The following is a 72089-nucleotide window of genomic DNA, read 5'->3' on the forward strand; positions in this document are numbered from 1 at the left end:
TTAGTCCAATCTGAGGTTATAAAACTCAAGGATTTACAATGTGTCTTGCATTGACCTTGCCATTGCTATTGCATTACCCCTGTACAATACAACAGGATAAAAGGTCTAAAAATTGTATTGCTTTACAGTTTTCCTGTTACAGTGTAATTGAAGCTGCACTTGAAATATCTACGTGTTTGATTTGCCATGTATCTACAGAAATATCACCAAACCATAAAATGGGTTCATAAATGAAAACATTGCCCGTAACCATGCTGTCTGGAGCACCAGAGGTTGGTTTCTTCTCTTATCAAGATTAGGGTGTTGATAGTGTCATAACTATAGAGCAGGTATTCACAACAACAATATCAAGGTTATGAACAGAGCTTACAGCCAGGGAGAGAGCAGGTTTGCATTGATTACCAGAGTGGCCAGTTTGAGCAAAGAATATGACCCGAGCCCCTAAGCCATCGCTCCATCAGTCCTCCCTCCCACCTCAGCTCAACCAGTGCTGTCTGTCTCCCTGAGCTGTCAATACAGCCTGATGGGCCTTTTAGAGACTTATCAATATTTAACCAGCCTCCCCCATTGACTCAGCAATTACTGCCTAATTGATTTGAGATTGATTATCATCAGCACCATAATGGCAGTGTGGGTCAGCGACAAGTGCTGATAAAAATCCTTGATGTAAAATTAAATTATCTTTTTATGCAACCAGTGTGTAAAGTGGAGCGTGTGTGTAAAGAATTAAAAGTGACTGTACCATGTCAAGGTGCAAGCCTCCAGCTATCAGCTCAGCTTAGTGTGGACACACTCTGGATGTGTTTTCCCTCCCTTTATTGGCAGGGCTGAAAGAAAGACAAAAGTGCTGCGTACAGTACTAGATCTAAGTGAGACTGTCATCGTGAAATACAAGGCTTTCTGGTACAAGTTCTTGATCTGAGGACTGTTACCCTACAGAGAGTTCAGTTCATTTTTTAACTTAAAACTTCACCTCCTCAACAGCTGGAGGTGACAAGGCTTATGTTTGTGCTGTCTTTGATAATTTTCTGAGTGAATTATCTGTCTGATACGTTCAAATGATGTCATCTTGTTGGTGAGCTAACAATTGTGCCTGATCACTTTTGTCTTGCAAACACTTCCTAGAAGATCATATCAGTGTTAAATGCAACAACTGCATGTTTTCACGGACAGCTTAGCCAAATTATCATGTCTATAATTTTGGCCCTGTTCATATCTGGCATTAACATCCATCTCAGGTGATCCAATCACATGTGGATGGCTCTAAGTTCAGGTGTAAACGATCCCAAAACGCATTGAGGACATATTTGAGATCCGATCACTTAGACCACATTCAGAGGTGATCTGGGCCACATGTAGCCACATTCTTTTGGCAGTGTGAACACAAATGTGTCCTGTGCCACATTGACGGACTGCCTACTCAATTAACGTCCTCTGCCACAGTCTAATTAGCCCCCGCCACAGTGTTATCATAAAACAAAATATTATAATTTAAATTTCAAATGGCTAAATCTTCTTTCATTGTAGAGGCATGGACAGCGCATTGATTCACTCAGCCCCTCCTTGCCTCGTTCTCTCTCTCTTTCACTCACTCTCACTAACACACAAACACATTGAGAACGGACCCATCAGATTGGCTAAAAACAACAACGCATATGTCTTTATTTGCATAGAGAGCTGTGAAGTAAGATCCGAGCCAGGTCTGAACAGTACGTAGCTAACAAGGCAAAATTTAGGTTCACTGGTTCGCTGTCTCTTTTCAAGGATTCTAAAAAAGACTCAAGTTAAAAGGGTTCTCCATTTATTAAGTGGGTGAGAGAGACATTATTAACAGTCAGAATTCTGTAAAATAAAGGGTTGTATTTTTAAGGCTACAACTAAATCCAATTCCTATACAAGTCTCCTTGAACTAAATTGTGCTTCAGAAAACAAAGAAAAAACACGTGGTTAACACTTTGTGTATCAATTACAGTAAGGTGTACAGTTCATCCTTTACTTGATACTGATATCAAGTGTATCACTCATAGGTTTGGTATCTCTGCTCCCAAATTTATGAGGGGTAAACATATCAGCATTTCCCATGCCATCATTACAGAATGGAGTGATCCTACCATGAACCAAATTCAAATGGCTGAGCTGTATCACATCCTTTTACAGAAAACCACTGTCAAAGCTGCCTCATTTCACTTATGAGAGCTGTGAAAGAGCTTTTCCTTTTAGGCCAAAATACTTTATAGTTGATGCCAGAAACAGAGCTGAACTACAGAGGGTGATCCAACTTCTGACTAATCAAAGCTTTTTCTGCTGTGTGTGTGTGTGTGTGCGTATTTGTTATGTATGATCGAACAGCAAGGGACGAGGCTTTCCAGGAAGTGCAGCCATCAGATTCATTCAGCACTGGCCAAAGCTTTAGACGCATCTCTGATGTTCCCTCTGAAATCTTTCTGGACATCATGACTGCTTACATTCCTCATTTCAGCATAAATGGCTTTCACTTCCCAAGTTCTTTATGAAATGCTGTGGAATGACTGAATATGTTATGCAATGAATTAATTTCTCTTGGTGAATTTGGTGCAGAAGAAACTCATGGTGTGACCACACTTGTAGTTAATGCCCTTCAGTCTGATTGTCACCTGGGAAATATTCACTGATTGCATCTAGTCAGATTAGTTCACACTGCTTCATCACAAATGAAGAGCTGTGAGCACAAGTCACATGCACTGACAACTTGTTCAGGTACGCTGTTGGAGTGTCATTCTTGTGGCATTGTGGTAAAATTAACACCCAGACCACTCAGAAAAACTCTAGTACGTTAACCTTGTTTCATTAAAATTTTAATATTTCCTCACAAATTGAACGGAGCTACAACAATCAGTCGATTAATTTATTAGTTTATTTGTTCCATTTTTTTGAAAATAAATAGGCAGATATACTTTTTCAATGGAACCTCCTTCTACCCATCCATCACCAGCCCCAAATCATTGCCACTTCCAACTAAATGAATTATTGTATACCACTGACACAGACATTAGTTAGATTCAAATCTGTTATAAATATAATCCATCTGAGTCTTCACTTGTTTGTTCATAACACTGCGTCAAATGCTCAAACAAACTGGCTTCAGCAGAAGTAGATGCACTTGTACCGTCTATACGGCTTGCACCAGCCAAGCTGGGCCGTATCTATGGAGACGTTAAGTGGCGTGCCGTAAAACTGACATAAAACATGAGCTAAAACGTGAGCTAAAACTGTCGTAAAACGTCACGGTCATGTTCATCATTTGTAAACTGATTTGTTCAGTTCAGCGTTCACTAAAATGCACAACACTGACCATATGAAAACTGCACACCCTCATTCTTTCACACACACACACACACACACACACACACACTCAAACTGTGCTTTAATATCCGGTCAAGTCAAGTCACAGCACTATCCACTTAGTAAGCTACATTTAACCAAATACTACATTGAAATTCTGTTCAAACGATGCTGAATTCCAACTTTAACAAAAGATACAGAGATTAGAAAAGTTTAATGGAGATAAAGTGTGCAAGAACTTGGTGTTACCTGTTAGCTGGTATGTACTTTACATGTACTTTACCTAAATATTCAAATTCTTATATTGTACCTTTTACTCCAATACATTTGTCTGACTGCTGTAGTAGGCCTACTTTGCAGATTCATATCTTACATAGAAATAATATGATCAGTTAATAAAATACAGAATAATGCAATGTTATAGATTAATTAATTTAACTCACCTGACCAGCATTAAAATGCTGCTGACATGCAAATAGTCATAATAATTCACCAATGTAACTACTGAATAAGGGTTTTGAATGCCTTTCCTTGGCATTGCTATTTTTACTTCAATAGAAGATCTGAATACTTCTCCCACCCTCAATATGCCATGCCAATGAGCCAACATCAATAACACAAAATCTTGGGACTGGCAAATCTGCATGTAATGTGGTAATTATGAATTTTATTAATTACACCTGTGCTTTTTGTGTCCTGACATGTCAAAATCTCTGCTGTCTGTGGGAGAAGAAGAACAACAGCAAAGGCAACAGCACAATAAGAGTAAAAATCAGATTTTCAATATCTTTATTTGGGCCAAGGTGGAAGAATATATTAAAAGACTGAAATAAAAGTGAGTAAAAATGTTGTGGTTATCAAGAGTAGTTGTTATCATTAGCTGCTCAATTACTTAATACATTAACAAATATTTAATCTACAGTCCACATGCTGAGGAAATCATTTGGATGAATATTAAAATGATCAAACAAAATTCAGAAATCCAAACAATCTTAAATCAAACAAGTAAAACTGAAAGCATTCCACCACAGACTTTCACTTGAACTTGGCCGATCTTCATATCTACATAGTACTGGTAAGTTTTAAAGTCTCAAACAACACGCAGCACATGAACACATGCTGGGTGAGTTTAGTTTGCTGCATACACAGATTAAGTATATTATATTTACCCACAGAGCCACAGATCAAGAGGTTATGAACAAAGTAAGTGCTACTTACTGCTCCTCTTTGAATATGACAGCTTAGCAGAAGAGGATGGCTGTGAAGACCAATGCAGGTCATTAGCTCGCTGAAATACCTTCAGCTTAATTTATTTCTGAAGTGATTATGACTGCACGATAGGCTAATTAGGAACTCTGCTTAACATTTTACAGATACTGTTTGTAAAGCATTAACTTCCACTGATTAAATACAGAATCCCTGATGTGTGCTTGCCTGTGTGTTTGACAGAAAACCTTGCCTTAGCTGCATGCAAATTCAAATGCAGCTTTTAGGTGTTTTATGAAATGATGAGAAGTCAAGTGTGTATGTCTCAATTACTGTGAAAAGATCCTCCCATTGTAGGTGGAGAGTGAGTGGGTGCACACAGGCACCAGTGAGAGCTTCTCCCGAGACAAAGTGATAGGCTGTCAAGTTGAAAACAGAAATATTCCATCTAACATTGACAAAAAGTATTTACGTCATGTTTGTTTTATCTTAGACTCATATTTGGTCTCTAACCTTTTCTGCTTAACCTGTTTGCTTACACTGATTTAATTTTGTCTATTTCTCCATCCCCCACATCCTCCATCTTTTCCCTCCATCCTCCTACTGTCCTTCACTTATCCGTTTTTTAAAAGTCATCTCAGGTTAGCTGGAATGTCACATCGCTCAAGTTTGCCCTCTGGGGCAGCCCCTGTTATTTTAAGGGGTCATGTACATTTATCCAAGCAATGAATAAAGAAGCACCCAGAGGCTGGAAAAAGAGGCCTGAGCAGACTCATGGCTGAAAGGAAAAAAAAAAAAAAAACATTTACTTTGGAGAAGTGGGATTAAACAAGGAGCCTTTTTAAAGATCAAAGGTCAAAGATGGCTTCCACCTGTCATTAGTTGGCCTTTGGCCTGGCTCGACGGACCTTGGTCTCTTGGCCATCCACCCAAGAAACTGGCTTATAGAGATTTTTCAATGAGAGGAAATCTGTCAGACTGCTTTCAGTAACCCATCCCAAATTCCAGTCTTTACGTGTGAGCAGGAATGTTTCCACTAGAAAAACCTCTGCAACAGCATCAAGAGCATCAGCACACACCAAAACACCACTGAAACTCATACTAATGAAATTCTTTTAGGGTCAGCAGTTCCTTAAGGTGGTGTCACAGCTACTCACTCGTAAGGGAAAATCTGAAGAGACAGCTTGAAAACAGTCAGTTCTGAATACATGCCATTTGAGTGGTTGTTTTCATCAGCATTTGGACCTGGTCAAATCATTTTGACAGAATCAATTGCAGAAAGTTTCATCATCTACAGTATGTAAACATTTTAATTAACTCAGATGTATACTCATGCATACTCTGAGAAAAGCAAGTAAGAGAAAGTGCAGCTTTTTGACCATTAGCTGTTGCCTGGAATGCTTGCAGTGGGTGTAGTGCTCATTAAGCAGTGATATAAAGCACAATCTCATAATGACTTAAGATCTGTTGTCTGGTAAGCACTAACAAAACGATTGATTCGTAAGCAGAGGAAGAGAGGAAGCCAAGAGGAAAGGGAGAAAATTATAATGAGAGTGTGAGAGAGGGAGGGAAGGAGGGAGAGGCATTTAGTTGGCAGACAGTTTCCTGATTCAGCCAGGCTGGAGAGCAGGGGTAGCTGTCTTCTTCCATGTACCTCATCTATCACTGCCTATTTCTAGGAGACTCACCCGTTTCCCCCACCACACACACAGATGGAAGGGAGTGAGAATTCAATCTTTCCTTGCCTCACAGTCATCTGCAGAAATGCATTTGTTCACCCTTCGCAGCAGGGCCCCAAAACCTGCCAATAATCGTCCACCAGGGCGGGAAAAAAAATCACTGCAGGTAACCGAGCTTTCTTCGTGTGATCTATTTCCAATCTGTAAAGTCCCACAGGTAGATTAGGGACAAGTAGAAATGGGCTTTACGGGGTAGAGGTGGTCTCTGACGCCAGGGATCCAGTGGCACTTGTAGAAAACACACATAGAGTATACCGCTCAGGACATATTCACATTCATCACAGGGGAATATTACTTTAAGGAAAATAATTAATATTTTTAAGAGTTTTTCTTAGTTATTCTTAGTCTAAACATATTCTTTTATTGAGTAAAAATATTTTAAAATATAGAGAGTGAGTACCTGTTAGACTGATGTGTATTTTCATAAATCGTATATGTAGTACAGGCTTAAAGGAAAAATCAGATTTTTTCATACACTAGGGGGCAGCATAAACAAGCTGTGAAAACAAAACTTACATTATTAGCACCTGATTTTGAAAACTTGCTAGCAAACAGTTGCCTATGTCCAAATCCAGCATAATGGAGCAAAATTTTACATTGATTTTTTGTGTTAGCATCAGTGGCTACTTGCTATGTCATCTTGAATTGGTCCCATAAAATTATTATTATTATTATTATTTTGACTTTCGATCTTTCAAAATGGTTCGGTCATTGGCCATTAACATGGTGACTTGGAGGCAGAACTCCACAACAAGCTGAAAATCACAAACATTTGAAATCTTATGGCTGTTTATATGGTTAACATTAGCAGAAAATTGCCAGTGTAGACATTCAGGAGCAAAATAGTGGAGCTTTTTCTGGGCAACTAAGGAATGTCAGTCCAATATATATGCATGCGGTGGGTTTTTAAAGCTTTTTCACAGAAAACAGCTGCCTGCTGCAGCTGAAAACAACACAATCAGTGCAGTGGGAGTGAACCAGAACAGTCAAGTGGCTGGAAAACCAAAACAATGAGCTGAAAGACACAAAAATGCTTCATAAAGCTGAGGGGAACTGCAATAAGTGTCTTAGGCTTCTTCACTATGACCGACCCCTTTTACAGACAAGTAACCATGTGATTTACTGTTAAGATGAAAATGTTGAGTGCAGCTACTTTAATGTAATTTATTTATTCTATTTATTGATGGATGCATCCCAGAAAACATTTGAGTGTTAATAGGACAATTTGCACCTGTGTTGAAAACCTGTGAAAGCATAGTGCCATAGGATGTTTAGTGATATGTTACTGATATTACTGAAAAGTTTCCAGAGCTGTTTAATAATACTTTCTCGCATGTCAAACTGTGTTTGAACTGATTTCTTACCGCTGGGATCAAAATGAAATTTGTAAAACTTCGGGCCCTCCTGAATGTACTTTATCTTCGTGACAATAAACTATTCTCATCTAGATTTCATTTTGTATTTCAAATTGTGCTGGTATTCATGAATCAATGTTTGCACAGGTTTCTAATGTTGGTGCAAGCTGTCACACCGACAACTGCTGCACGTGAAAATGTTGGACGACTTATTCAAAAGGGAAATCATCAGGTCTTAACTCCTTCCACGTTGAACATCTCCCAACATAAAGACAACCTTTTCACCAGGACTATCTGTGTCAGGTCAGAGCAAGGGGATGATGATCACAGCCGCGATTCCACCCTTTCAAACAAAACTATCTCCCTCTGGTGAATGCCAACGCAAGTTTGCTGACGTCCAGACTCTTCTCTTTCCTCTCTGTCTCTCGCCGCTCTTTCTTATTCATTTGCATAATCCCTGTGACACTCCGATTAATAACCGCTGTGTGATTTGCATATCTATGCCTGAAATTGAGGACAGACATTCACGCAGTAAATACAGTCCAGCAAAAAACAAACTGTCGAATGTGGTTTTCATGGGACAAGAGATCTCCAGGGAGAGGGATGAACGTGGAATATTTTTAGGTTAAATTGCACTCAAGCAACCATGCACACACACACACACACATATGCTTACAGGGTACTTTCTAACTCTTCTCCAATCCTTTTCTTAAACCCTTGGCCCCAGCCAAACACAGAAGGGCTGGGAAAGTGGAGACCTTACTAGTGCAGCAGTTCCTGTTACAAACAGTAGTTTAAGAAGATACAACCCTCCAAAAAATGGCCAAGGCAATGCTCTGGTTGAACCGTCCCCTGAACAGTGAAGGCAGATTAGGTGTCAGAGGCTTGTGTTTGCTTCAACAGTGCCCCCCAGTGGAGAAAAAGATTGTGTCTTCACAGTTTCTGCTTGATTGACAATCAGATCACTGCAGTTTGCAGATAATATCAACAAGTTGAATGTCCATTAAGATACTTCTCATGGGCATGTTAGATCACAACAGCATATAACAGGAGTGACATTTTTTTATAATGGTTACAAGGTAGAATACTTAAGTTTTCAATTTAAATATTTATCTTTGTCTGAACCGATTTAGTCACAAAAACAGGCAAACAAGCTCAAAACTGTATTCTCAAATGGAGCTTATTATTAGTATATTTTCTGTAAAACTAATATAAATCTTAAGTATTTCTTGGTATCTAAAAATTATCACAAATTTTCACAGATTTTCAATATAACAATACATTTCATGCAAGTATAATCATTACAGTTGTGATAATAATGATCCTGACTTATAAATAATTTAAATTTTCAGCTTCAGTGTTTAGGTTTTCAGGGATTTGTTTTGAGAACAGGTAACTTTTGCGATTTAGTTGACCATCATAAAGCTTGAGAGTAAAATTTCCTCTGCAGTGCAGGTCTAACTCATTTGTGTTGGGTGACTGAGTTGTACACACACCTTCGTATGCATACAAATCCTCGCTGCCTCTAGGAGACCAAAGGCTGGAAATGACAAGCCTGCAATGAGGTAATGACATTTCCTCCTGCGTAACTTGGCCAAAGGCGTCTCCCTCTCTCTCAGACAACGACAAGACGCTGATATCTGGCCAGTTCCAGTGACAAGCCCCGCTCTAATCGGCAGGTACAGCTTTCACTGCAGCTCAGGACCGAACCACAGAGTAGCAGCTAAATAATTGAACAGGTGCAATATGTTGAGGCAGGGTGGGGGAGGTTCGGTCGTGGGTGAGGGGGAAGAGAAGGACTCACCCAAAATATCTGCAGTGTCCTCTGTTTGGGGTAAAAGTCATCAAATGTTGGTTTGGGGAAAATGTCAATGTACTTGCCTCACATTTTTTGGTCCAGAAACACGCTCCCTTCCACTTGATTCCCCCAAAGGCACCAGCTGTCAGCAGCTGCTCTGTTCTTTCCTTTTTTTCTCACATTCGCCACTACACGGTCCCTTCATGCCACATTTTGGAAAAACTGTTGATTTATTATAATTTTTTTTTTTTGCTTTTTTTTCATATTTTTACTCTCAGGTTTTTTATCAAGTGTCCAGGTTGCCATGACAACAAATTGGGATGTCATGCTGGCATTTCACCCTTGTCTTGGCTCATGTGAACGACAACTTCACAGCCATACCAATTCCTGATTTCACGGAAAGGGTTTTCAGCGATGGGATGTGAGAGAGTAGGTGTGTGTGTGTGTGTGTGTGTGTGTGGGGCAGGTTGACTGACCTTGAGAGTCTGTCCGTGTGCAGGGTTTAGGGAGAGGGAGGGATGGATTCAGTAAGCAAGATGCTGTGAAGCAGGTATCTGGTCCCCCAGCCACACATGGCGAGTGCCACAGCCGCAGTCGGCTGAAACCGACGTGGCCTCTTTGTGAAGGCAAGGCACTGCCCTCTGACACAAACAGCAACACTCCAGTGTACAGCTACAGGTATCTCTGCGGACACAACGTTATTTAAAAGGCTCACATATGAAAGGGTTCAGGAAATTGAAAAAAGAACCAACAAAAGCTGAGATGGAGAAAATAATGAGACATTTCTACAGAAATAGCAGCTTACTGCACGAAAAATAATCAAAATAATTAGAATTACCACATCACAGTATGCCAGCAACAATTTATAATCTCATCTCATATTCTCCACTTCTATTCCTGAGTTACAGAGTTGAATAATGGACATAAAGTATAAAGTAATGGATAAAGTGTTATCATGACATCACAGGGAAGTTGACCTTTGACTGTTTGGATATAAAATGTCATTACTTCATCATTTTATCCTATTGACATTTTTGTGAAGTTTTGTCATAATGAGTGAGAGAGTCACTGTAAAAAGAGAAAGTGCATTCACTGCAGGTGACTCTCATCTTATCATCATCATCATCATCATCATCATCATCATCATCATCATCATCATCATGTTTCCTAATGAACTTCAAACTTGTCTAAAACTTTCAAAATAAAACATCAAACCAGCTAGTTATTACATTATTAATACATTATTTTAAGATTTGTTTTGGAGTCTAATAGATTTTCAAGCTATATAGTGGAGCATTTTGACATATATTGACAGATATATCAACCCTATCTTGTCTTCAAATAAAATGTATACTAATATACTGTATGTTCTCAAATATTTTCTGATGTGAAACATAACTGCTGCCTGGATTATATTCACTGGCAGAGGGTGGTCGTAGTGGATGAACATGTCCTGTCTTGTGCTTCATGTCACTGTTGTCATTTATTATTATACCATTGGCTCCTACAGGTTATAAAGTTAAAACAGGTGTTGGAAAAAGGAAAATCGCTATGAGTGACCAAACATAACCATAAAAACTGCCAATGTTCATCAAGGTTTAGTTGCTACAAGAATGGGTATTGTAGAGAAAACAACAGAAACACACCAGTGAGCTTTTTACAGGGAGGAACAATATGAAATTATTTTGGAGTTTGCAGAAACATTCAGTAAAAACCTTTCCTCATTGTACTGATAAAAAACATGTTTTCCTGTTGCAGAGTAGGAGACAGGCTTGATCATTCCATTTATTTTCCAAGTATTACTAATCGCAAATAACATCAGACTTAGACTTTTGTAATGGGAACTAAAGTTTTGGGGGACATAGTTGTACTAGTTGCAATGAGATCTAGAATTACACATCCAGCATCCATAAATTTTCACTGGGACTCCTTAAAAAAATAAAACAAATCTGTATCAAAGTCTTCTGTGGCATCACTCACTCCCAAACGTTTGACTGTGTCAATCAATCAAATTGGGCGTTATGGCAGTATAATGTGTGTTTTCTCTCAAGAATGCCCGTCAAAGGAGGCATTGTGGTGGAAACCTCCTCTGGACCCACAAAGGTGTCACAGTAAGCAGGGGTTGTCAGAGGCTTGTCACTGCTGGGTGGTTTGAAAGCATGAAAAATACCCTCTCTGGGGATGGAAGGAGGACGAGTGGTGCGGAGAGAGCGAGTGTGTCGTTGTATATGTGTGTGCGCCTTAACTCACTTTAAGCCTGTTGCATCAACCCTTGTCAATCCTCCAGACAATAGGTCTCCATCCACACGCCCGATGGTTTTCACCTTCAGGGGTGACAGCTATATTATTCAGCTTGACAAGCCGTGCCACAGGGAGATCAAAATCTTTGCCTAATTGAATGCTGACACTTTAGGTTCACTCACACTCAGAGCTATATGCAGACTGATTATTTGACTGAATGGGATTATTATTGGGTGAAGATTCCATCAAAAAGTAATTCTGGCAGACTCAGGGTTCAGATTCAACGTGGCTTATATCTGACAGGAAAGCAACTTTGACACAGCTGACAGCCAGGTCTTAAAGGTAATATCCACCTCGCAGGAGACTTGGTATGGGCCCAGTCTTGGACTTTTTAAAGTCGCGTTAGGCAGATTCACATTTTTGGCAGCACAAAGTGACACTGACTGATGATCATTTCTATTTTTTGAACATTTGAAAGACTTAATCACACAGAAAATCATGCAATATTATGTTAGCAAACTGTCTTCTGCCCCAACGACCGAAAGATCTTTTTGCAGTTGATTTGGCAAAATAGGTTCAGCGAGTGGTGCGAACTCCAGCTTGGAGACAGGTTTGGATACTGATGTTAAAAGATTCTCTTCAAAGATTCTTGATATTTTCAACCAACATTCCTAATTTTTGTTACTGTTACTTAGTGTCTGTGTTTGCCAGTGCTTTTGCTGTCAAAAACACACTTAAGGGCAAACTGTTTTGTTAGTTAATAGAATTTGTTTGCCTGTGTCATTGGATGTGCTGCTGTGTTTACTGCTCGGGTCTGCACACTTGCACACTGCAATAGCTCCACCAGCAAAATCCGATATATCTAACTTGTATTTACTGCTTGAAAGCAGATGTGAACAGAGGTTCCCATTTGGCAATTTCATGTTTACAAAACAATATAACAATATGACTGAATCAGAGTCCCAGGCAGTCTTGCTAATCCAACTTCAAATAACATTTCTAATATCACAGTATGTATACATTTAAGACAGTGTGTAGAGGCATCTGTGTGTCAGTGAGTCAGGGTGTGATGCTCTTGCCTGTTGCAGTTCCACTTTGTGATTTATGATGATGTGTTTTGGCTTCAATTTTTTTTCTTTTTTTTTTTTGCCTTTTGCAGCTTTAATTTGAATCAATTATTTGTTATCAAAAACAGCCTCTCTAAGACTGCTCCCCTGACAGCAACTAGAGCCCTGGCTTTTTGGCCCATATAAAATGTTTAAACCTACTCTCAAACTACTTTCCTAACACAGGTACACTTCCAGTTTTGAGCCATAAAATCGGCCTGTCACAGTATCCTCAAATTCAATTTATTACAGAGAAACCTACTACAAAAAGTGACAGCTAATAGCACAGTGACATTGCATATCCTTATATGTCATCTTTATGCAATGCAAGCAAGATGGTGCCATGTATATATAGATGCAGCTTCATCTGGGTAGTGAGGCTTGTTCATTTTTATAAATCCAGACTGGACAACTCAAGCGCTGCCCAAGTCAATAATTCAAATGTAGATTCTATTAAATGTTAAACAGAAATTTTGAAAATCTGGACTTCAAAAAGGCTGAAAACAATGTGGCTACATGAACAGACTAAAGAGGCAAAACAAATGAAAACAAAATCAGTTATAACATATATAAAGGAATAATTATCGCATACCAAATGACTATCATCTACAAAAGAAACCATCCTCCTTGAGCCAAGCATGTGCTATTTTGGTGTGCTTCTTTTTCCGTGTCAGTTTTAATAAGAGGCCAGTGGAATAGATAATGCTTCTCAGGGGTCTCAGGGGGTCGGCTTGGCTCCTGTTAGAATTCATTTAGTCAGATAGCCTCTGTGGATTATCCCTGTTTTCAGAGGCCTGCATTTCTGACAGGTCATTATTGTACATCACACTGGGACCTACTGCAGAGAGCACCACGTAGCGAGCCCCGCCATGCATCCGCAGCTCTGCACAGCAGCGTCTCTGTACACACACACACACACGCACTATCAAACACATGCCAGACAGGGGGTAAGAAATACCCGCTCGTCTGATGTGCCAGTAGTTCACTGGTGGACATGATAGATCTGCTGCCCCGGCTCTCCATGATCATTACTGCTGCTTTACAGACCCAGGGCCAAGGAGAGGACTCACACTCACATGTAGAAGCTGCGAGCAATGAGCAGAATGCTTGATGGATGGACCCAAAGACTGCCTTTAAATAATGGGAAACCCTGTATCAATATCAAAGGAGGAAGAAGGTGGGGGCAGAGGTTGACATCTCTGTCTTTCACACATATGCTCACACACACAAACACACACACACACGCACACACACACACACACACACACACACACACACACACACAGACACACACACACACACACACACACACACACACAAATAGGCACTGCCGGTACCAGGACTGAGTGAAAGATAAGCAGTTACGTACTGCTAACTATTTTACCCTTAACAACAGGATTGTACAATGTTTTCCATAGATCGTTCTGCTGGTCAGTGCTGTGTAACAAGATAGTGTGCATCCCACTTTGTGGCAGCGCTGGCATGAGAACACGAGCTCACTGTAAATGAAACTTAACAATAGCCTTTCCATTGGGAGAGAAGTTTTTAAGTTGCACATAACAGTTTTTTTTTGACATATTTGTGGAAACAGCCTCTGAGTGGCTGTTTCCTTTCGCAGCTCTCCTGACATGTGAAAGCTGTTGCTGAGAGCAGACATGCTGTCAGCTACTGACTACAGAGTGTCACACTGTATCGCTTACAAACGTTTATAGCAGAAATTTCTTCCACTTTTTAACAAGCTAGTTAGCCGTCTCTCTTTCTTTCGCTGAAGTGATATTATCAACTGTTGTTAGGATTTGCACTAATTCACTAAATTCATGTGCCCTGGAATACACCACGCTATGGGATGTTATCACAGAAATAATGGTAGAGGTCAGGTGCCGGTGACAGTTCATGTTAGCAATTCAAATGCATATACAGCACTCTACTCATACAAACTCATATGATCAGACCGTTTGCTTTCTGCCATGAGCACAAAAAGACAAGAAAAAAGGTGCAAAAAGGAGACGGATGTGATACTGCAGATGCACCTATTCTGTCTGTCCAAATCTTTCACCATAAAAGGTTGAGTTTATGACCATGAGTATGAATAGGATAATACTTAAGGAGAAGTGTGTTAAAGTATATAGTTATAGTATATGTAAGTATATAAGCCTCTTCTTCTTTCTCCACACATAGATTAGATTAGATTAGATTAGATTATCTCCTAATAAATTACTTTAATAGAGATTAAAGGTTAAGCACTGTCCAGAAATGTATTTAGGAGTCTTACATAAAATAAAATGACTTTAGATAATCTTTAGATGCTCTTTAGATAAATAAATTACACCAGAGAAGCATCTGAATTTCTAATTCCTTCTAAGATGAATGAAAATATTTGATGATCCATTTAGCATCTAGAAACATGAAAAGTAGTAAGTAAGTTCCTGTGATAAGGTTTTCATGAATTTGAGAAAAGGCAAAATGCGTGTTTACGTTTCAGCAAAAGTAAATCGCAATTAGCCTCGGAGAGTCGGTCAAGAGAGGCTCACAATTCAGCCAGACTCCACTTGACCTCTCATAAAAGCCAATGATTGAGGCTTCGACAAAGACCTGACCTAGCTGTCTGACAGCTGAGTGGCAGACAGATTTTACTGGAAAGTATGCTTTATCTGCCCAAACCGAGACAGGCTCAAGAACAACAGCAGACAGCTCATCGCATCCCTGAAGTCATGTGCGACTGGTCCTCACCACACAGTGTCATGCTTTGCTGGCCATAGCTTCTAAATAATAAAACAGCAAGGACTAGGATTTATGTGAAAGCTCAATGAGAGTACGTATACGTGAGGCCTTTCAATCTGCCCTAGTAGTATTAACAAATGACTGACTCCCATTAAGGAGCATTAGAAAAGAATTTCCAGAGCCGCACACAGCTAATATTCACAGCTAATTAGTGAGTGTTGGCTGACTGTCTATCAAAACCGTGACAATAGAGCAGAATTACAGAGAGCTGCCATGGGAATGACTGGGTATCTAGACGGGATTAATGTAAACAAGTGAGAAATTGTTGATGATGAGGTTCCTGGCTGCCGGGGGACCATCCCCTGTCAGCGCAGTGCAGAGAATTAAGCAGTGAGAAACTACATTGTCCCATTGCAAATTGCGTCACTGAGTGAACATCCAGGAAGGAGGTGCCTGTTGAATTTTGAAATGAGTCCACACAGTCAACCAGAGAGACTTGTTCTGCAAGGTCACTGTTTCTGACCCTTTCTGGTAATTATTCTTGATACAAGGATTAATATCTAATTCAAGACGTAGGTCTGGATGACTCTTTTGTTATTAACTTTGCTACAGTGGGGAAACCTTTCAGGATTATTTCAATTCAAAAGTGATTACAATTTCAGAAGTGATTACTTTTGACCCAGCAGCTGATTGCAAACTGTGCTGGTAGGTTTACTCACCACATTGATTTCCTTGCCAATATTGAGGGTAGAGCTCCCAAGACATATCACCCTGCTCTCTCTGCTATACTCTCTGTAAATCTTATTAGAGATGGAAGCTGATGGAAGCTGATGGAAGCTGCTTCCCTGCACGATACTGAGAAGAGCACAAGGTTGAAAGAGGAGACAAGTTTGACTGAAGTTTAAAAGATGTAGTCTTCAACTTAGTTCTGCCAAAAGATGTCAATACCTCTCTACACCATGACTGTAAACAAGTATGACACTTTTTTACTTTTTCTTTACTTTCTCTGTCCAATTATGGCTTAGTGAGCTTCACTCACTAACTACTGCAATGAAGGAGATCATGACAATATTCTAATGTTACTTTAACTGTAAATTTGGTTCTGTTCTCTTCTCCAGTATGCACTTTTTTGAAGTCGACTATAATTGTAAAGAGCTGCCTAAAGACTGTAAAAATATTTCTTCTGACAAGTTTCATACTGCAACTGCTGATTTAGGTGGTTTATATTCCTCAGACATGGAACTGTCTGCTACCTTGAGCAGTTCTATATTCACTCCTTTCCAAGTTTCTCTCCCTTGTCCCACTTTATGTTTAACAAATAATATTGACATCTCCATCCATACCCACGCTGGGTCACAGGGGCACCAGAGTCTATCATCATTTGCCTGGTGGAAGGAAGAGAAAAACCCTGCACAATTTGCCAGTCCATCTCAGGCTAAATACAAAGACAGATGCATTCCCACCTACAGTATGGCCAATTTAGATGTCTCTTTTCTTTCTGATGTCAAACAAACATGCTTAACACAGAGAAATGCCCCAAAAGTGCTGGTCACAAATGGACTTGTTATGAGACATCGGTGCTGACCACTGAGACCTTGCAAAAAAAATATTCACATTTTTATCCATGCATGCGCTTTAGCTGAGCTAGAATGTAGAGCCATTTCTCCAACTACAGTACATTTTCTGAGTTAGCTGTCTGGCTAGCTGCAAAACTCTGCTAGGGTGCTGGTTAATTAGCAAAAGAATATGCAACCATATATACTTTGTGTTGTGAAAGGTCAGAGTGATTAACACAATGGGAATTATCAAAAAACTGCAAAGACCTTTTTAGCCTCTTTAAGCTTTTAACTGTTTTTGTTATAAGGCCTGCATGAACCTACTGTACGCAGATTTCCCAGTACAAAATAACAAAGGAATAGACACTACTAGGGGAATATACACTACTAGGGGAACATACTATAGGGTGGAGCATCTAGCAGGTCAGGACCCAGAAGTTATTTTCTCAAGAGCTGGTGCGAAGCAGAGATAATAAGTGAATATTGGACTTAAATTTGTAAAGTGGCCCCTGAAACACAACTGCAAATGAATGCTAATGTCGCTCCATGTCTGCTGGATGTGTAAGTAGGCGACTGTTTGCAAACACCATAAAAACTTTACAAGCCGCTGATATGTGGTGGCTGTAGTGTGTGCCAGCTTCCTTGGTTGTTTTTCTGCAGCTGTAACAGTAAATCCCACTTACTGTAGACCACGTCACAGCACTCCTACATATCCTTTGCTATACACACTACTTTAATAATTTGCTTGTACTGCAACTACAATCCCCAAACAAGCCAAGGACAGGGTGCAAAATGTGCTAGACATACACACATGCACACAAACCAACTGCTGAGTCAGGTCCCTGTTGGGTGTTAGCAAATGATACCAGCTCATGGTAGATGGATCGCCAGGCGGTGCCTCACTTCAGAGGCGAAGGCCAGCTTGGCCATATTAAAAGCACAACAGAGTCACCATAGCACTCTTTGGCATGCTGCTCGGCCTCTGTGCGTTCGTCACATAGAGTCACCCGGGGAATACTTTCTACCTCTACTGATCACCGGCCTGCACCTCCTGGCCCTGAGAAATCAACATCCAGGATTTATAGATTTACCTTAGATTGGCTGTCCCACATTTGTACCCCCATAAATACTTTTACAGCTTTGCTAATGCCACTGTTGGGAATAAACAAGGTTACGGCGGACAAGATGAGGCTGAGATTTAGTTGGCATCTCGGACAGCACAGGGCAGAGCAATGAGAAAGGAGGTGTAATGTCAGAAAAGGGAGGAAGCAACTCGCATTGGGGATGAGCACTTTATAGCAAGGCAGGCTGTACTTTTACATACCGATACAGGCTTTACAGGGCTGTGCAGTAACTGACAAAGATCTTGTGCTCTCACTAACTTCAGAAGAGAGTTGTCTTATTTGAAAAACCTTAGGCTAAACGAGAGCTCAACTACTTTCTTTTTCTATCATTCCATATGTACTTAATATACTCCATCCATAAGGTTCCAAACATTACATTAAATATGTAATTAAGATTAATAAATAAACTTCTTGGTTTAAATAAAACTGATGACCTTGGTCACATTTCTTATCAAAGACATTATACATTAATTATTCAAGCACATTACTTCACTTCAGTTTTAAATGCTACTCATTTGGACAACTTCATGAAACTTGCAAGGTTTAAAAGCATGAAAAATACATGGTCAAGCCATCACTCTCTTCATAATGAATAAGCATACCTTAGAATTGACACATTTGCTCTCAGAAAGAGTTCTAAGGCCGACAACCATATATACAGCCTGGAGTTGACTAAGCACTGCGTGTCCTCTCACTATTTGCTCCTTCAAAGTCAGCAAAAGCTCACAGTTAAGTTTGGTCCAGACAGGAAAAAAATTCAATGAGGGACATTAATTGTTTATACTGGCTTCAGTTCAAACACAGGTCAACTCATCATTGTTTCAGAAGAGCTCATGTATATACAATCATCTAATTTGTCTTGACAGACATTTTCTTTTCTTTGCTGAGATTTAATTTAGTCTCTTTGGCACATAAACTTGATGAATTGCATGAATGGTATGCATGGTACAATTGCAACAGCATTTCTTACAGTAGGTGTAAGTATATCACTGACAGTCTGTCAGTTACCTCAGATGAACTGTGCCAGTGAGTCTTGAATTTTGGTCAGATTCTGGTGATCTGTGACTCACACACTGATGAATGCAGTGAATACAACACTGCCTCTCAGTGACCTCTTTGGCTGCGGTCATTATTAATCTGTAGGAAACCACCCACCTTCAGGACATGTATTCATCATTTAAAGGTGAACATTTACAACAGCTTTCTGTTTATTGATGTTAGTGTGTGGCTGCAGGCCCACAGGGTCAAGGGGATTTAAAGCATTCCAAGAAAATGCACCTTGATTACTTAACAGCCAACAGTGTGCAGAAGGTGGCATCTACCCAAGGCTGTATTTTTTTTATTTTTTATCATCTACTGTGCTGATTGTTCTCCTGTCATGAAATGTTGAGACCGTGGTGATTAACTTTTCTATTGATGAGCGCTAGATGAGAAAATTGGTTCAACTCTCCCATGTATATTCTAAATATGAAACTACAGCCAGTAGCCTGTTAGCTTAGCTTTGTGTAAATGGTGATTAAAGACCAAGCAGCAACCTCAGGGGCTGCAAAATAAAGACAAAACGGAAGTGCAGTTCCTAAAAAACGGCCACTTGAGGCTGGCTCCAAAAACCAGTCAATCCCCATAGACTCCCATGTTAAAATGACCAGCTTTACAGCAGAAATAAACATGTCTACAGTCTGGTACATACGCGCCACCTCTTTGCCCATTTTTGGATTAGCTGTAGGTCAGGTACTGCCAATATGGCGACGGCGGCCAGCCCACTCAAGCTTCAAAACTGCTCTTCAGAAACCTATGGGTGATGTCACTGAGGCTAAGTCCATCTAGTCTATGCTAGAGTCAGGAGAAACTATCTGTCTCTGTCCAAAAGTAACAAAATGTGCCTAACAGTATGTCTGAAGTTCACTGATCAACATGTCATTACCGAATTTGTTTATTCTGCTATGTGTCTTTTTCACAGTTGAGTTTTGTATAGATTATATGATAAGGAAGGGACAATAAATGAGCGACATCTAAATCTAAATTCCATACTAACACAAGCAGTTTCAAACTCGCTGCAGGTTGGTAGTGTTCATTTATTTACTGTACTCACCACTGGGGTTACATGAAGACAGCAGGAACGAAGGCTGTGGGGGAGGAGGCAGATGGTAAATTGAGGATTATTACATCCTGTGCTGAAAAAAGGAAGATGCACAGAATAGATGGCATATGCACAATCGAACAAGGAGACAAGATGGAAAGCTTACAGCTATAGGAAAACCATAAATCTTGAATTTGAGCTACACGCTGTAGGTGTTAGTTTTGGTAGTGCCATGCCATCAGCCAAAAGAAAGGCCTTCTCAACGTGTGCATCCCTGCTGTTCTTTTAGCTTGAGTTTTTTTAGATTTAGAGATTTAAAACAAGATAACATGGTGATGTTATTTTCTCTAGATTGGAGCCAAGAACCCAGGGGACAAAATCTCCATCTTAACACAGTGGTCTTAATGTGGTCATTCTTTGTACAGTCAATCTATTAATCTTTGTCAGTAATAAAATGCCAAGGGGCAAATGATTTTGGATTTTTGGGCACAGGAGAAGGAAGGGTTGCCAAAAAAGAAAACACTGCTTGTGGTGAAAATGGTGCCAAACTTGAAAAAATATATTGCATCTCCGTTTGACTGCACTGCTCACCTTTTAATTGGTTAAATACATTTGATTGCTATTAAACAAAACTGGACAAAGCAGCTCCAGCTCATCACTCACTGCAAGTGAACAGCAACAATACACTGACATTCAGAAAGACTGTGTATTTTTTAAACCAAGGCTTTGAAAGATGTTTCCATTAAAATGTCAGCCCAGATTATGCAACTGTGGTGTTTTAGTTTTCCATCTTTAATTCAGAAGCAAGGAGCATTTGATTTTGCCCTTATTGGGCTTATCAACAAGACTGACAATTTTTTTGTTCTGTTTTTTGTTTTGTTTTTTATTCATTTTCAACCTCCGGAGTGGCGTGCCTCCTTTAAAAAATGACTGTACCATTACAGTCCAAGTGGTAGCTGCATCTTACTGGTTTGCTCTTAACTTAAAATAATGTTCTTGGCTTGGGCTCAGTCGCAAATGGCAAAATATACAGTGGTGTCATGCAGTATATCTTACTGAGAAATAATTATCACCTGATATGTAATAGGTTAGTATGTGATGGATATTTCAGTGGTGATAAAATTTCCACAGTAGAGAACAGTTGGTTTTAATGGCCTTTTTCAAATTCAAATCGATTTCTATCTGACAAATTAAGCCCATTAAACTGCATGTTAAAACAGGGATTGAGAAAAATACATTCATTAGTTGCTTGTATGTGTTTTTGGCACACAGTAACTGAAATTACCGTTTTGTTTCAAATCTTCTGTCTGTGCCAAATTACATACAAATGTGAACTGAAAGCATTTTTGATAAATAATATGAATATCTCTGAGGTAAAATTACACCTCAATAAGCCTTTTAAAACACTGGTTTCATACTGTATGTCATCTAGTAAAACAAACACAAGCAGAAGTTTGGATGAATCAGACATTTTTTTTTACATCAACTAAATTTTGCATCACAGTCCAACATGCAGTAAAAAAGTAATTAAACGCTAATTTGATCTGAGCAAGCAACAAATGATGCTAAAACTTTTGGTCTACATTCAATAAAATGCTCTTGCTGAACAGCACCATTGGTTAAAATAGTTTTAAACCATTTTTTTTTTTACTTTTGCTTTGGCTAGTTGACCTCACACACGACCAGGAGCAGGACATTCATAAAGTGATAGTGTTAGTCAATAATTCCCCAACAGACTGAGAAAAGGACATCATTTATGATGAACTGAGACCCAGCTAGCACAAAACTGAGACTCTTAAGGCATTGAAATTAAACATTGCATTAATTCAAGCAGAGCACTGAAGTCGCACTGAAATTATCTGATTGGCATCAACTGTTTCATTCATGATTTATAGTCACTGATTCATTCACAGCTGACTCATAACGTCCAATTATATTCATGCAGGTGTGAAGTGAAGCCATCACAGCGTGCCAATTGTATTACTCCACTGATAGGCCAACGCTCCCTCTACCACTCCAGCCTCATACTTCAATTTATTTAATTTAACAAAAAGTTAAGGCTCATGTATTTATCTGTAAAGCAGTCATCGTCGTTGCTTGGATTTTTTCAGAGCTCCCTCAAAGAGAACAGCCTTCATCTCCATTTCTACCTGCATGACCATTGCTTTAAATGGTCAATTTGTTGACATCTCTCTCATTGAACATTTGTCCCTGATTCAACGTAAAACCACCGCTTTACCAGCACAGCTAAACCCAAAGCAACACAGCAAGCAGGATCATGGTAGCTCTGTGTGCAGTGGCATGGGGAATAGACTGACTGACTGACTGACTGACTGACTGACAGAGTTTCAGTAAAACAGAAGGTGGCATTGCACCAGGCCAAACAAAACCTTGGCAATACTGCACAGAAGCCCACAGACAATTTCAGATATCGGTGTTGTCACCAGAGGTGTCTGGAGATACTTTTTAGCCTGAGGCATGTTGATGTTGCCTTGAGTTTTAACAAGATAATGCAGTGCAAATGAATGTTGATCCATACAGAGTGACCAGAAAAACAGGCCACATGTGCTCTCGTCCTGCAACACTTAATGTCCAACACTGTGTACATATACCCAGCAATCCACAGGTTCCATCCAGCAAACAGACTGCACACCTGGTTGAACCCAAAATGAGAAACATATTATCATGATTTTACTTCTGGGTAACTGCAGTATTACATAGAGATGGAGCCTGTGCAGAGGGAAGGGAGATCATACATCTTTATCTGCGTCCACTTACAAAAGGTTATCTTTCATATTGCTCAAATGTTACCTGATAAATGTCCTGGTAACTCTCAATATTTCCACTGCGGGTGGCACATTTGTCATCGTTGAGATGGCGGGCAGAGTAGGGCACAGATGGGAACTCCTCCCTCACACTGGCGTTGACGTATGAGCTGTAGGTCGAAGCAGACGAGCACATGTGATTAATAACCCCCATGTGCCTGGATCTTAACCAGACAGAGGCTGGACTCATGAGCAGGGCTGGGACCTAATGAGCTAACAACCGATTTCACAGCAAAGTTACACAAACATAGAATCTGGAGGATTACAATGGATTTCACACTTCACAGGAAACAACCTGGAACGTTTCCCTATATCAGTCTGCCTGTTTCTATAAACCTGTACAGTAAATCAATGGATTAAAGTTGCATGTAAACAGCTTCATAAAAAGGTTAATGATGACGTTTATGATTACAAAATACACAGTGGCACACTTAGTGCTTAAATTGCAATTAAAGGAAGCTTAAATAATTGTTTAATTATGGAGATTTTCCCCTCTGGAGGATACTGAGGTCAATCACATCCCATTAGCCTGTCATTGCTTCATCTGCAGATTACAGCCCCTATCAAATCAACTGGTGGCTACATTAGAGGGTGGATGTGATGAAACAGGACTACATGTGCATGTTCATGTTCATGATCACACAATTCCATATTTCTGATTCATGATTGGTTAGTGGCAGCAGTGTATGGAATTAAGTTTTGCACTGAAAGATCTGCATTACAGAGGAGAGAGGAGGTGTGCACAGAAAACAAGCAAACAGTTGGTTGCTTATTCAAATCATTTACAAGTTTTTATAGTGCAACATGCCTTTTTCAAAACTAAACTTCACTTTTGCATTCTGTGAAATCTGAACATAAGAAACGAGGCAGCATGACAAGACTTGTGACAATGTTCTTGCTTATCAATTAATGAAATAGCCTGTGGTGTCATGGCTGCTTCCTGACATATTTCATCGCAGTAACATGATTTACATAGTGTTCTGAAAGGGTTCAGTCAGTTAGTTTAGTTTAGTGGTTCAGAGAAGCTTGAGACAGACTGATGCATAATGAGATGATGAACTGAGATAAAATAAAGGGTAAGACATCCAATTTGTGAAATCTGGAGCTTTGACTTTGACATTCAACAAAAAAGTTTGTCAAAATCAAAATTTTCTACAAAACTTTAAGCTCCAGAATTTACATATGAAATTTCCAATCCAATAATATTACATTGTAAATTTGAAAATTCCTATTTTGTCTCTTAAATATACATTTTAGATTTTTTTTTTCTCCTAAATTTGAATTTGTACCAATACAAATGGATTTGCAAACAGTAAAATGAAGCTGCAAAGCTACTGTGACCTTCAATTTAAGTATTTACAATTTAGTGACAGACACCTAGTCACTGAATCTGTCTGGTGGATACTAAACAGAGGAAATAAGACATATCAGTGCCGTTCTTGTATGAATCATTTATTCATCTAATAAATCTGTGTTTTTAACCTGCTGTGTCCTTCCTCTCTCTGAGGGTTTCCACACATTGTCTGTGCACTGTGTAACTGTCCTGGCACAAAAATATAATAAAAAAGTCTGAAAGTTGGTACTGTAGGTGTAGCAGCAAGCTTCATCACCCCTATTTTAGAAAAAGACAGACTTACACCACTATGGTTCGTCTGAGGCTCACACACACAAAAACAGGAGCTTTTTCAGCTCTGGCTAAAACATGGACCAGTACACATTTCCATTGCAAGGACCTGATGCATTATAGAAAACGATGGGCTGCTTTTACATGTGTCGTCAAACCACCAAAGTGGTGTAAAAGTGAATCAAACCAGAAAACATCTGGGCAGCCACTCACTACAGTAATTTGAAGTTTTCCCCTCTTCAGAACTCTTCATCACAAACTTTAATTTAGCTCTGACTGACATGCAACCTGTACACATCCAGCACCGCTTACACCTAAAGAGCACAAAAACCAATTTGATTTCCAAGTCTGCAGATATGATGCTGAGGGAAGTTCATCCACCAGTGTTTACTCTCAATAATCACACAGATGGGGCCAGCCAGGGATTGTAAAGGTAGGCTAACCCAGTCCCAGCAATTTCCCACAGGCTGCAGTCTGTTAGGTTTGTTTGCCGTCTCTTCAGGACTGTGGGTTTGTGTGTTGACAGCCTACCATCTGCTGCAGAGACAATCTAGATCTCATATACCTTCCCCGGTCTGTATTTACTCTGCTGTTAGGACTTTAAGTTTGGGATTAAAGATAACACACATGAGTGGGGCTGTGACAGAAAGAAAACATGACAAGAGTTATTTTAATAAAAATACTTTATTTAAACAAGAAGACGACATCTGACGACCATCACCTGAAATTCAGCCAAACAAGATAGAGAACATTGTGAAGAGAAGTTTTAGAGACTCCAAAATAGCACAGGTTTAGAGTCTACACTAATCAATACAATACAATACAATACAATAAGCCTCTGAAACAATGCGTGGTACTCAGTCTTTGAGACTACAATACGGTCCGGTTGTTTTTAAGTTCCAATTGTGCCACAATAACTTCTAATAAACTGCCCCCATTTTCTTTTGTTTTTCCCAAAGGATATTCCAGAATAAGGATACAAGTGGTTCTGCTGGGCCACAGTATCAAACCTTGGTATCTTGAATACTTAAAGTGTAAACACAAATGTAAAAGAAAACACCATTAAAATTATATTAGGGTTGTTCTATACATACAGATGACAAACACTATGACATACTGAAAAAAATAATACTCTTTTTATTGGTAACTTTTGGCACATCTAGTGTCTTACTCACCTGTTGGGTTCATCGCTGCTTTGGACCTCTCTTGGTATCTGTGCTGTCTTGTTTTGGCCTTGCAGATCGGGCAAATTGCTGTGGATTTCGATGTTAAGGCTGTTGGCATTTTCATTAAACAGGTAAAAGTTTACCCTCACATGATGTAGGATCTCGTTTTCAGGCAAGAACATGAATGGTCCCGTTACTAAATTCCTACAATAATAAATGTATTTTCAACAACTGTATAACTTTCTTTCTATAAAAATAATACATCAGGTGCACCACAGAAAATATACACCGAAACTGGCTTTCGGCACAGGTTGACAGACTGATCATTTATAAGCGCAGACTGATCATTTAAACTCATGTTTCACTCTCAGAGCTGTATGCAGCAGCTTTCAGCCACAGGGACCCTCTTCCCTGTGACACTGGCCACCTCATATGAACTCAAGGTCGCAGCTGTTTGCCCATAAATGCCAGAAGACAAAAATGGACCTTGTAAGACTTTGAGTCTCTTGCCTTCCTGAGGTTGGCTCACTTCGTCGGTGACAGCTACTGTCATTCACACAGATTGCTGAAATTGCTCATCCATGTGAGAGGTTAAAGAACAGGGGAGGGGCCGGATGTCTGAGGCTCTGTCACTGTACTGCTGTTTAAACTATATTTAGGAAAGAGAATCTTAACTGGGTCTTGCACAATGCAGAAAACACCTTCTGCTGGGACCTGCACAGTTGTCAAACCTGTTTTAATAAAATCTAAGAAATCCAGCCTCTGGTCTGATATCATTTTTCTGAAATAGCCATTTAATGTGTTTGCATTTATATAGTATTTTTTATTGGTAGTGTCAGAGTTCACCATTCCTGCACTGGTTTCAGATTGCCTACCTTCCTGTGAGAGATTGACAGGAAACGATGCATGCACACAATCTAGCAGTTTTATCTCATTGACACACAGTGTATCAAGACAAAGAGTGTTGTGCATCCAACATACAAAACCTAAAAATGTAAAAACCATCATAACCACCCTCCAGTTAGCAAAACACAGTCACATTTCAATACTCCAAACCACCTCTTAAATGGCTGTATGGTGACTAAACAACAATTCTATTTTAGTTTTGAACATAATCCAACACAGGAGTTGTTGGTGGATGAACTGCAGTCAGTGCTGCCACCTTGTCTACAGGCCAACACCTTCGAGTAACTTGCAGTGGAGACATTTCTGTTCATTCTTTAAACTCAAACACTCAATACGCCGTTGCCAAGCTAACTGGATATGGGGTGCACATTAAAACCCCATCGAAATCAATAGCCTTGTTCCATTAGACAACGGAGTTCAAAAGTCCATGTGCAGTTATGGTGTGAGATGAGGAAGAGCAGGTGGTGGTTCTGGGCTGCCAGAAATTAGTCCTCATCTTCCTGAAGGCACTGAGGGACAATGCCAACCACACATCTGTGAAGGGAAGTGTCCATTTAATAAAGCTAATAAAGCATGCCATTTTATGTATATTTAGTTATCTGCAATTCTGTGCAATGGCCAGTTCCAATTCTATTTTATCTCCATCACTTTTTCATCAGTATAATGTAAGTGCTAAAACTTGGTGGTAAGCATTTTCCGCGTAAGACAGATCTCTCAGAAATTCTGCCTTCTGCCTGTTTAATTACATCTTCTGATAATAAACAATATTTTTACCAGTAAAAGAAGTGATATTTATAAACATTTAGGTCTCCAACTATACAAACCAAATAATCAAACCCCACCAAATAAACATAAAACCTGGTTTTCCACCACTTCTCATAAACCCTCGTCCTTGTTTCATATTGTGAGAGGGAATGAAAGGATACGACGACGAGGGGTTTGTCATAAAGAACGTAGCCGTTGGTCTCCCGCAGGGCTTTCTCTGCACTCCGCTCACTGGGGAGTCCTACGAAGGCCTGGCCTTTCATCCGCCCCTCCTTCATTAACACAATGTCAAACCTGAGGGAAAATGTAAAGCGAGGCACATCATTATCACACTGAGTCAACATCATATTGTGGCTGTTCAGTGTGTGGAACCATATAACTCAAGTGCAAATTCAAACCAACTCAGAACATAAATTCAGAAGTGCAGTCCCCACCTAGAAAGCTCGGGCAGTGTGATGGTTGACAGACTACACCAAGATAATTTTCAAAATGTTGTTTTTGTGTGACTTGCGTCCACACTAGTGTTTCCAGGTAGTTTCAGTAGAGACTTATCCCCAGAGTAAAACAGCTGAACAGAAAATAAGCTTTATCTCTTCTTCTTCGCCTTCTTTTCACTAGGCTGTTTCTGTTGTTTCTAAATGGAACAAATATGAAAGAGTGATTAAATACTACCTGTTAACCAGCAGTCATTCACTGTTGGAGAAACAAAAAAACCTATGTTCCATGATCATAATGTTATCTGACTACATATACAGGTGAATGACAGCAGCTGTGATGTATATTCTGCTTATATTTACAATGGGATATTACAACAAATGTAAGATGCCACATAAAATCCTTGTTAACTTTGCTACCACACAGCCCCCAACCATCACTTTTATCAGCAAGAATAAAAGGTTTTGGAAAAGCACCATTTTGGTCTGGATGGAGGCTGGAACACAGAGGAAAATATACCCAGGTTAACATGGAGAGTTTAAAGATGCTCTCAAAGCTAATATTTAGATTTCATTGGGGAGAAATATAATTTTCCAGTACATTATAAGATATTATTACTGGACAAGAACAGTTTCGGCATTGTCAGGTAACATTAAATCTGGAAATTACTAAATCAAAAACTATTTTGCAACATCAGCGGTGGAACAGGCCAGAGCAATAAGCAATGCAGCAGGTCTGTTTTTGCCTGCAGATGTGAGAGGACACTCAACAGTTGAAAACAGGGACATAAGGCATGTGAAGAGCAATTAGGAGGTTCCATCACATTTTTCCATTTAGACTGCTTACTGACCATATATGAAGATTTCAGTGTATCAGCTTTTACAGCATGAATGGTGGGAATTGTGTGATGCATTATTGTTAAGTTGTATTTCTTAATATTTCTCTTTTTTTTTTTTTTCAATAAATTAAGCTAAATTTTGTCCTTCACATTTGCTTGTTTTCCATACTGTATCAAAAACCCTATTGAATCAGACATTTTGCATATCATTGCAACTCTTTACCAAACTGCTCTGTAAGGTCTGCTGTTGTGTTTGGGTGACATGAAAACCTGCAGATTTAGGGGTCAAGATAGGATACTTGAAATCACACAGAGGTTAGGATTTCTAAGAGCATTTTAAAAGTATTTACTTGCATAGCATGTTTAATGATAAAAACATTAACTGTAGGAACGCTTAAACAAAAAAAGCCACAATTTAGACGGGCATGCTGTTTCTCTGGGAGAGTTGCACCCTCTTCTTTATCACCTACACCTGAGTTCAGAGACTGGCCGTCTACTCAACATAAGCTTGGTTTGATGACTCAGGTGGAATATTCATTTGAAGTACTGCTTATGCACCAACATAACGTATCCCTCATGATCTCCGCGTCAGGTTGGATACTTATTAATATCACAACACACAGTCAGCATGAATTACTAACCCCTCTCAAGAGAAAGTGACAAATTGCTTATGTCGAAAATAGCTCAAGAAGGGAAGATAGGATGAAGTGACATGCAAACCATGTCAAGAAGTAAAGTCAAGATGCGACTGTGACTCTGTGACTGTGCTGTTTACATACATGTTTCTCTCGGCTTCTAACAAAGGGTCGATGTATCTCCCGTAGATGTACTTCAGTTCCTGGAAGACAAATATAAGGCATATCAAGGAAAAATGAAATGAATGCATTGTTGATGCTACTGTTTATGCAGAGAGCTCGGAGGATCTTGGGATTTACATCTCATTGCAAAATATAACTTTAACGTTTAATAAACAGAATTCTGATGACATATAATGAATTTAAGCAATAAATAAAAAACTCCAGAATAAGCATTATTTCCAGTAAACCAAACACACACACACACACACACACACACACACACACACACAAGTGGGTCAAATTCTATGAATGCACCTACTTTCTCTTCCACTTGCTTTGCAATATTCTTCACGTACAGTCTGCAGGTTGGCTCACCCGGTTCATAATTTTTAAACACAGACATCCTTTTCATCTCTGTTTTAAAGGAAAGAAGGAAAGAAAAAAAAGGAAAAAAAAACGTTGCATTTCAAAACCAGGTACAAAGGATCACAGAACTGCCTACAAGTCATTCCAACTCAGTATCATCCACTCAGTGTTTTATTTAAGACAGAGTGGACTGAAGAACCAGGCAAAGAGATGCACAGATGCCTTAAAGCAATAGTTATTCATCTCGGCCAGCCCATTCCTTTCAGCTGCTGTGTACTGTATTTGTGTGGAAAACATGCCTCAACAATGTGTGTCTGCGGAAGGAAGAACAAATACCAACACTGCACATAACTCTTGCTCACCAACAACACAACTGTGGTTGACTGAAATTGCAAATGTGGAGGTTTCATTATTCAGGGAAATTTGGATTTTCTCATGAACTGCTAGCTCGATGCTTCTCCAGGTTATTTTGATTGTTAGATTTACATTTTAGAAACATGACTCTAATGTGAACTCAGGTGGTGAAAGGTTTCAGAGATGGAATTTAAAAACCAAAGAACCAATTAAACTATTTTTTTTCACACATGTAATTGTAATTGCAAATACCTATTAATTCTTTTCTAACATGTAATAAATATTAATGGATGTGTAAATATTAATCATTGATTGTTGCACCTAAAAGATCTTTTAATGTTTGTATCACTGAAACTTTGACATGCTTAAACATGCAACCAAACTTTAAAGTTGGTATTGAAAACTTGTTAAACTTGTTAGCAAACAGTTGCTTAATTACATATCCAGCAGACTCCAAACGACATTAGCATTCATGTTAATTAATTCTGTTTCTGGTCACCTAAACAATCTAAATCGATTAATCCCTCTCCTTTTAGTCTTGTTTTAGTCGTCATCATCTCCTATTTGAATGCAAGACTGAAAATGCAAAGACAGGTTTTTATCTCGATCAGCCTTTCTCAGAGTCTGCAAGTAGATTTGTTAACACATCATCTTTGAAATTTTGTGTCCGGGTTACCTAACATAACAATTACAACAGGCAAGGTGCAACAACTTAATGCAGGTGGTTAAAAACTAAAACTCTGTACCAGCTTCTGCTACTGAGATAGTAGGCCCTATAGTTTCAATTAATTAATCGTTTTTGGGGATTTTTTTTGTGATGTCCATCTGCATGGAACCAGTTTCTTTTGAGGTTTATATTATTTGGCCTGTTAGTGGATATCAAGGAGGCTGAAACATTAACAGACACAGCAGATTCTGTGTCAAGACAAATGCTCCTGTTTGGTTTACATTTATTTCTCTCTGAACATGGTCTGTAGTAATAATCCATGACTGTTTTGAGGATTGGTGACACCACGGGTGACAGGTGGTCATTGCTTTGATGTTCTCCACTCAAAGTTGGGAAAATACTAATAAAGACACTGGAGATAGGCAGCAGCTGATTACCAACAGAATCTACCATTCTGAAAGACAAACGGCTATTCCCCATCTCTGCTCAGTCCTTATTGTGATTTTATATATCAGAAAGCTAATGCTGATGTTAAATGTTTAGTACCAGTTCTTCTTCCTCTGGGGGATCTATCACTTTCCCTTTTCAAGTCTGATGCCCCTCAGTGCTCACACTAACTGCCAAATGTTTCTAATATGCATTTCAAACAAACCACTGTTGCTGCTTCCATTCTTCTTACATCACTTCTACACCGAGGACAGGGAATAAGGATGTTACAGCTGTTTAAAGCGGAAAATGCAAAAAAGCATTTGCTTTCATGAAAAAGTGAACATTATCATGATAAGCTCTTCGGTAACCTGAAACTTGAAGTGTTTACTAACAGTGTTTATTCGTTTTGAAAACTTCTAAGATCTAGTTTTTTCGATTTTCCTGTCTCTGATCACCTGTTCATGCCCAGTTTTGTTCATGTTCAAGCCGAGGACCTGCCTTGCGGTGAGATGACAGTGCTAACCACTGAGCCATTGTGCTGTCCGTACAGGTTATACTTACCATCTCTTGAGAGACGTCCTTTCTCCAGCTCCTTTCTGGAGATGACGCCTGAGGTGAGATCCTGCTCGTTGTCGCTGTGCTCCTCTTGCTGTTGGGACTCCTGGGTGCTGGGGTAGAGCTTCCCAAAACCTTCAGCGACTTCCCTCTCATCAATGAGAGAGGGAGCAGCCTGCTTCTCATCCACTTCTGAGGGGTCATAGAACATGTTAAAGAACCAATTAGTAACACACCGAACACTATTCCCAGCAGTTATAATGCATTTTATTTTAAGTGCTGCTGAGCTAGCTTTAGTGGGAAATCAGCTGAGTTGCTTGATCAGGATGAGGACACTACCTCTGACACGAATACAGATGGAACTTTTCAAAGTTTCTAACAATAGCAGATGGTGAAATAATCATTTCCACAATGTTTATCCTCTTCAGTAAACAAAACAAGCTCAGGATGGTAGAGTGGAAGCAAATCCTCTTGGTCATAATTAGTTTAACACATTGATGTTTAACATTTCTAAACATGGAATCATTATAAACTGAGCTGCAAATGATGACTTCTTCATCAGTTTAATGGAATAAATACAGAAAAAAAGTGAGACTTGGCTGCAGCAATAATTGAAAGAAGATGGTCTCAAGAGTGAGCCATAAGCACAGACAGTCTATGTCAAATAAAGAACTGTAATCAAATCAAATACATCCCTATTTTACAAACACAAGTTTGAAAGGCAGTGAGAGGGATAACTCTGGCAGACTTTGAGGAGTGCATGCATGCGCACATACACGTCGTAGATGGAATTACTAAGAGCAGTGAGCCTGTACAAATCCGAGGAGGGAAAAAAAAGCTTGTCATTCACATAAGGTGTATGTGTGTGTGCACTGGAGCAAGAATTGTTGGGGAGCTTTTCTGATACACTCTCAGCAGAGAACTAGATCACTGCTTTCAAAATTATCCTCCTTCTTATCTGTCCCCCACCTCCCCTTTTCATTTAAATAGCTTGTTTATCGGATCCCACACCCCCACTTCCCCAAAACAAGACTAATCCAAAAAGCCACCTGTCATAGTTTATCTTTCCCCTGCCTTCAGGAAATCTTTTGTGTTTGACTTTGAGATCTATTTTACTGTTCAGGGGCTTGCCAGGGACTGAAGTTGTAGTTAGAGAGAAGGGAGATAAGGTGACCAGGGAACAGCACAGCTGACAAGTAACACAGGCTGTACCCCCAATGACATTTCCTCATACTGATAATGGTAAAACCTTTTTGGTGCAAGTTTCTGCTGTGATATGCTGCTGTGTAACACTCGGCTCTGACTTCACCCTGCTTGTGTCAATAGAACTATCAAACTACCTCCTGCTTCAACGTGACAATAAGCATGATTTATAATAACAACCAAGTTCTTAAAGTGGCAGAGAACTGTTTATATGGATTCCTCCATCATATTTGTAGATTATAGTATTGGTTTGATTTATTGTGACAGGCCAACTGTAAAAGTAGCATTTTTGTTATATCTGTCACTCAAAACAACTAAATTTGCTCCACAGACACATCTTGTTAGTGGCTGGCATGTTTGCAGATAGAGGGTGTTAGTATAACTTAGAATATATCTTGACAAAGACTGCACTGATCCTATATCTCATTGACACATTCAGTGCCCGTATTTATGAAGACAGATGCTGATGCAGATTGGTGCTTCAAAATTCCTCCTAGTAAAGTTAACCTCTGGCTAAAAATACTCCAGCCTCAGAGTGGAACTTGAGAATCCTTAATGAAGCTTCCTACAGTTATTTCTAATTAGGAGAGAGATTGCTCCTAGGAGAGAGCGTGACGTTGCTGTTTTACAACACTCAGTTGCAAAGTATAAATTAAGACCATTTGTATGCTCGAGATGCTCCTGACAGTAGTGGATTGGAACATCAGATAATGATGAAATTAAACAAGCAGAAAACAAACATTTTCTATTGTGTAGGCATTACATTAGGCCATTAGAGTGGCCATTTACTTTAGCTTGTAAGGAAACACTGGCCAGTAACTTGTAAGCCATATTTAATCACAATATTTTACAATGCCTATGATAGACTATGCCGCAATCGTGTATGAATTGCACAAGACTGTGGGCTGTGGAGCACCTCTCTCTCACTAAAAATAAGGAATGTTCTCTTCTAATGTCCAAAGAGGGAATTGTCACTTCCTGAACATCTTGTTTTTGCTGCCCTCCAGTGGTTTAAGTACAGGCATACTCCATAGCCCAGTGACATCACTGCTGGGTGTGGTCATAGGTTTAACAGAGCACACTTCTGACCACACCCTGTGTCCTTTTGGTGGGTAAAGTTATTTATTACTGTATTATAACCCAGTGTCAGAAAGTGATCAATACTTAGCAACAATACACATATTATGTATAAAATGTAGCTCCTCCATTGTTAATTCTTAGATAAAGAAATTATGGAATAAATAAATTAATGAACCCACCACTGCTTGAATGCAGCTTGTTTTTATAAAACAAAACAAAATAAGATAAAATAAAAATAAGAGTAAGCTGATGGTCAACAATTAGCTTTCTCCCCTCCAACAGAACAGGTCCCTGCCTCTCCAGGCATCTCCTACCAAGTTAGGATTAGCACTAAAATAATTGGTTGATTAATTATTTTGATAACTGCTTAATCCTTTAAGACTCAGTTCAAGTTAAATGCAAAACATTCTCCATTTAAAGCCTCTCCGAAGTTGAGTGGTTGCTTTCATCTGTTTTCTACCCCTATAAATTCACTGTAAACTTGGTTAAACAAAACAAGAAATTCAAAGGCATATACTTGGGCTATGGAAAATTTTGATGGGCCCTTTTCACTACCACGAAATAGTTCATGAAAAGAAAAAATAATCGAAAGGCTACATGATAAATAGACTAACAATCAATCGCAGGAAGTGAGTCAATGGGAGCCCTTACCTCTGCCGTCATCAGACTGTGCCACTGTACCTGGCCCTCTTCCTTCCACCATTGAGGCTACCTCTGGAACCGAAATGTGGAATTCAATTTTCTTTGGCCCGGCAGGGTGGGGCTGCTCAAATACATCAGAGGGCTGCAGCACTGGAGCACTAAGGACAGGAGAGACAATCAGCACTCCCCTCAACAGCAGCCTCTAAAGAGGAACCACAATAAACCTGGCTCCTGAGCGGCTTATGATTTGGGGATATCTTGTTCATGTCAACGGGAGATATTTCCCAGCCCACAAACTCGTGTTTGTGGCCAGGAGATACTGAGGTGTGTGTGTATTTATAGTTCAGAAACAGAGTTTGTGGTCCGTCATTAAGGGAGGGTGTGCGTGTTTGGTACTGAAACAATAAGTCTCAAAGTCACACAAGGCTGTCTTTATGAGGAAGACTTATTGTCTGGAGGTTTTTGTCCTCCTTTTTTAGCTGCCTATGAATGCTGTCTCAAGATGAGCAATGCGTGAGGACTGTGACATGCATGAGTGCCTTTGGTGTACCTCTGAGAGTCTGGTTTGGGAGCATAGAGTAGATCCTTGATCTTGGGCTTCTTTCTCTTTGAAGCTGTTTTTGGTCTCATGGGTCTCTTGCATGCTTGGTTGACCAGGCCTATCAGACGAACAATCCTGAAATAAAGCAAGCATGGGGTATAAGGGAAAAATTTCTACCATGGATGACAAAAAGAAAACTGCCCACTTGTTGGAATTTAAAAACATTTCCCTTCAAGCCATTTGTGTTTCCAACAACATTATTACTGATGAATGATACATGAACATGCTGGCTCAACTGGTAGTGGCTGTATGATGCAGATCAATATGAGAGTCAATTCCATTGCCTGGAGAAATATCTATACAGAGTTGAGTCCTCTCCACTGCGAGTGATAATCTGCTCCTTACCTCTCCTTGTCTTCGTCATCTCCACTCTCATACTCCGACTCTTCTTCACTGGACAGCTCCATCGCCTCCTCTGGTAAAGGGGGGAAGTCAGGAGGGAAGGGAGGGGGCATGGGGATGGGTGGCGCAGGTGGCAGGAGCTCAAACTAGAGCAAACAACACAAGATGGCTTACTTTACAAATACCTCTGCGTTCAAATGATTTCATGTGCGTCTTTCCCTAGTAAGCCCTGGACAAAACTGGGATTCACTTATGATCACAGTAGGGATGATTGATGTTATGCTATCTTGTTACGGATATGAACACTTCAAATAAGACACCAGAAAAGTGTAAAATATGGGACCTTTAATATGGTCATTTTACTCTCATGTAAAAAAAAAATGCATCTTCACCTTTTAAAAAAGTTGGAAGCAGAACATTTAATGATCAACTAATCAACCAGTCATTTCAGCTCTAACACTTCAGAATCGATTCATTTAAAATTCTGCAAGAAAACAAACTTGTCCAATTTCTTCCTTGAGTACTCAGGCTTGCCTTGAAAATGGAACAATAGTGCTCTACTCTTGAACCATCATTACACTTAGAATATATAGCTCTCATTTTTCAAACTCTCATTTTATAGAAGATGTATAATAAAATGGCAAAACACTGAATTGAAAAGCTTCATGTCCTTTGTAATGTAAGTGCCTTGCTTCCCAGCAACACTGATTTTTCAACGTGTTGTTTGAGCTTCACTGTGCAGAATGACCTATGTGCTGAGTTTGATACTAGAAGGCTGTTTTCACTTTGATCTGCTGAGGGTGGAAATTTTATCTGTTCGTGCTCATACAAGCAACATCTTGTGACATTACAACTAGTTTGGAAACCATTTATGATCCAACATGCAGCTTACACAGGTGTAAGAATGGACCTTTCAGGGAAGTAGTCAGTGTCAGACATCTTGTGTCCAGCAGTTAAACTTTTAGGTCGGAAAATATTTGTAAATTCATAGATTCTTATTTTTCAATGATCAATGAAGGAGTAAGTGCAATTTTAAGTAACTTAAATAATTAATTAATCATTTTTGTGGGGAAAAAACACATAATCCCAACGTACAGTATTCTCATGTGTCTTAAAACATGTCTGAAGTGGATTTTTTAATATGAAATACGGGCCATCTTATAACAACACAGGTCTTCTTGTTAAATGTCAAATAACCTCTGTCTAAACCATCTACAGACGACTCAGTCCATCAGCCTGCTCTTCATCATTCAACAGTCATCAATATGAGCTTACCATGGGTGGTCTGGCAGTGACTGGGCCAAATGGACATGGTAAATTCATCTTGTTCATCAGATGAAGTACCTGTGTAATTGAAGATATGAGTATTAGAACAGTGACAGTTGCATCTAGAAAGTCATACCTGGAGCAGGATGGAAGCTGGTAATATAAATATACTGCTGCTCTCTAACAGGCAGCCTGTAACCTGGACTCCATATGTAAAACAGATTGCAAGGCTTCTGCATTTTCATTTAAAATACCAGGATCAAGGTGAGATTGAGGCTGAAGTGAGATACCAGTGGTGAGGCTGAGCATAAATGTTTCTCTGCAACACACTAGCACCACCAAGATGCTATGACTGGAAGTAGCACTAATGAACATCCAGGCAGCGCGGCTCCCAGGGAAATGTTAAACCCATAACTCATGCCTCCCACTTATGGTTTATTATTAATACTTGGTTCCCAAATTGAAATTTAAAAGGCAAATGTTTGCTGTTTGATCTTTAAGAGGTTGGATGCAGTTCAAAAACCTCTGGGACACTTATTCCAGAATCGTATTTCCATTTTACAATATGAATCTGAAGGCTAGAAATCTGTCAAATTTGCATTTATTACACAAATTCCAACTTTCCAAAAAAGGCAACTAAGAATACAGGGGAAGATTGAAAAGACACACAACTAGAAATGCATACACACAATGACCAACATCTGCATATCAAAGACGTGCTGGTACTGGATGAAAAATAAAATGTTTTGCGAGAAGCAGCAGTTACTCACTTGAACATAAAACTTTGGCACACTCATGAGGGCATGCGTTATATTGGTCAGAATGCCATTAGAAGGTGGTGGGTATAAATATTTCAAAGTGGGATTCGATTGAAATTTCAACCTGTGGAAGAGAGAGAGTGAGAGAAAAGACAGAATTACTTAAAAGGAAACCCTGCAGCTGCAATTCGCTGCCTTAAATACAATACTCCCTTCACTTAACTCGCAAAATATGTCAAAATAACAGAGACTCATGAATATGTGGCCCAGCCGCTGAGCTTTAGCTAGGTAACTTATTCTTTATGACAAGCACTCAGCCAACAAAATGTAAAATCCAGCCATTAAGGGACATTGGGACCAGCTTGCCACGTCAGCACCATGGCCTGTCCACGTGTAATAGTAACTTTTATAAAGGCAAGAATCAGCACAGCATGAGAGAATAAATCTTAATCTACTCAGGCCTGGTAAGCAAAGACTTGGTGGTGGGGGTACAGAGTATATTATTTTGTCTGTTAGCTGCCAGCCCTGCTGAGACTGAAGTAATGCAATTAGTCAGAGTTCAGTTAGTTAAATGTTATCAATTTAATTTAATGTATGCTTCCTTTTTGATTTTATTTTGTAACTCTGGATTGGAGTCACGGCTGTCCAAAAAGCTGCATAATAATAATGGGAAATTTGTAATAAAAAATGAATAAATAAAGCAAATACAAGAATTTCCTTCTTTTTTTTTTTTTTTAACTGTCATGATATTGAATTGTGCCATAGTGCCATTCTCAGAGTATGTATCCAATTCAACATTCTGGTGTGAGAAATTACATTTTATATGGTACAGTGTTTAAAAATAAAATGTGCAGTTATGGTAATTATATCCCAGTCTGTCAGGCAGCTACTCCATTCTGTTTATCTAATCAATCTTCTTTATGATAATAATGATTGTTGAAATGATTTTTGCATGAATTTGATTATCTACCTTCTGCTTCACCTGTCAAATACTTAAATCACTGGATGAACTACATTCCTGTCCTATTATTCCTTTATTAACAAAGTCTCAGTTAATTTTCCAGAAACTTCATATGTTTTTACATCAAATTTTGTGATGTAAAATGATAGACTATAATAGAGGATTTCATCCATATCGCCGATCCACAAATAAGTTTCACTAGTAACACAAGCAGTGGCTCTGATTGAACTGCTTGCAGCTTCCATTGTTGGCTGCTTGCTGACAGCGATGCTGCATGACCTCAACAGATGGTTGGATACAGTAGCCGTGTTCCTGCAGTATCTCAGTGCAGTTTTTCAAAGTTTACACACTGCAGATTGAAACAACAAATCCCTTTTTTTCTTTCAGAGGCCAAAGATTTCCTCTTGCAGATCAATGGAGTGAAGTCTGCGTAATTTATAACTGATACATTAATGCAATGAGTTCTGGAGCTCATCAGCAACAGTGTTACAATTACACAGCATCATTGCTTTTTTTGTTCAATTCCAGATTATATTCTTGTCAGAATGAAATCGACGTCGCTGCAGTATTTCAGCAGAATTCTCAACTGCAATACACCATAAATAGAACAAAATACTTATTTGCATACACCTATATGAATCCCAATCAGGATATTTCATCTGCATTTATTCACATTAAGGGCTTCACATAAATAATCAGTTCAGTATAGATCCATGCTACAAATACATTATCAAGCAAACTGCAGCATATCAGGAGGTGGTCAACACAGCAAGAGAATAATACGGGCTCTATATATTGATCCATCATTTACCAAGTAACACATTTCCACACATAACATTGTATTAGGACATTAGATTGTATAACATTAGAACATGATGCTCTATAATATGAGGGGAGGGAGAGTGGGTTGCAGTATCTGCCGCAGCCTAGACTGTCAGTATTGAAGCAAGAGGTATCAAAGACCACCTGGTCCCACCAAATGGCAGGACAGACGGCATGTCAGATGATCAGTGGCGGCCTGACCATCTAATTGGACACAATGCTGTTGACTATTCTGACTGCAGCTCTCAGATTCTCATCCAGGTTAACTGTCAGCCGGCCTCTAGGCAGCCTCTCTACACAACTAAACTGACAGCACTTTGACCAGGTTTGGAAAGTATGTGTCACACGTGGATATTTAATAGGATGACGTAGTATTTGAGTGGGTAATGGCTTAGACCAGTGGTCACCAAGAGTGATAGGGAACCGCTTGTTACCAAACTTTGGAATGTAATTTAACCTCTATTTTTACCACACAAGGCGGGGCGAGAAGACATATTTAGATTTCTACAGAGTAATGCACTAGAGAATGACATAGTAACACACTGTTTGTATATAACTGATGTATAAAAGTGTCTAAATTTCTCAAACTGAGTGTGGGAAGTGATCTTACAGATTTATCAGGCAAAAAACAAAACAAACGTAGATAGCTTCACGCCTCATTTGAGAAATTAGGTTCAAATAAAAACATAAACCAAAATTTACAAATATCAAAACCAAATCTATACCAAAAACTGCATAATGACATATTCAACACTTACCCAAGGCTTGGTGCAACACCAGTCTCTATGAGAGGAATATTTGTCTGTTGGGTCTCCTGCTTCTTCTTCTCTTCTTTAACACGTTTACCACTGTAGAAAAAAAGAGAGAGAACTTGTTGAGCTCTGTTGTGCTTACATGATGTTCAGACTAGGGATGCTCATTTCGAATTTTTTTTACGCCCCATAGCCGACATTCGTTAACTGACAAAATTAAAATGTACTATTTAGAACAGACAAGTGTCTGTAAACAAAACACATATTGAATCCTCCAGCGCTGTGTATAACCAGCATAATAGCCTCTACTGCTTAGGAAAATATTATACAACTTATAAATAAATAAATAGCAAATAGTAGCCAGACTTTCTAATGAACAAAAACAGATTAACAAAAACAAAAACACATATTGAATCTTCAAGAGCCGAGAGCACAGTAACAAGAACCGCCTCCTCCTCCTCCTCCTCCGCTCTCAGCTGATAATGATCAGAAGCAGCCAACAGGTTAACAAAATGGAAACTTGCAGTTGCATTTTTCAGACCTCAAATAAAATAAACAGGCTTAGTCTACCTCAGTCCTCGTCATAGGACAGAAACATGTCCACATACTGTGCGGTTATTCTGGTACGCAGTCTGCAAGACCTACAGTGGTGAATACCCGCTAAGATGGTACTGATGTGCCATGATATTTTAACTGTTTAATTTATAGTATTAATCGGGTTTAATTCTTATTGTCGGTTAACGGCTAAGCAGTTAATTATGAACAACACAATTTCAGACCACTACGATAGGGACAAATGTTTGGCTCCAACAAACAGGGTTATGCGAGTTTAACAGCCCACATATTTAAGTGAAAAACTAATGAATCTGATTTTACAGTTTGTGCAGATCAACAGTTTCTTAATTCACATGATTCAAGCAACGTACCTGTCTGAGACTGGTGGATCCTTTAATACTGTCACATGATCTTGGCCTTTAGCAAACTCTGCAACTAGCGTATGATCAAGAATCTCCAACTGATGGAGCCTGGTAAGAGCCTGAAGGAGATGTAACACCATAAAGGGCAGATTAAGGGAAAATGACATCATGTCTACATTACAATGAGCTTCTTTCAAAAAGACTATACATACACGGCTTGCTGAAACTTTATCTAATTGCATACACTGTAGAAAAAAACTCACATTTGCTGCTGACTTCTCACTTCTAAAGGTTGCAAAGGCTGTATGTTTCTGTGGAAAGTGAAATTATTATGTTATAAACCTCAGAATGGACAGTAAATCCATCGAATTTCACAATGTAAAGATACTGACAAGGTGGCAGTGAAGCCCAACCTACCAGACGACCTGTGCTCGAGAAGACCCTGACTGATTCAGCTCCAAAATACTTCAGGAGGTCCTCCTTCTCGTCCTGGCTGAGCTCAGCTGGTAAGTGGCGGATGAGCAGTGTTTTACTGCAGTTTGTTTGGACCAGGTCCTCATTCTTGTCCATTTCACTGTGGGGCAGCAGACAATGTTACCTCTCACACTTAAGTGAATGCAGTGTTTCCTCTAGGATTTTTTTCAGCAGTGGGGGCATGCTATCCGGGGGGGCGGGGGGGGGGTAAGAGTCAGTGGCAAAGTTTGCACCCAGGCTCATCTCTCCGCTGCTGTGCTCTGCTCTCGTCCACTTTGTTTAACAACTCCTCCCTGTCTAATGTTACTTGTCTAATAAGATTACATTAAAAGTGTGAGTAACGTAACGCTAACAGCGTTATATAGTTTACACTCACATCACATCTGATTACAAGTGTGAACATTAAAATACTATTTTTTACCTACCCATCATCATTTACGAGTCAGTAAAAGGCTTATTATGCTACCTGACTAGCGTCTTCTTCATCTGTTGTCTTTCTCTTCTTAGAGAAGTATCTGAACAAGCTCATTTGAAAATGCAGTCAGCAGTTAATACATAATGACGTGTAGATATTAGCTTAAAGCTATCAATTAGTTTACCCAAGTCTACCTTTTCTCCGGTAATTCGCTGCCTTATTCCTCACGACTACACTTCTCTGACTCTCACCTGGTGCCTGACGTGATGTCACTTTCAAGGCCGCGCTCTCGCGAGTAATTAACTCCAATAGGATCCCCCAACCACCCCACTCCCTCCCTCCCTCCCCTCCACCCGCTGTTGCGCTCATCATCACACAGGCTGTGCTGTGAAGGTGGAGAGATGTGGTGGTGGTGCATTTGCGACAAATAAATAAATAAATAAATAAAAGAAATTTGAAGGCGTGGCGGCTATGATTTAGTAGTGGCGGGCCGCCACTGCTAAATGAATGTAGAGGAAACACTGGAATGTGTATACAAGTCAGTCTAAAACCATGGCCAACAACAGAATCCCATATAAATGCAGATAGGGTTGCAATTAATAATTATTTTCACTACCAATTAATCTGCTGATCATTTTCATCAATAGACGGTTCTTCATTTAGTCTATAAAATGCCAAAAAGTGGTGAAAAACAACCATCACAATAAGTGACCACACAATTTGTCCAGCCAACAGTACAAAGCCTCAAAATACTAAGCTTACTATCATACAGTATATGGCAAACAAGTTCTCTGAATCCTCATTTTTAAGAAACCTGTAGCAACAAATGTTTGCTATTTCTGCTTGGAGAATTCCTGAAATGATCATTTAATTCAACCCAAAATAGGTAAGCCTACTGATTGATCTACTAATCGATTAATTGACCAATGGTTGAAGTTCTATATGTGATGCTACGAAACGGTCAAGCAACAAATACTCTCACTGTGAACTGTTCTTAACACTGTGTCAGAGATGTGTTTATTATGCTGTACAGTGCCATGTATTTCTAACATAGTTTGTCGTCGATATAAACCATGTGGCAATGCTAATAGTATTAGTATTAAAAGTAAAGATGGAGGGTAAACCTGTTCCACTGTTAAACGAAGGCTCCCGAGTGAAACAACCAGCCCTGGTAATTTCTTCAATAGCCCCTGCCACGATCTGTCAGATTTGTATGTCTTCCGACAGGTGAGGCAGAGTTTAATATCCATTTCTTTGAATGAGGAACCGTAGTAAACTGGACTAGGCTAGCTCCAGCCTTAGCTCAGTGCTAGTCCTACACGTAAATTCATGACTTGTCTTAACTGTTTTATTCGTCTGTTGCCAGCTTTAGACTGAGCCAAGGCAAATCCGTTATATGCAGCTAGTAGTAGCAAACAAATAACTGTTTAAGCAAATATTAAAAGCTCAATTAATGTATTCAATATCATACCTCCCTCCGACAGCAGCAGCAGAAGCAGCCGGTAAACAAACACTGCCGCCCGCCTCTTCCTCTTCTAACAGAGTCAAACATCAACGAGCTTTACCGCCACCTGCTGGACTGGAGCAGAGAAGGTTTTATTTTTTTTATTTTTTTATTTTTTGGAGGTCGTTTTAGATTATTTACCAAAAATTACTGAACCCACATCTTTGTAACTCGGATCCTGCCTTTTGGATTCTGTAATCCAGGTAATATGTGAAAATAATGTTCACTTTTTCATAAAACCATGATAGCCACATTGCTTGTTGTGGCATGGATCCATGATTGGCTGCCATAGCGGTCATTTTAATTTCTGGCATAATCTAATTCCTTATTACACCATATCTCCTGATCTAAATATGATAACACAGAAAGCTTTGATGATGAAGGATTAAAATGGTACCATACATCATGAATTCCATGACATTGTGAGAAGGAAATTACAGTATCTGAGAACCGATAGGCTAGACCTTATCATACCAGGTCTGTTACATGAATGTTGTGTAGTTTTACAAGTGTATTCCTTTTGTTCATTGACCCTGACAATACAGTGGCTGCAAAGAGTAGAATGATATTCTATATGACCTTAAAAACTTTGCTTAAAAAGAAATTCGTCTAACACTAAGATTTACTTGAAAAGTTAATTAAATTCAGAAACAAATTGTTTATTCTTGCAGCCTTTCTTGCAACCACAAGAGTTAAAGAGTGGACTGACTTTCCTGTGGAAAAATTGACCACAGTCGTCTACAATGACTTGGGTCCAGCAACCCCAGTCTGTTGGAGATGGCATATTTGGCCTTTGGTAGAGCCACGAAGGCTTATGTTGCCATGTCATCCACATTGCAGATATCCCATGCTGTCATCTCGCTGCTGTTTGCAAATACAGATACTGTGCCGATGCCAGTGAAGGCAAAGAACACAGGTAGGGCCTTGAATTTTTTAGGACCTTGAGACTTGGCAATCTCATGGGAAGGTATCTGAAGGCCTTGCTAGTTCCAAAGTCACTCATCTCTGACACGTAATGGACCACAAATGTTGGTTATATATTGTCAACCTCTCATATGCTGTGATTTCCTTCTTACAACATCACTGAATTTACTATTCACCTGAACAGTTTATGATGTCATCATTGCAATCCTTGTCCATCAAAACGTAGACATCAGCTTTGCTGTGTTATCATATTTGGTTCAGGAGCTATCATGCAAAATACATAATTCAGTGAAGGCAGAAAGAAAATGGTCACCATGGCTGCCAAAAAGTATTTTTTCCAGGAACAGTTGACAGTTGATTTCAGCGTATTTAGAATCATGTGTCTTCATTGCACTCGAGTGGCCACAGTCAGGAACTGCAACACAGTGAATTGGTTAATTTTGCATCAGTGCAGATAATGAGTACTTACGAAATACAGAGACCGAACTGAAACAAACTGAAACAAACAGAAACCCACGGAATTCACCTTTACATTATTATGATAATTGTTCTCTAGTGGTCACAAGCTAAAACTCCATACTCTTTAGTGGGAATTATAGAGATGTTTGTGGTTATTATTAATAGTTTTTAGAGGTGTTAATGAAAGTATAACTTATAGTAATGTTAGTAATCTTTATATCATTTATAATGAACACTTTGAAATCAAGCAATATAAAGTCTGCACCATGTAATGTGTTCCAGTGAACAGCCTTACACACTGAAAGTTTAGTTATCACCAGCAGGTGTCAGTCTCATCATGTGAAATAACAGCTGCTGCACCAGTAATGGATCTGATATGTCAAACTACTGTATGTAGGTTAACAATTACTTTCAGTTTCCCCCTTTCAGCTACAATATATTGGTAAGCAAACAGTTATAATTTAACTTAGAGTATAGTAATATGTTTTAAGGCTGATTCAAAAATGTCCTCTATATTAACCTTCATTAGAAGTGAAAAAGGTTAGATTGTTCATTAGTAAGGATCACAAAATGCAAAATGTACCCCCTACAGCCCTGAGGTGATTTTCTGTGAGATAAATGCTAATCTATTAGAATCACAGGGAGGAAGTACCAGCTTGGGAAGACCTGTCCGTCTCCTGTCCAGCCTTATGAAGGCCTTCAGCTTCCCATACCCACCCCCGAGAAAATCTCCCCTACACTTCTCGAGATGCCTCCAAATTCCTGGCCAAATGAAGCCTTTTCTTTGAGGAACGACGCAAGGGCATTCCTCATCAGGGGGACACAATACCCCCTTTCACCGTGGCCTGGCTCTGAAATTTCACAGGTGATGGGAGGAACAGTGGACACTCAATCCACCTTCCTCCTTCCGACGTAATGCATCACACTTAGGGAGAGGAAAAGAGAGAGAGATGCTGATCAGGAATGTGGTGGCAAGGGAATAGCTGATATTTTCTGCCTGTAAAACTTTGGGGTTTGACAACTTTCATGACAAACATTATGTCTCCCAGTGACTGTACTAGATCTTATTTTTAATGAAATACCAGTCCCAGCCCACATAACAGAAGAGCTCAAAGAAAAGGAATTGGACAATGGAGGAAAGGAGATGAGTAAAAACTGAAACAGTCCAGAGTTACAAGTGGTAAAGACAGATGAAGGGCTGTTGCTGCCTCTGTAGGCGAGATTAGGTCATGTGAGAGTCAGAAAATAGCCTTTGGTCCTGTCAGCAAGATATTATAAAATACACAGCAATCACCGTGATGAATGTTGATGTTTGAATTTGCAGAGACATTTACATCAATTGGCTTTGGAGTCAGTGTCGTATTCAAGTCAGTGAGAGGAAAGATCAGCTTTGGAGAAAGGTTACCACACAATGCAAAGCACCCTCCATTCAAGTGGCAATCTGTGAGAATGTGAGGTATACTTATCTTTCACTTGAGTATACAGTGTACACAGGTATACATTTACTTTCTTTCCTAAATGTCTGTTGATAGTGCTCATTTTCTCAGAGGGGTTATTACCATCCCTGCAAACCACCATAACTAACCTGTTGCTCCATTGACTGAAAAAAAAATGGACCTACAGTATCATGTGTCACATCACTCCCAGGTTTCTGAAGACATTCATGCATGGTTTTTTCATTCATACCTTGACAGTTATTGACATCAGGAAAGCCAAATTTGGGCAGGTAAGGGTGGAGCCTGGATAAGAAGGAGGGGGGGAACAGATACGCAGCAACAAACATGCCTGAGTGTGAGAGTCCTGTTAATCCAGCTAAAAGGAGCTGAATATGTCTCAACAAATATGACCGAAAACAGAAATCACTTTTTCAGCTGAAGGTTTTGGAGTTCGTATCTACTGGCAATCAGTGGTATTGCGTCCTAATGGGATACTTCGAGATTATGTGGATTTTGCTTATTTACCCAGTTAGATGAGAAGATGAGCTGTAAATGACTCTTATGAGAGCACTGAGAGTGAACTAAAACAGAACTGCAGAATCAGGTGATAATTATCCATGGGTTTGTCACTATGAGTAATCACCTTCTCATTGTATGTTGTTATTTCATCATGTGTTACTGTAAAATTATTAATTGAAGCAGCTTTAAATGTAGGCTCCATTAAACTCTCCCAGAAGAAATGTCAATATAAACAATGAATGAATTATGTCAAACAAAAATTCAGGTTCATTAAAAAAAAGTCACAACTTTAGTACCAGAACCTAAAAGTTGGTTGAGGTATTTGGGCAGGAGGTGGTCTCTGGGAGAAATAATATGAAGTGACAATGACACAATGCCAGGGGAACTGGTTGTTCCAAATTGGAAGTAATGGAATGAAAAATAAGGAAAAACACCCAAGAAGAAAAACAACATTATAATCTTTCTTTGGTATGTGTTGAAGTGATGCTACTTTTATATTGATGGTAAGTTTCCAGACACAGTTTCCCACCTGTTTGCTCAAAATGGCTTTCTTAGAAATAAGGTCAACATTCAAAATTCTGCTCATGTATCTCTAGTTTTTCATCTCCTCTCTGAGGTTGTCCACAGAAATATTTTCCAGCTAGGTTCAAGCCTCAGATGAAAAAAATTGGCAACTCCACACATCCATTCCTGTTTGTGAGTTTGAGGGATTTACTAATAAAAAAAGAAACAACCCAAAAAATCCCTCCTAGGTTTGCAGCGTTTGACCTGAAGAATGAACCAATTTAAATAAACTTTTAATAAAAAAACTATATAAACACTTAATTAGGATCATTATTGTCAGGATCAGCCACAGTATGACTTATCTGGAAACAAAATTATATACACTGAATAATAGTTCACTGTATATGGAACAAAATATGTACAGTAGTCTTGCAAAGGGTTACAGAATCTGCACCTTCAACAGGGTTCTACAGTCCTGATCAACTCCCCATGGCCTCTGTTTTCTCTGACTGGGCACAGACGGAAGGCTAAAGCACCATAGACAGTAAACTCAGGTCATGTCCAGCCCCTGAGGCTTTAAATGGACTCTTTCATGGTCAGGGCAATGAATGGAAGAGCGAGGGCCTCTTTGGTAAGAAAGTGTGTATTTCCAGTGACCTGCATGGAAACTATATTGAAAAACTTAGGAACTCTTGAGCGTATCATGCCTCCATTGTACCTCTACAAATATGTCACAGACAAGACTCAGTTTATTTCACTGGAAACTGGTTTGAGTTTACTGGGACTCACAACTTTTAGTTTTAACGTTTTCTTCTCAACTATCATGTATTTTCTTAACAACCTCATCGGAAAAAAGAAATAAGATATAACCCCACTCATAACCCCTGTTGAAACCCCTGTTTTTACACTTCGGTTTTTGTAAGGTTTATTAGATAATAACAAGTTAATCAGTGACCTAAGCGGATTTTATCACCTTTACACATAACCAGACTAGCTGTTTCCTCCTGTTTCCAGGCTTTATGCTAAGCTAAGCTAGCTGGCTGCTGGCTCCAGCGTCATATTGAATGGGCAGAGGTGAAAGATATATCAGTCTTCTCATCTAACCCCCGAAAAGAAATAAGCACATTTCCCAAAATGTTGAGCTATTCCTTTAATAGCAGTAAGAGGCGGCAGTTGCCTCCCTTCCTCTTCCTGTCTGACTGTTTAACAGTGCATGTGTGAGTGTTTGACAAAGTCCATCTCTCGGATTGGTGTGGAATGCCAGTACATAGTGACTTGGGTTTCAAGTCTGTGCTTTCCTCTCTCTTAGAGCAGTCATCCTTCTGCCTGGGCATTCATGATTACAGATGCGTATAAGCCAAGCTGATTGTCTGAATGGTCTATTTATGTTTGTACAAGGTAAATTGGGATTTTCACGGTGAATTCCACAAATTCAGAGACTCTCCTGAAAGATGAGCCATTAGGGTGACTGATTTTATTTAGTTGACTAATGCTGATATGACTATTACTCTTATTATTGAGCTGAATTCCTGCATACTCGTGTGTAGCAAGTAATGTCTATAGGTTCACCATCTTATACCCCCATTTGGACTGACACAGTGACACATGTTAAACCTGTGTTGGCGGTTTATCTGAATGGTTCAACCCATGTCAGCCGACCTTCCTTTACCACCATCCTCTTCACCAGGGATGAAAACAGGGTGAATGCTTTGCTAGTGCAAATTTTCATCATGTTTTAATAAATTCTGCAAAAGGAAATGCAAATCTATGCACATTTCCATCCAATGCTGTTGCACAACATTAAGAGATGAGCTAAGTGGTGTAATAATGTAGAAAAGAGGATGGAAATATGATATTTCTGTTTGTTTCATATTTTTAATTTAATTCTCTCTCTGATGTTTTCTTGTCTTCATTAGTCATGAAGAAGGGTTGTTTCCATTGCACTATCCTTTGCCCAAAGGTAGAAAGTGTTTATCAATATTTCCACCAGTTTCCACTCTGTTTTTTTAATGTGCAAACTGAAAATGCAAAAAGTTGTGGATGGAAACCCAGCCAGAGAGAGAGAGAGAGAGAGAGAGAGAGAGGGAAATAGCACACACATTGGCAATCAAGAGAGGGAGTGTGTAGATGGAAAAACGGGGGTGAAACTAAATGTAACTATTATCAGGTAAATTATTCAACACAATTCTGTGAAATTCTTAGGTTTATTAGTGAAGTGTTTGAAACTATGCTGCAGACTGTAGTCTCTGCTGACAGTGAGAAGCGATGAGAGCTGTCTAATGAACGGGTCCAATGCAGGTATTCTGTACAATAACTGTCAATATCTTTCACTCTGAACCAAGAATGTCAACCGCATGGTGGTGCACACTGGCGCTACAGGAGAATAGGAGGGGAATGAGCAGGATTCATGACAGTGTCGCGTTATTAAGACATTTCAGTCTAGACCAAAGCAGCTAACCAACAGACAGACAGACATTATAGTCCCTAGAGCGATTGTCTTGTTTTAGTCTTAGTATTTAAAAAGCAACAATGCACTTCAGTCCAATTAACCTGGGCAAACTATTAGCGAGCAAAGTAACACAAGGATACAATTCTAGTGATATCATTAAAAAGCAACTACAATATGTTGCTACAAGCCACTAATAGTGGCAGTGTCTGCTTCTACTAGATTCAGTTGCCTTGTGTTCACATCAGATTACAAGGCAGATGGTCTTAAGAGGTCACAATGTCCCAACCTGACAGTACATTATTATATTTCATTGTATTTCAACCAGCAACAGACACACCATGCTGTTTGTACTGTGTTTAATTCATGTAAGAATGGGTGACAAAGCGTTGCTGCTGACAGATACACTGTATGAAGCCATCTGAGTACTGAAGACCCATGTGGCCTACAGATGTGCCATATTGTGCTGTATTAAACCGTTTGATTTTAATTATCATTTATGCAATAGTTGTTATTGTCTGATTGTCTGTTTCTAAGTAAAAGAAAAGTGTTTTGCATGTCATTCTTTGTTACATAAAATCTCAGAGACCTTACGAGAATAAAAGATAATATTTATTTTCACCTTAAACCTAAATATAGCTTGTTCTGTGCGTACTTAAAGCTGCATATTCTGGATATGACAGAGGTTGATAATCATGGCATGTGGAGGATTCTGGCACTGACCTAACCTCTAATTCTCAGGAGTCCCCACAGCTGATCAGAGTCCATGCTAAGTCAGAAATAATACAACTTGTGGTTAGTCTCTGTTTAATCAGTATTTCCCAGAAAGCATTTGATAGATGGTGATGCAGAGGAAATGGCCAAGTTCAGCCTGTTCGGTTTACATGATATGTAGGTTCAGCATCAACCCCAACATGCACAAAATATACACCAGACAAAATGATGCGAGGAGCAGCTATAGTTACTAAAGACATTGCTTCAAGCTTCATTTTGCTGCTAAAGGTAACATAGTCTCACAAGTACAGCTGCTGCACTCAAATCATTCTTTTATCCTGTTTTCAAACTGAAACAGAGTTTTTTCTCCCCACTTTCGACAAGTGCTTTTTTTTGGGAACTGTTGGGTTTCTCTCTATAATATTAACTACCCTGTAAAATTCCTTGAGATAATGTATGTTATGATTTGGCGCAATACAAATAAAATTGAACTGAATAGAAGATAACAACCTCCTATGGTTCTACAGGTGAAACTGAGCACCAAATTCCTCCATTTTAGGATCCATGTAAACAAACTTCCGACTGGAAAGATAAGTGAATTAATGGTAATGAGGGCCCTCAGTTAATGTCACCTCCACTCCCATTGGACAGGCTTAAACCAGTTTACATGTTTACCTATCTGCCCTCTTCCTGGCCACGTCAGAGCAGGATCATTGGAGAAAGGTAAGAAGTGTGCAGGGATCAAACACGGTGTCATCCAATGTGGAAGGAGACAAGGGTGAGAGCAGGTCAGGAATCCAGGGATGAGGCAGAATGTGTGGAATGTTGCCTGCAGACCTCAACAGTGAAACCAGCGACCACAAAGAGATACCATCTAAGGATTTGCAGAGTAATGGCTCTGGGTCAAAGTTAGGATGAGTGACATTAGCGAGGGTCCAGGTCCAAAAGTAAATTCACGCCAAAGGCATGAAGTTGTTTGAAGGAGTGCCAATGAGACAACTTTGCACAGAAGAAGCTCTGCAGTTCATCTATTCAACATGACAGATGATTTTCATTATCCAAGACAACACAGACTTCTACTCTGTAAATTATTGTTCCACATTATGAATGTGTAGATGTAACTAATCATATGCACAGTAGAATGTCACTTCAAACGTTTCCTTCCCACTCAACAGCTTGTTTTGACACAATTACATGTTTTCAGTCTATTCTGAGGGTTATGCAGGCCACACAGGGCTCTGGCATTATGTTCTTTAAAACACAAGAAGGTTTGGTTGATAAGATTAGGAAAGCGCTATATAAGTGCAACGCATTCATCATGTTAGCAGCTCTGGGAGACTGTACTTATGCACAGTTTGTGCTAAATGTAAACATCAGCATGCTAACAGCTCACATTATCACATGTGTCAAAGTCATAATTATAATGGAAATTTTGGCTTATCAGCACCAAACACAAAGTGCACCAAAGACTGATAGGAATGTCATTAATTTTGCTGGTTTTTAGCCAAAAATGCCAGAAGTTAAAATATCGACCTGATGATGGCGCTAGATGAGGATCGCCAAAGTTATTACAATTCATCCTGAGGGAAGCTGGAATGTCTTTTATGGCAATCCGTCCAACAGTTGTTGAGATATTTCACTCAAAGCCACATTTCAGTCTGAAGTTGCACAAACAGAAAGGTGAGGGGATCACGGAAGTCACTGCGAGTCATTGTGTGGGAATCATGACATAATTTCATAGTAATCCATCTGATAGCTTGGAACACAACATAAACGACTGCATGCTTCATGGATGTACAATCAGCTGACAATATGTGTATTTTTACTTCCTGTCAGTGAAAATCTCATCAACAAAACACATCCATCCTTGGAATTGCAGTAGCTTTCAGTTTATAAAGTTTGCAAGTGAGATCTCTATTTTCATCACAGAAACCAAAATGTATGCGGCGACACAGCTGTTCCTTTTCAGCTCTAACATCCCTTAATAATCACAATTTTCCAATTTTACTACCATGCTCTTTGATGTTTCGTCTCCCCAATCCACCAGTTCAGCCACACTGCCCTATCCAAGCCGATAATTATCTCTCTAATGCACGGGCACCTCCCTCAGTTTGACTGGGCCACATGGTGAATGGAGGCACACAGATGGACCAGAGCAGGCGTCTTTCACTTGTCTTCAGGAGAAATTTAGTTTTCTGGGGAAATCATAAAGCCTTTGAAGTCGGTTTTACCAAGAGATGGCTTAACAGCAGGGGCTGTTTACATGTAACAGTTTCGGTTTGGGGGCTGTTGTTTGGCCTCTGTGTGGGAAGTTTCCATGTAAAACAATTAGGTATCATTTGTTTTATCTCCAGTGCATTCTGACATTACCACAAAATGCCTCCCTTTGAACATGCTTCACAGATGTAAACTCTCAAGCTTTAAACAGCAATTCCCATCCCTTCAAATCATTTCTCCAACTGGATCTCCAAGGGAGATCCATCCTATCATGTTAATCTTGTATAAGAAAAATCTCTTTTCCAGAATAAAGTTAAAGAAAAAGTCAGCATTGCTCTGACGTCATAAGAGCGAGCCACAAAATATACCCACAGAGAGTAAAATGCAATCGGTAACAAAAGACTGCACATACGGAGACCATTCACATCTCTAAGTGATTCCAGACAAAGCATTGCTCACAGCACTGCCAATATTCACCCAGCTGTCAGTTTATTATATCTAGCTGTGTTGTTCATCTGTTCTCCTGAGATCATTTCTTGCTTTAGCCTCACTGTTACCTGAGCTCTTCCTTTCTTATACCTTTTCCCCACAGCCACCTGCGGCTTGTGGTGATATCCACAACCCACAGTATTATGTAAGTAACATGGAGAGGTTTGTAGTACACCAAGGTTAGCGTTAAAAGGCCATTTAAGGACAGTCCTACCATTATAAAGTGGGGAAAATGTAAGAATCTGACATTAAGATTCCCACCACTCCCCATGTCTCGACTTCTAGTCTCCACCACTTCTCCTGGCTGGCTGCAGTTCTTAAACTATAGAAGACCTGAAACTGTTCAGCCACTCATATCTGTTAATAATTCAATAACAGTTGTAAGCTTGTTAGCTGTTGATGATACTTTAATGAAGCCAGCGGTGGTTCATTTACTCAAAGTATATCCATTTTCTGCTACGTCCTGCATCTACTTTCACAGGGAAATATTGAACTGTTTATTGGTTAGTTAGTAATTTAACTAGTTACTTTACCATTTACTATTGAGTTATTTTAAAGATTAGGGTTTTACACACCAAAAGTGACAGGTTTATAAAGGACAATGCATTGATATAAACTGACCAACTGTATACAGTCATTAAAACTGGTTCCATTATGATGCTGCCTATGCATTAATGTGTCAGTAATAATAGTACAGTGAGATATTATATGATGATATGATTTTTAAAAGGGTTGGTCTGCAAATAATTTGTACTTTTAATTTTGGTACTTTAACAAAATTTTGCTGATATAACTTTAGTACTTAAACAAAGCAGGACTTTTACCTTAAATGGAGTTGTATTAAATTTTGATGTTATCCCCTTTAAGGACCTGTTTACTGTTACAATGTTCAGCTATACACAATTAACAGTGGTCCATTTGTGTAGAGTGGAAGTGTCAATCAACTCAACCACATGACCATTTCAAATTATGTTTCATTGTGACATCTTCCTCATCCATCGCTCCCCCCATTTAACTTCACCAACAAAATAAATGTAAGTTTTTTTGTTTTTTTACTAACACCTTTTCCAGTACCTGACTCAATCCTCTCTGCCTGAACTCACGGTGGGGGTAGTGGATATGAATGCACGGGGCAGTTGCAGGTAATAAGATTTATTTCTGCTACCAATCTAATAAAAGCACAGGCATTGTCCATTGTCACTGTTGTACTGTTTTCATACGTTTACCAACACAGGATTAGAAATAACCAGGAAGAAAACAGGATAACAGTAGAAGGAAAAAAATGAGATTTTATTTGAAAGTATGAAATTCTCAATTTTCAACCGGGACAATTATTTTTTCGTACAGTCATTCAAGAAGAGAGAACAATCCCGGGTAAACCGGGACCAGGTGCTACTTTATCAATCAGACCAGCTGGTCAATCAACAGTCGCAAGTCACAATTAAGCATGAAGTGCAGCAGTGTGTGGATAAACCAAAGGATAAGCCAGAAGAGGTACAAGCAAAAAGTTACATATAAGTTCCACTGTGATATGCCTCTATGTGTATTTTATCAGTTATCAGCATTGTAATAATGTGTTATTTTCTCTGTTTTGCTTAACTTGCTACAACAATATGAGCTAACTGCTAACGGCAACTGTAGGTGGTAAAGCTAACTAGCATAGCCATTGTTTGGATGTGACTACTGTAACGGTGAGCAAACTTATACTGAAAGTAATACAAATACTAAAAATGGAGCTTCAAAACAAGAGTTATGTGGAACATTTTGCTGATTAATTTATTTAAGGTAAACACAAGAAACTTGTGCTACAGAAAATGTAGCACATGTGGGACATTTTGCTCATTAATAATAATAATAATAATAATAATAATAATAATAATACATTTTTATTTAAAGGCGCCTTTCTTGGCACCCAAGGACACCGTACAGAGTTACACAAAATTGATTCAATGATTCAAAGCAGGAAAAACACAGATGTAACTGATAAAAATGAACAAAAGCTCCATTACATTGAGGAGTTTAGCTAGCATGCACAGTGCACCTGTTCCATGGGACAGTTTTCACCTGTTAAATGCAGGAGGAAGCAATGACTGTGTGGATAACAGTCAAATATTTTGTTCTGTCATCTCTTTGCTTAGTTGAGTTTATAAAGCACTAATGTGTAATGAGAAGAGTAAGTTGACCTGTGGTAAATCATAATCAGTTGACATCTTTAGTACATCTGCTAATGCTGGGTTAAGTTAAAAAAGCACAGCTGATATTTTCCGACATGCTTTTCTGCAGCGTATCTGCAAATCAAGGGAAGCTGACCTTGGAAGGGCTGTTTGTCGACAGACCAGGCAGCTCTGGCTGGAGGTGAGTGCCACATGACTCGTCTTGAGCTATGTTGTGACCTTTTCACCAAACTCCCTAAGGGGTCAAATGTCAAACAGAGCAGCTGTATTCAACAGCAGCATCATACCCTATCCTTTTTCAGTCAGTCCACCTGATAGTGAGTCAATTATTTTCTTGGCCAAAACCAGACCTGATCACACAACCAGGAATTTAGAATCAAACTTTCTTGCAGTTTGTTAACAGAGGTGATTAAAACTGAGATAATAAAAGCAACTCAGAACCACCAAATTAGATTGTGAGTTTTCATGTAATAAATCCCGGTGAAGACTTAATTAAGTTAAATAGTTTCTGTAAAGATGATAACTGGAGCCTTGTCAATTCTTTTTACTTATAATTTTAGAAAACATATTTCATATTTTCTTTTCTAATCGGTACAATACTAATAACATTTTCAATTCCAACATTCTTACTCTTTATGTTAACTGTTTGTTATGTTGAGTTTCCTGGTGTTGAGTTATGGTTGGTTAAGTCGTTGATAGCAGTCTCTTGAGTTATTTATTATGAAATGAGGTTGCTTTGAAAACCAGATAATAATGTGAACATACTGTACATCATGAAGGACTACAGAATGTTCAGAAGGAAAGTAGTAAGAAATAATTAGCTGAGCACATTGCTTACGCTCATGCTCAATTTTTCCAATCTTCCAAGCAACCACTGCTTACAAATTATGACTGTGTGGTATGAGCACCAACGTGCAGAAACGTGTAAGCTGCCTTACATCCAGTAGGTGATCCATCACAGTGAAAACCCTGTCACTTTTACTTCTTGTCAAAAATGTGTCATTGCTGCAAAGATATGTTTGGTGCATTGAAGTGCTCCTGAGGATTAAGGCATCCCAGACTCTACAACCAGCTGCTACACAGCAACCTTTTTATTTCAGGCCATTGCCAAATCAGTATAATCCTTTTATAGTTTGTTGATTGCTTGTCTCCTGTCCTTAAAGCCAGTACTGTGCAGTTAAAGTTTAGTTTTTTCTACAAAAATAAGTAGATGAATTCAAAATTAGTTGTCTTTCGTCATTTTAGGTTCTGTTTATGACCACATTCTGTGGCACATCTTAGCACTGAATAATTAGTAGGGTTCTTAGAGCTTTAAGTTAATTTGTTTCATACAACATGTCAGAGTTTGTACTCATATCCTTTCTACACATTGCTTGGAAAATGCTGTTCTTCTCACTTTCCTAACATACATTTTAAGACTGCACTGTGAAACCAGAAAATGTGAGTGTGTTTGTACTGGGCAAGCGTGCTGTTTTACAGCAAATTAATGGCTTTGCTTTTGCGTTTATACACAATTGAAAATGGGAAGCAGCCCAACCCAGCAATATATACTTTATTTGGCCTCTTGTATTACTGCAGTTGTATAGACAAGTGCTTTTGTGCTTATTTTAGTTTGGAACGATTCTTCAAAAAAAAGTCTTTGGATCAGCTTTAGAGCCATTAGGAATATTATGGTCAAAATAGATTAACATGTAGGATATAGTACAGGAGCTGCAGCAGCAGGAGGAGTCATGGGAGGGTACAGGAACAAAGACCATGAGATAAATCGTAAGAATCTTGGTAATGCTCATATATACAATCATATGACACTCACATACAGGCAGATATGCATCAATCTTGCATCTAAAACTCCACCACATCAGACGTCTAACACACCCTGCTTTTTTATAATATGAATAGTGGCACACAGTACACCTCCTTCAAAACATCACTCAGCCAGCCTTCGAACCCTGCATTATGGGCGTCCATTTGGAGGCCACAGTATGTCAATGCCACCCCTGTGGGTGCACACTGCATGCTGTTCCGGGACAGTTCTCAACAACTCGCGTACAGGGTGGGAGGGAGACACAGACACGTATGAAAAGGAGCTCTGTGAATAAGCTCTGACTCCTACTGCCCACAGAGCAAACCAGGAAATGTGAAAAAAAAGATTCTAGTCAGTGCTGGCTAAAAAGAGCAAACCTCTGCTCTATATTGGTTACATGTTTGCTGCATTATAATGGGATTCAGTGTGTAAAAATGTTACACATCATACATGCTGTATTTGTCACGTGGCCCAGCATCCAATGTGCGTGGTCTCACAAAGAGAAACTCTTAGGTGAGAGAAAGGCTGATGTTTGATATTTGCATATCTACATACATCTAGAGTATATGCATAATAGCCATGCTGTAAATTTTCTTCTTCATTTGAAATTGTCAAAATACTATCCAGTTAACTGTCAAATTTATTGATATGTGATCTTGTCTATGATTTTGATCTTCACACATTCCTACCAAGTCTATTGATACTTTATCATCGGATCTGTTTAAAGCTTAATGATTTCAGTGTCTGAGATTAAATTTGTGTCAGTGTTTGTGTTGCAGCCAGTACTGACTCAAACAGTTAACAGTTTGTGACTGGAGAATTGCGCAGCTATTGTTTGCTGCTGATGTGAAAGCTTAAGCCTAGTTTCTGGTTGTCAGGATTCTGCCAGTGCAGGAGTCATGATAGATGACTCTGTTACTGACCTATCAAAAGGTTTGTTGCTTTTATAACTGAACTACACACACACACACACACACACACACACACACACACACACACACACACACACACACACACACATACAGAGAGAGAGAGAGAGAGAGCTAGTTGAGGCCACCCACTGTCACCTCACAGCAGTCCCTCTATCTTCCCATTCAGCAGGGTGATTCCCTGCTTTCTTCACCCAGTCAACAGCTGCCATTTGTCCACCTAAGCTAATTGTTCCATGACCTTCAATAAACATTTCTTCTGCACCCAACTATACCAGATCAGTATCAGAACAGACTATACTCTCAGCATGAACCTCTAACTTTCACCTTGACACCTGTAATAAGGATGGTGTGACAGAGGGTGTACAGTATATTTACTGCTGAATATGTCTGTTGTCTGTTTTTTAACAGCCGAAGCCTCACATACCAAGGTCATGCAACTCTCCTTACTCTACATTTTCGTCCTGAGGGCTCACTGGAGTTCTGCCCGGCCAGGTGGTGCAAACGTACAGCTTTAGATCCAGTTCTTTCATGATTGGCTTAAAACACAGCTGTGCAGTGTGTGTGAGATAAATTGTGATATTAATGGAGGGAAATTGGTGTAGCAGTCAAACTGTCCATGAGGCTATAATGCAGAGTTATTGTGCTGTGCTCCACAGCAATTTTGCAAACGTTCATCTTCACATAAACAAACTTTTTATGTCATGGCTGTTATGTAAGAGAACTTTTATTGTGGCTGGCTGAGGTTTATGAGCACAAAGTGGAAGTTCTTTTGACAAGACTGAATGGCCAAAAGTTAATATTTGTCCTGTTTTCTGAGACAAACTTACCTGAGATCATGATGCCAACGATTATTATTCCACAATGTGGCACACTGTGCCTCATATAGCATCAGTAAAACAGTAATTATCAAGCCCTCTCACATAGGAGCATCACAGTAGCCTTCGAAGTGATACTTTTATCAGCTGAAGCCATCACTTTAGATGCCGCTCAGCTACAATGTGCTCAGACAGAAAGACATTCCTGACTTTCTGAGATGGTTAAATGGCTTGTTGCATGTCTGGCTGCAAGGCTGCTGCTTCCTTTCTCTCATGTGCTGTAGTATCGGGCTGCTTCCCATTATGAACACCTGTAACCCAGGCCAGGCTGAGACATTTTTTTTATCTGAATGGCTGAGACAGACCTGTGGGTTTCACTCAGTGTGAACAAGAGAAACCTTGGAGAAGCTTTTCCATGTAGAAACTACATTAATCTGATTGTTAAATAATAATTTTGGAGCAGTGCCATCACAATTTGTAAATCATACATTGACTTGCATTTAAGAAATGATTCATATGTTTTTAACATTTGCTCTTTCTGGCGATTAAAGACACCTGCAGCCATAAAAATTTGGCATGGTGTAATACTTAAGAAAGTATTAGATAATAACAAAGCATTTGGAAGAGATTTATGAAATAAGAGAAAACACCATGTGAACCAAAACCAGTTATAGTTACAGCTTGCAGTACAGTAAATGACTGTTATAAATGATGTGTAACTCATAAATGGAAGTGGTTCTGTAAATTAAGTATGACAGTGAAAATACATGGTTGTCACTGGCAGGGCAGGGTGCAGTGTATGACAAGGAAGAGTCATTTTGAATGGCAAAAATAGGCTACATCCCCCAAAAAACCCCAAAGCCTTGGCACAGAAACCTTCAAACAAATGAAGTCCTGGCTTTCCACAGATTACCCCAAATTTCCCAAAACTGGGTTAGGCTTCTAATAAAAGCTTTTCAGTCCCAGTGTGACTAAACTTGCCAACTGATACAATATTATAAAGTGGATTTATTCTCATGAAATACTGTGGCAGCCAAAAATAATGTTAGTGAAGTGAGGGGACTTTTTCTTGCTTGTAGAGGACTAGAGTGAGTGTGAAGAAAGAGCTCTTTATACTCTCCTGTGTGTATGTGTAAACAGTGACAGACAGTGGCTGGTCGCTGGCTCGAGTGTGCCTGTGAAAAGTGCTTGTGTTTCGATACCATGTCAGGTAAAATTCGTGGCAGGGAGGCGAACTCTTCTCATTTTAACATTTCTGTGATAAACGTGTAACAGATTTTGAATCCAGGTCTCTGTGGGATTTTTTTTTTTTGTTCAAATGTCCCCTCTACTGGGTCTTTGCCAAATGGCTTCTCTGTCAACAAGTATTTTTAATAGCTATAGAATCCTGACCTATGATTTATGGTTTTAAGGAATTACCAAACAGTAACAGCTGGGTAACTTTAATTTTCTTGAATTTTTGTTCTACTAGTTTTGACTATTTCTAGCAAGTCAGTGGTGATATAACTATATTGAGTCCACCTTCTGTACACAACACAGCATACTTTCCTAATATGTCTCTTGTACTCATCTGACCCACTATTCAGCCTCTTATTAGGACCTGACCTGTTCATATGGACAGCACAGGAGAACTGTCAAAACACTGAGGCATTAAACTCCTCTTAATCTGTTTTAGCATTTGTGCTCACAGCTGTTTCTCCTCATTTTTCACTCATTAAGAAAATGGTTTGAAGAGGAGCTAGATCCATAAATTGACCTGACCAATAATGTTAGCTCGTTGTAGATATATTGGTTTATGTTGGTATATGACAGCTGACAAAAATACAGAAATGCCAAAGATGTTTGAAACAGTGTCACCATTCTATAGTTTATCCACCTAGTGACAGTTTGCACTATCAGCTTGCTAATCTTGGTTAGCTCATGTAGTGCAACATTAGCTCTAGCTAGCTGAAGTAAGCAAAACTATAACTTAAGACAAAAGTTTGAAACTAGCTCACATTAGCATGCTTTCATAGATACTTACAGTCTAACTCAGGAACTCTGAAGGGAAGAAAGTATAAGTATAAGTGTATGAAAGAAGCTAGATAGTTAGCTACTGCTACTTACATTTACCTACATTGTCTCAATTTGCTTGCCTGACACACGGGAGCATACTTGAAGATGCAAGCCACTGATAGGACATTCAACTGATGTCAGGGTTAGGAAATTGTAGGCTATTGTCCATTTTAGGGGTGTGTGAAATTTTATTACAAGATTCTTCCAGGCATGAATATGGGAAATATATTATAATATTTACGATTATATGTAAGAGGGATATATAAATATTTCAACCCCCTGTATGACCTCTTTTGGGGGGGAGGTCTTAATCAAGGGGGTCAGAACCCCCAGTCTCCCTGTAATTCAAACCTTGGACTAGACTGCATGGCAAAAGAGATTATTCATCACTTGTCTGGCAGCAGTTAGTTGGCTTGGTTATCTGTTGGTTTTAGGGCCATCTCATTAGTGGAGACAGTAACAATTTTGGACAAAGGCTGGTTGTTATTATAGTCACAGCTGATAACAATTACATGCACATGCTGGCAGTAATCATGGGAGAATATTTGAGACAGACTATATCCTTTAGACACAGATTTTTACATTTTTTTATAATTAGAAAATGTTAATGACCACAGATCATCTCCAATTAGCTGTTCAAACCTAGTTGTCAAAAAGCCTCATTTCTGAAACATAAAATACAAAGTATTTTCTTGTAGTGACTCAAACACATTCACTCTGCAGTACACTGCTGTGACAACTATCATTTTGCATGCTCACTTACTGAAGCAGAAACTTTAACTACAGGTAAAAGTAACACAGCTGTAGCTGTCGCTATTACTACTTAAAATACTGCACTTACAAACTCAGCTGACTTGGGAGAATCGTCTGTGACTTTACACCTAACAGATTACATACTTGAAAACTGACTTACACTGTTCATTATAGTTGTCTACAGCTGGTGACAATGCACCTCTAACAGAGGAGTTGTGGTCTATTCAGTTGCGAGTGTACTGGCAGCATTACTTGAATGAAGGGGGGATGTGCTTCCCCATTGTCCAGATTTCCCCCATCTGACAGGAAATCAAAACAGCAAACTTCAAATCACATGTGCCTTACTGTTCCTGAGGCTACCATCTGCTGCTGCGCAGCATCTTTCAATCTCATTCATTACTGACAGCCTTCACATTACTAATATCTCCTTTGAGGTGCACACTTGACAGTCTAAAGTAAAATTATTTTATGAACTCGAAAACTCAAGAAAAGTAAAAAAAAGTCAAAGGAACATTATGCACTTCTTAATTCTTTAATTGGAATAATTTCCACTGAATTAAAAATGCACAAGAATCCACAAGAACCCACTGAAGACCCTGGTGCCCACTTTGGGGACGACTGCCCATGCTTTCTGAACCACGAAACCTTCTCTACCCAGACGCCCATTCATCCCAGAGAAATAGCTTTTTTTTCTGCCGCTAGGCATCCAGGTGGAGCATCTGATACAGTATGGCTGGGAAAAGGCTGAGTCTGGCTGGCTGGGAAAGACAAGCTGGCTGACAGACACAGACTGGTCAGGATCCATGCTTTCACTGCAGTGAGCCAAGAGATACAAGGAGCTGACTGTCCTCTGGAATGACCCCTGCCTCTAAAAGGTCATTAGATGAGGAGCCTTGGAATCCTTCATCCCCCTGCAATCACTACCTACGGTTGTCCAAAAGTGTGTTTTGGTTAACTTGTCTTTTGTGTCTTGTTTTCGGATATTCACACTGGGAGAGAACAGGTGGAGTTATCTCACAATGATGGCAGATAACTCCATGTGTTCTCAGTGACCCTATAGACCTACTCAACTATAAGGAAACTCATATTTATTTGGCATTTGAATGAGAAATTAATTTAAAACTAGGTGTAGTCAAGTTAAAATGAATAATAGAATTTACAAATAAAATAAAATGTCTTTGTGGTTATTGTATGGCATAAACATTTTTATAGATTTTTGATTGTTCTCCAGTGCATTAAGTGCGTAAATGGGTGACCACCACAAGTCACCAGAACAACTTCAATTCACCAGGACATAGAGTGTATTGGATAATCAACCAGAAGGATGAAACCCCTTCCTCCAAAGATATTCCTTCGGCTGGTATTTTGATGATGATTGTGGAGAGGGCTGTCCAAAATCTTCCATAGGTGTTTAACTAGGTTGCGATCTGGTGAAAGTGAAGTTCACAGCATATGGCCTTGTGTAATAAACACCCCACCCTGCAAGATCAAACTTCTCTTTTCTCTGTTCTTTCCTATTTCTATTTGATTTAAATGTAGCCTACCTAACGTGCATTGATTGTTTGGAATAGTGACAGATAATAAGAATTTATACAATCCACTAAACTCAAACTGGATTACACCAGACCCAGTCTTGGCACAGTGGTACAGAACTGAATGGTATAATTTTCCTTACACAACACCAATATCAAACCATTGAGGCTCAGCATTATCTTTTTCTCATTTTTGTGACTTGTGCATGTTTGTAGCCTACACGTGTATATCTGTGTGGTTATGATTTGCTCTGTTTGTGGCAAATCGTTGTCTGCTATGATTTTGAATTTGTTGAGGTTAAATGTTTTTTATGAACTAAATTAAATGGATGTCTTATTGTCACTAAGGACTCTTTCTAAGTATAAGCTGTACTAACAATTCCTGAAAATCATTTTGCTCACTGAAATAACCCCTTGCACCAACTCATGTGGTCTTAACAAAAGTGGAGTGCATAAGATTTTATCAATATTATAAAAACACCCTACGTGCACCATTCTGACATTTCATCATTCCCAGGTCGTGCCCAACTTTGCCCGTTTAATTTTTTCTCCTCTTTCCTCAGACGCACTCGGGAGAGTCTTGGGGGCGCATTACAAAACTAATGGGTGGACCCAAAGGAGAATTTCCAGCCCCGTGATTTGCTAATCGGGGGCTGGTTCCCTTGTCATTCCCCTGTAATCGTGGCTCTGGTTTGTGGAGTTTGCCCAGCCCTCCTGTCCGTGGACGCACCAAGTGTACCGACTGCACTCTGTGCCTTTTGGTTAAAGCCCGATTACCTTCACTGTGAAGGCTGGGCACTGGGAAGGAAGATCGGGGGCCTCGTTGTGGCTGAGAGAAGAGGCTAAAACTCCTCACATATGGCTTTTTTGTAGGACAGTTTCCATCGTCATTTGGGATTGTGGAAGGGACGTCATAAAAAATCACCTGAAGTCGCCCAAACGTTTTATTCACTTGTGGGCGCCCGACCATGGAGATGCAAAGGTGGTCCACAAGGTGGAAAACGAAAAGGTGGCTTATGGATTCCACTGTAACCGCATTCATCACTTTAATCCTGGTTCTACAGGCTGATAATGTCAGAGCAGGTAAGAATATTAGGGACCAAACTTCTCTAATGAACTTTTTCTGGTCGAAAGGGGACGGAGCGGCGACCGGCTGGAAAACTCGGTAACTGATGATGGAGATTGGGGGATTAACTGATTTACCTGGACACAGCGTCATGTTTGCTTCATAGTCAATTATAAGTGTTTCCCCTGTAATTACATTAAGGCAAGAATTCTCCATATACCTGTATGATTGAGCCTCCAAACAAAAAACTTAGGTTCAGTAAAACTTCCCTGCTCACTACTGTGGTGAAATGGACGGTAAAACCCTGTTCCAGAGGCAACTTAGACTGTACATGCTCTCAGGGGTAATTGCTTGAGGTGCACACATTTGGTCGGCCAAAACACTGTATTCATTAACACAGAGTTTTACCGCGGGCTACTTTGACGCATGAATGGAAAGCGTCCGCCCCGAAGATGAAACACTTCGGTTAATGAAATTCATCCTAAGCCGCTGGTATGTGCTTACTGAGATCAGGACGACAGAGCAGCCATCCCCGCTTTTTAAGATTCTGTTAGGCTGAGAAGAAGCTCTTTGTTTGAACTGTGGTCCGCTAGGTGGATGTGGACACGGTTAGCAGGGTGGATTTCTTCAGCCAGATGGTACTGGACATTTGACGCTGGACTTAAGCTGGTGTACATGTTACTTACCACGATGTGGCTCCTATTAATATGATGATCTGATGTTTTTGTCGGTCAGAAGGAATGTTGTGTGATATTGAGTTTAGCTGTAAATTATGTATATTTTAAATGTTGACCTGGACCACTCAGAAAAGAAGAAGTCTCTTCATAATCCTACACCTGAAGTGGAGGAGTGTCCATAGATAGATTGATAGGTAAATGCGCAATTGAAGGTTGCTAGGCAGCAGCTTTAGTCTGATAATAAATATGTAGCTGTGAAGTACATTTATGCAAAGGCCTAAGTGGATCTCTAAGCTGTCAGTGCAGAGCGCAAAGCCCCTCTGTGTCTACAGGGGGCTAAGTGGTCAGGCAGGTTCACCCTATCTCCACAGTGCCCTGGTCCACACTGAAGCCCAAAATGCCCCCCCACCCCCTTCCCCCACTCCTCCCTCCCTGGTGCCCATCTCTTCCTCTCAACTTTGAGCTCAGTTGTTTGGTCAACGGCAGGACAGCGCTGTGTTGTGTGAGTGGTGGGAATGCTTCCCCTCTAAGTAGTGAGCAGTTATTTGATGATGGTCCTTGTTGCACTTCCCTATGATTTCAGAGCCTTCAAAGAGCAGGCCTGCATATGGGCCTACCCTGCAGCCATAATAGCCACAAGTCACAGGGTTCAGGATTACACAGGCCTCACATCTCATCCTATAGACAAATCTGTAAGGAGTAATTGTTGCACACAAATACAGGTGGAGGTTTAGCAAAAATCTTTTATCTCTAGAATGATGTTTTTGCAGGATGGAAATTGAGCCTTGTTTTTCAAAAATAAGATTTGAGAAGAAGTTTGAGTTTATGCTGTGGGTTTCGTAAAGTTTTGGCACATGGTGTTTAGATGTCTCAAGCCTTTTAACCAAAGTTAAAGCAAGAAATCACAAATAAGTTGTTAATGGAATTTCAAAGCAGTTGCAGTTTATAGTTCACAAATAAATTTATTTACTTTTTCACTTTTTATTCATGTATCCACTTCACATTCCACTTTTTACAGTTGTTTGATGCCAGGTAGGATTGCAAGCTGCTCAGAAGATACCAGACTGGAATCATACTTCAGATTGAAAATCTCACCTTTCCAAGCTCATCAACTCCTGCATCTTTTTTAATCTTAATCACTGTGCTGCAGGCTCTGTGTTCCAGGGTCTCAGTCAGTTTCTTCTGAGCTCTTTATGGCAGTCGGGGCTGTTTCTGCAGGGTGCCCTCTCCATCTAGCAGTGTACAGACACGTTTTCTCAGCCCCCGGGGCGCAGGCTCAGATGTGCATTCCAGCAGACAAAGCTAGCATTTTCTCCTCTTCCTAATATGCTCAACCAGGAACATCAGTTAATCAGCTGCGTGCCGGACCTTTGACTGCTGAAACTGTCACATATTTATAGTCACTGTTGGATCATTTGGAGATAAAGCTTTTCTGCTTCCATACAAAGCCACCACCTGTGTGACAGCAAAATTGTGCCTTAACTCCAAATTTAAACTCAAATTCAAACAAATTCTGAATGATAACAGTGGCTTTCAGGAGACCTCTTTTTCAATGACATGTTTGTATTTAGAGTTTTAAGCACTATGTGATGACATGCTCTGATATTCATGTGGAGGGAATACGGTAAAAACAGTAAATGAGAGTAAATACAAGGTTGGGGGTTGTGGGGGGAGGAGGGAGAGAAATGCTTTGAAAAACTGGGTAGGTCTCCATGAAGTTTCCTTGGAATGACACTAGTATAAAGCCGTCTTGTTTTAGCCGGCAGCATGGTGAAAGTTAAAAGAAGGAGTGGGGGGGGGGGTATGGAGAGAGAGAGAGAGAGACATTCTGGCTGAAGATATTATTAGAGTCTCAGGGAGCTGCAGGTGAAAAGGTCCTCCTCCGTTTACTAGCCAAATTCACCTTTCTGTAAAGATGTAAAGGTGGATGATGACACAGCAGGAGGGAGTTCATGATATCAGTGCACTCATGTTTTACACACTATGTGATCAAGGATGAGCTGAGGATGTATTTTGGCCCCTGTCCTCAAAATGGTGTTGCGTTATCTCTTGGAACACACTGGCTACATCACCTACGAACATGACGGAGATGATATCAAATTATTTGATCTATGTTTTATGGTAATATGTCATACTGCTCCTCCTCTTTAATGCTCCTGCAATTTGCATAATGATATTTGGATGATCCAGTAACTGAGCGATAGAGGCGGTCTTGACTATGTTTAGGGTTAGGTAGAATTTTCTCTCTCCTCCAGACTTAGGAAGGTCCGTCCTTCCACGCCACCTGAGTTCTGCTGGTAACTATTTGTCCTGTTTGCATAGCCCTGAGGGCAAAGTCACACCAGCTCATCACATGAACTCTTTTAAAACCTGTGCACACTCATTTGGCCACCTTAATGGATTGGCCAGTATTGACGTTTTCTCAGCACCTCTGTGCGAGGGTCGTAGCCTGGCCAAATTGCCACATCTGGAACATATGAGTCCTGGAGTTTGAACTGAAAGCAGCGCTGCTGGATCTCACAATGAGGTCCTCAGTTCACTCTCCAAAGTAAGTAGCTGGTTCAGCCTCACAACCTACAAAAAACGCCAAGTTGACTTTACTCTTCTGACGGAGCAACACTTTGCTGATGTCTTTGTATAATTTTGCTTAATGGGAAAGAGTTGGGTGCTGGGTTGACAGTGAGGCACTCAATTATTCTGAGCTGAGTTGAAGCAGATCAGCTCTCTATGCCTTCATTATGAAATGCATTGGTCTGAGTAGTGTCACCAAACAGAAGTTTAATCATAATTGCTTCTCCCTGCCACAGCTGGAATGTTGACCAGAGAGCAACATCAGACATTTTTTAAGACACCTTGTATCAAAATGTTAAAGAAACTTTTAGACCTCTACATGCCAACCAAAACAGTGGCTTTAGGGCCACCAGAAAAGACTTGCTGATGCTTTCAGACACCTTGGCATGATTATTTACCCTACTAAACTAGATTAGTGATACTGAACAGTCTGCCATTGTGTTGCCTGTATTAGTCAGATGTTGGTATGCTCTGTGGAGCGGAGTGAGCACTGATTTTATTTTAATATATGACACTGAAATGTAACAGAGGCTCAGTATACTGCAGCACTTTAGTCTCTCCCCAGTCATCTTCACCAAGCTAAGGTTTTATACTGACATGGGTCTCTATGCACAGCATCAGGCCACACAGGCTCCTTTATGTAAAGTGCATCAGAATGAAGAGAATGGAAAACCCAGAGAGTCTCTGGTGAGCCTTATCAAGGTAAACCTATCCAGGTGTTACAGAACTAGATCTCTGTTGGCACATTGTTCATTATACTCTTTGTTTGGCCTTGATGGAGACATTTGCTGTCAGATGAGCCCGTAGAGCTTCAGCATGGCAGCACTTCCTGTCTTATCTTGTGGGGGAATATTGTTGTGTAAAATATTATTTAACGTCAAACTATGTTTGATGTGACTTCCGGTAAGAATAGGGTATATAGTATCAATGACACTGAGACAAATGTGTCCTAGTGTCATTTTGATGACACAGGGAAACAACAATCAGTACTGTGATGGTCATGATGAGGAAAGCTGGGTTTCCCTGTCCTCTCTGACCTGCAATGAAATCAGTGCAATCATGTAATGTTGAGAGAGAAAGGTACCACCACACTTGACCATCAGAATTTGAATAGAAACCGAATTTTGCCTATTAATGCAACATTTATTCATATTTAATTTAATAAGAATCATACAGTGGCTCTGTTGCTGCCTGTGTTTATTTACCAGAACAGAATGAGGATACATAAATGTATTTAAATGTTGAAAGCCTACCACATAATCAACTGAATGAACTGATGTGCTGATCATGGTGATGAACCAAGCATACCTTTATCCAAATGTTGCCTACAGAATGCAGTACCATGGCCTAACTGATGTTTTTTTTTTGCTTCCTGAACAGAAGAACCAGTGGATGTCCTAAAAGTATTAGAATTTCAAAATTACCCCGAAGGAGTGACGAAAACATCAGGATTTTGCACAAACCGAAGAGCATCAAAGCCGGACTCAGCTTACAGAGTTGCCAAGCAGGTCCAGATCAGTGCCCCCACCACGCAGTTATTCCCTGGTAAGCGCAACCCCTTAGCCTAACCTAATGACTGCTATGATTGTTTTCGTGAAAGACTGAGCAAAACATACAGAACAAAAATCCAGCCTATACACACAAGGAACATAACATGTTTCCATAGCTCCAAGCTGGATGTACAATGCTGTTGTATTCTTGTATTCTCACACAGAGAACTTAATCGAGTATTCTTTGTAATTTTCTACACTACACTAAGCAAGGTTAAAAAGAAGAGATATAAAAGTGTTTACGAAATGACTTTAAGTCTCATCATTAGAGTGTTATTTACATCAGTGATATGGTGTGGCATTACAGTTGCATTAAAGTGAAATGGTAATATAAATATTAAATATAAATATTATATAATAGTACAGCTTTAACTAGTCAGTCATGTTGGGGGGTTCTCTGTCACAATAACTCTATTCATTCACCTTGTCCACTCTTCCTTCTTTTCAGGAGGTGTTTTTCCTGAGGACTTCTCCATCCTGACCACAGTGCGCCCCAAGTCCGGCCTCCAGTCCTTCTTGCTGTCAATTTACAACGAGCAGGGGGTCCAGCAGCTGGGCGTGGAAGTGGGACGCTCACCTGTCTTCCTGTATGAGGATCAGACTGGTAAACCAGCCCCAGAGGACTACCCCCTGTTCCCTACTCTCAACCTTGCTGACGGAAAGTACGTCAAATCTCAGACGTGCACTCATGTAGTCACATACTCAAACACACCCACGCACCCTCAGAGTCACAGTTGAAGCTGATTGAGAAGGAAAGGCTGCTGTAACACGCAGGGAGGGGAGTGAAGTCCTGGTAGGTGACTGATGGTCTGTGTTTGAAATGCTATAGGCACACAAAGGATCATACTACACTTTAATGTCATAGTACTTAAAACTTGACCAGCCCATTCAGGCCATGCCTCTTCGTAGCACTGAATGACATGATAGAAAGTCACCCAGCACATTCATGTATGTACATGTATATATATATATATATATATATATGTATTGTATTGTAGGTGATACAGTTACTGCAAGACAGATGTTCTGTCAGTAGTCTTCTAATTTGATCATATATTTTGCAATCAGTGATTGGATTACTGGAGTTAAACAATCATTCTTATGAGAGGTGGAGTGACTAAGCTAAAACATTCAAACAAGCCAACATTTTCTGATTTCCACTGACTCGTTCCTCTTGATAAAAGCAACAAAACAACCCAGATCTTCCCATTGTTGCACCACAGGTGCTCATCACCGGATTATCCATCTCATCAGGGGTCCGTGGGCACAGAGACAGGTCAGAGACAGGGAGACACTGGATTATTGGGGCACAGCAGGGACTGCTATGGGCAACCTGACCTCATCCATGAACTCACTGCCTCTGTTATTTTAGAGAGGGAGGAAAGGAAGGAGGGGAAAGAGGCAGTCTTAAACTTGCTTTTTACCCCTTTGGATTACCTCACCCAACCAGAATCAGTGCTCCTATCCTTTTAGCATAAACCTGATTATCTGCTCCCAGGTTCAGAAATCCCTGCATTCTCACCCAGAGCTTCAGCTTAGCTGACATGAGCCTGTGTGCAGGGGCAGAGGGGAATAAATAAACAGATAGGCAGCTGGGAAAATGCATCATTTGAAATAGTATTCTACAGTGTTTTACAGTGTTATTAATTTTTTTTTCACTTGATTTGTTTTTTGAACTTTTAAAGGAAGTCATAACCCGGTCACAATATTTTTCTGCCCTTAAATGGGTTTAAGATGAGATCTAGTGTGTTCAGTTATCACGATAGAAGGAAGCTTGGTAAATCCTTCAAAAATATCATGTCAGCAATAAATCTGCTTTATGTGCAGGTTGTAACAAAGAGAAAGCATTTACAGTCCCAGCCAGCTTTGTGTTAGTCTTGTTGGCTGTTTTGTCCAGTTTGTAGTTTTTGTGACCCACTCTCTATAGGGCAATGTTCTCTGTAGAGGATTTTTAACACTTCTTGGTCTGGATGCTGTCCAGCTTTAGCTCCTTGTCTAAATCTTCAGTGACCACAGTTCAGGCTTCGTACAGTCTGCAATCCCTGTGGATGTGTTCATTGTTACTAAGAACCATACGCCAAGCTTGAAAAGACAGGCACAATGATGACATTGATGGAGTGAAAAAGAGCATTATCCCTTTCTTTAAAGGGAATGGGAGGATTTCAAGTGAGCTGTTACAGTGTTCGTCTGTTATTTAAGCTCTTTAAAAATTTTTTGAAAAGATCCTTCACACATTTTCCTTTTAAAATACAATGTTATTCTTCTACTTCTGATCATAATGCACTTCAAAAGTTTGATATATTTTTTAAACCCATTGAAGTTAGCATTTGCTTTTCCGCCATATAAAGTGACAAGTAATCCTTCCTGCTGTATCGCTAAGCCCACCGGGTGTTGCATGCTTATTTTCCTCTAAGCTTTGTTCACTGCCTGCCCTGGAATGTGTCTCTATGATAGAGCTGTGTTCAAAGGAACTGGGCATTTTTCCTCCTCTGATATCAGCATTTACCATTCAGTGAAATGAATATGATATCAGATATACTGTACATCTGTACCTCTGATACACGCCTCTCATACTGCCATCTTGAGCTACAGTGGTGCCAGGTCTCATCTTCCACCTCAGAACAATGTTTTGACTGTGTGTCTCCTGCTCTGGCAAGGCAGGCCTTCCTGGATCCTGACACACACTTTCCACAATGTTCACCATGTCTGTCATGCCGAGTAACCCAGAAGGAGGATTAAGT

The 72089-nt window shown here is 39.7% G+C and overlaps 2 protein-coding genes across 7 annotated transcripts in view; one reads left to right on the forward strand and one right to left on the reverse strand.

Annotated features, from left to right (window-relative positions):
* Positions 1–25361: 25361 nt before the first annotated feature.
* rnpc3 (RNA-binding region (RNP1, RRM) containing 3) lies at positions 25362–43732 on the reverse strand. Of its 2 annotated transcripts, none has more exons than XM_023397938.2 (16): positions 43679–43732; positions 41736–41892; positions 41582–41629; positions 41328–41437; positions 40408–40497; positions 37879–37990; positions 37118–37186; positions 35846–35988; positions 35450–35575; positions 34909–35057; positions 31981–32166; positions 29923–30017; positions 29586–29644; positions 27695–27827; positions 25872–25949; positions 25362–25417 (listed from the first exon to the last, which is right to left on the reverse strand). In XM_023397938.2, the coding sequence occupies exons 2-15, from the start codon at positions 41886–41888 to the stop codon at positions 25881–25883; spliced, it is 1542 nt and encodes a 513-aa protein (XP_023253706.1). In that variant the 5' UTR covers positions 41889–41892; positions 43679–43732; the 3' UTR covers positions 25362–25417; positions 25872–25880. The 2 variants fall into 2 exon arrangements, with proteins under 2 accessions (XP_023253706.1, XP_023253703.1); XM_023397935.2 differs by having other exon boundaries at positions 25362–25722.
* Positions 43733–64192: 20460 nt separating this feature from the next.
* col11a1a (collagen, type XI, alpha 1a) overlaps positions 64193–72089 on the forward strand; it is an 80014-nt gene continuing 72117 nt past the window's right edge. For 3 of the 5 annotated variants that reach the window (XM_023397967.2, XM_023397965.2, XM_023397968.2), the window contains exons 1-3: positions 64193–64567; positions 69179–69343; positions 69797–70010. In XM_023397967.2, the coding sequence (XP_023253735.1) occupies positions 64453–64567; positions 69179–69343; positions 69797–70010 (494 nt within the window). In that variant the 5' untranslated portion in view covers positions 64193–64452. The remainder of the gene's footprint in view (positions 64568–69178; positions 69344–69796; positions 70011–72089) is intronic. The other 2 variants (XM_023397970.2, XM_023397972.2) reach the window with 1 other exon arrangement.

The sequence above is a fragment of the Seriola lalandi genome, unplaced genomic scaffold (genome assembly GCF_002814215.2).
Source record: "Seriola lalandi dorsalis isolate HSWRI2012SDOR001 ecotype SW California unplaced genomic scaffold, Sedor1 jcf7180002054972, whole genome shotgun sequence".
In the NCBI taxonomy this organism is placed as follows: Eukaryota; Metazoa; Chordata; class Actinopteri; order Carangiformes; family Carangidae; genus Seriola; species Seriola lalandi.

Excerpts from the sequence above, each read along its gene's own strand:
- rnpc3 (XM_023397938.2), bottom strand. The coding sequence starts at position 41,888 with ATGGACAAGAATGAGGACCTGGTCCAAACAAACTGCAGTAAAACACTG. Across the intron at positions 27,828-29,585 it reads TTAGAAGCCGAGAGAAACAT|GTTTGACATTGTGTTAATGA; the intron begins GTATGTAAACAG and ends ATTTTCCCTCAG. Across the intron at positions 25,950-27,694 it reads ATGACAAACCCCTCGTCGTC|CAATTTGCCCGATCTGCAAG; the intron begins GTATCCTTTCAT and ends CGAAATCCACAG.